This window comes from Bidens hawaiensis, unplaced genomic scaffold (genome assembly GCF_021521415.1).
Source record: "Bidens hawaiensis isolate Kalapana, Puna unplaced genomic scaffold, B.hawaiensis_p1.1 tig00001511_1, whole genome shotgun sequence".
NCBI classification, from domain to species: domain Eukaryota; kingdom Viridiplantae; phylum Streptophyta; class Magnoliopsida; order Asterales; family Asteraceae; genus Bidens; species Bidens hawaiensis.
In genome coordinates, this window is record NW_027491085.1 from 415,759 (window position 1) to 487,847 (window position 72,089).

The 72,089-nt window shown below is 37.9% G+C and overlaps 2 protein-coding genes, 1 non-coding gene and 3 pseudogenes across 6 annotated transcripts in view; 3 read left to right on the forward strand and 3 right to left on the reverse strand.

Moving 5' to 3' along the window:
• Positions 1–4,806: 4,806 nt before the first annotated feature.
• Positions 4,807–19,779, forward strand: LOC143582342 (aspartyl protease family protein At5g10770-like; annotated as a pseudogene). Its single transcript, XR_013143954.1, has 2 exons — positions 4,807–4,984; positions 18,239–19,779. The product of XR_013143954.1 is annotated as an aspartyl protease family protein At5g10770-like (transcript).
• Positions 19,780–19,936: 157 nt separating this feature from the next.
• On the forward strand, positions 19,937–24,185 carry LOC143582334 (aspartyl protease family protein At5g10770-like). The gene is made up of 2 exons (XM_077064932.1): positions 19,937–20,219; positions 22,763–24,185. The coding sequence occupies exons 1-2, from the start codon at positions 20,051–20,053 to the stop codon at positions 24,010–24,012; spliced, it is 1,419 nt and encodes a 472-aa protein (XP_076921047.1). The 5' UTR covers positions 19,937–20,050; the 3' UTR covers positions 24,013–24,185.
• Positions 24,186–24,497: 312 nt separating this feature from the next.
• On the reverse strand, positions 24,498–28,265 carry LOC143582354 (receptor-like cytoplasmic kinase 176; annotated as a pseudogene). The gene is made up of 6 exons (XR_013143955.1): positions 28,214–28,265; positions 27,722–27,993; positions 26,466–26,601; positions 26,244–26,386; positions 26,038–26,161; positions 24,498–25,006 (listed from the first exon to the last, which is right to left on the reverse strand). The product of XR_013143955.1 is annotated as a receptor-like cytoplasmic kinase 176 (transcript).
• Positions 28,266–30,155: 1,890 nt separating this feature from the next.
• On the forward strand, positions 30,156–41,422 carry LOC143581454 (glucan endo-1,3-beta-glucosidase pseudogene; annotated as a pseudogene). The gene is made up of 3 exons (XR_013143824.1): positions 30,156–31,068; positions 32,234–32,593; positions 41,185–41,422. The product of XR_013143824.1 is annotated as a glucan endo-1,3-beta-glucosidase pseudogene (transcript).
• Positions 41,423–70,233: 28,811 nt separating this feature from the next.
• Positions 70,234–70,306, reverse strand: TRNAK-CUU (transfer RNA lysine (anticodon CUU)). The gene has a single exon. It is a non-coding gene; the product is annotated as a tRNA-Lys (tRNA).
• A 1,105-nt stretch (positions 70,307–71,411) lies between these two features.
• LOC143582363 (actin-7-like) overlaps positions 71,412–72,089 on the reverse strand; it is a 2,440-nt gene continuing 1,762 nt past the window's right edge. The window contains exons 4-5 of the mRNA XM_077064950.1: positions 71,749–72,089; positions 71,412–71,659 (exon numbers count right to left, since the gene is read on the reverse strand). The exon at positions 71,749–72,089 is cut by the window's right edge and continues 273 nt beyond it. Of these exons, the coding sequence (XP_076921065.1) occupies positions 71,594–71,659; positions 71,749–72,089 (407 nt within the window). The 3' untranslated portion in view covers positions 71,412–71,593. The remainder of the gene's footprint in view (positions 71,660–71,748) is intronic.

A 72,089-nucleotide genomic window follows, 5' to 3' on the forward strand; every position in this document is an offset into this window, starting at 1 on the left:
AACATCTTTCTTTCTATCCAAATTTTGTCGATCAAAAATTTATCAATTCTCCTTTACAGTACATTCTTCAACTAATCGAACGTTTTCTTCTATTGATGGTTGGTTCGTATCGATTGTATCGTTTATATTCTCATAATACTATTTTACTTTAGTTGCTACCATATTTTTAGTGTATTATTTAATTTTGTATCGAGAGAAGTATTTAAAGATTTATGATTTATATTTAAGTTTGTGAATAATAGTTATAATTTAACTTTGTACTTACTTAATGTATTATTCAACTTTATTTATCAAAAGTTATCACTTTCAAAATTGAAGTTGTCCAACCCGTGTAAAACACGGGTACATAATCTAGTAAAACATAAACAAATGTTGCATGGGCAGAAGACCTGGCTATATATGACCAGGTCAGGGCGGACGGCGGATCGTGGGGTAGGAGTAAACGAATGAGCCGGCTCACCAACTTGTTCTTCAGTGGCGAATCTTTTGTCACGGGCACACTGGTAGTCCATTTTAGCAATTCACTATCTGGTTGCGGGTTTTTAGAGTTGCCGAGCTGACCTGATTTTTCATTTTTAACGTCTAACGATTTAGAGAATTCTAGGGAAACTTCATCGCTATCATTCTCTCCTTTGATCAGCCTTAATTAATGAGCACACCCAACTGACAATATTGCCCTTGTATGGTTACGGTTGTACCAAAGCAACGATGAATTTGCTGCGGACCGAGTCGTCACATTTCTTAATAAGATATAAACAAGGGTCCACTTGACTAATTTACACAGGCTAACACGATGACTAAGAGATAAAAAGATAGAAGCCGGCTAATTATATAATAGGGTTGGTAAGGTTGATAAAATATTCAATTTTGGCGGCTAAAATTAGACGGCTAAATAAAAAAAGAAGACAGCTAAGTGAAGCCTTAGCCTACAAGCCGAGTTGGAGCCAGCTAAGAATGAATATTTGGAGCCGGCTAAATGAATAGACACATATCCCGAAGCCGGCTAAGAGTCAAGGATGCCGGCTAAATAACCATATATATAAACTAAGTTTAGCCGCCTTTAACACGTGTTGAATTTTTATAGGTTAAAGGTGGGCCCGTTTACTTTACATAAAATTCTATGTCCATAAAGTGCCATTTAGGGGTGGCAAAAAAGCCCGTGCCCCATGGGTATACCCGAAATAAATGGGACGGGTATACCCGAAACCCGATGGGTATAGGTCGGGTATGGGACTAGGATTTAAAATTTTTTGCGGGTACGGGCCGGGTATGAGATTAGATGATACCCGGCCCGATTACCCGAAAACACATACCCGTTTACCCGAACCATATACCCGAATTATATAGTCGCAAAATTCTTTGTATTTCATAGGTTGTGAAGCATATATATAAAAAATTATATACAAATTATAATGATATTATTTATTTATTGCCATGCTTGTATATATGGAGTGCATTATATTTAAATTTGTAATAATTGTTGTATGAATAAGATGTATAAAATAATTATAATGAATAAACAATGTACTTGAAAGTCCCAACGGGTATACCCGATACTCGCCGGTATGCCCAACCGAAGGGTAATTACTCGACAAATACCCGACGGGTAATGGGCCGGGTATGGGACACGGTTTTACAAACGGGTATGGGCATGGGATTACCGATACTCGGCCCGTTGCCATCCCTAGTGCCATTTGTTTATTCGTCAAAAACTCAATGATTGGAGAGATGGATGCTATACTAGGCATGTCTATTTTAGAAAAAATTGGTCAAAGTAGCTTATTGTAATTTTCCCTTATTCAAATGGACTATTGGCTAAATTCACTATATCGGGATAGACTCGTCTTTCGATCCGAGAAAAACTCTTATTTAAGGCTAACGCCCGTAAACACTCGTCCGAAAGCACACAGTGCGATGCAATAAAACTTGTTCAGTTTAAAGATCAACCTAATAAAACCCATCTACTAGTTGAGTCTCCCATCATAACTTAATTATTTATTTTCGTGTTTTGCGACTTTAGAGGGTTTCTCAAAATTATCATCTATTATAATTTAAAAATAAAGTTTAAATATGTAATTTATAATATTATATAACAAACCATCATTAATGCATGGGCAAAGACTTCCGAATTAGTATTACCCCCAATTCCCACGTCGAAGACCGCTAACAATGGTAGACTAATTTATTGCCGTGACTGTACTATAAGCGAGATGGACGCAAGATTACCAGAAATCACATGATATATTAAGGAAATGTGAAATGTCTAACAAATAACATAAAAGTCTAGTCTTAGAGCATTCTCATTCCTTTCATCAAAACACTCCTTAACTTTAAAATTTAAAAAAATCTTATAAAAATAGACTCCATCAAATCCCCTATTTCTATACCCTAACTCTATATATTAAAGACCTGGTACAGTAACTTTTTATATTTGAAAAGCCACTGTAGCGCATCTATCTTAACAACATCACCATTCACCCGCCCAATTCACCATCTCCCGCCCATCTCATCTCACCTCATCTCTTCTCCCGCTCATCTTCCTGCCTCTTTTATATAACTCTCAAGTAGGGTTTATCGGCCTTCTCCATTACCTCTAAAGCAAATCAAAGGCAAAATCAAAATCAAAATCAAAATCAAAGACAAAAGTTGCAACAGGTACTTCTCGTATATATCTCTCAGTTTCAGTATGTTTATTGTATGATTTGGAGGTGTTCTTACAAATACGTTGGCAGGATAAATAGAAGTTAATTAGGGTTTGTAGATGTTCTATTGCCATGTTTTTGGAACCTAATTTAGGGCTTAGGGTTTAGTAGTTTTACAAATTATATTGCAGAATTAAGATAAAAGGGAGATGCAAAACCTTTAACTTAGAGGGTTAAAACACTCAAATAATATTGGGTAACTAAACATGAAAAACTAATATATTTTAACTTAACTTGTGTGTTGTAGTTGCGTCTTGTTTAACACTTTACATGGCATGTTTATTTGAAAGGCTTTGATGCTGGGTTTAAAAATTCTTTGATAGGGTATTGAAATTTATTGTTAATTTGAGTCATGTTGGTATCATATATGTTGATGGTATTATTTTGGTTTTAATTAAGTATTGTTAAAATGTTGCTTTAGTCGAAGCCGTCTCTAGCCCTGCAAGATATATGTGTTGAGTCATGTTTCGGCAACGTATATGTGTTGCTTTAAATTATGTAATCTGCTTAAACCTGCAAGGCTTCATAATTCGAATATTTCGATACCGGTACCAAGAATTCGCGATTTTCGGAATCGATATTTTTGGTACCGGTACAGTACCAAGCTCATCCCTAAATGGAACTCAGTTGAAGCGTTGTTCAATGAAGTGCTATTTTGGATGAAGTTAATTGGGACCTACGAAGAAATTTAAACGCATATCGATTATAATGTTTGGTTTAATATACTATATGAGTTCGAGCCGACTTTAGGCTTGCATAACGTTTAACGCAATTTTTATGAAGGTTATTAGAATTTTAGACGAAAAGTATAATAAGACAAAATAGTCTTTAGTTAAAATTGTAAATGAATAGAAAGAGAAAAAATAATAAAAAAAGAATGTAGAGATAAATATAGAGGTTAGGATGTGTGGTGTTTTTTAAAATGAGAGGCATATTTTAAAAATTAGTGAATTTTTGTTAAATTATGAGGTTAAAGATGGTGGATGGGATAAGAATGCTCTTACGTCTACTATTTCATTTGTCACAAGGGGGAAGCTTCCTTGTGGCCGGGGAAAATGTTAATAACTGAAGATAACACAAGTCTTTGACTGTCAACTTTTAAACATAATGCTGTTTAAAGGATTAAAATGGTGAAATTAGGAGAAGTAATAAGATGTTTCAACAATGACGAGAAAATCATATACCAAAAAATGAATACATAGTCGATGAAAATGGCCATTTGAGCAGTGGCGGGCCAAAGAATTCTTTTCGATGGGCTCAAATATCAGTGGGTGCCCGTGCACCCGAGGGTTCCTATCTAGGCCCGTCGCTACATGTGAGGATGTTGAGAGAATATCAAGTGAAGTGATGAATGAGCATCAATCAAACTAGTTATCAACAATTAGCAATCAAATTAGTGATTGAAATGCAACCAACATGGGAGGGAGTCATCCCATTTTTCCCACACACCACGTCAGCTTTTTCCATATTTTTCCGCTTTTTCCCATACTTCCCCAAACATAATAGTGTCTTCCGACTTTTTCCTATTTCTTCCCAAAGGCCAAAAATCATCAAAATGGAATTTGGTGGTTATTTCAGACTTGAAATCACAAGTCGGTCATAGTTTTTTATGTTTCTTATTTCAATATGTTTTTTGAACTGCATTGTAATTAAAATAGCCATATAGGTAATGTCTTGATTGACAAAAGATTCGTATGAAATAGAGGTTTGAGTTATATTTAACATATAATATATTAAAAACCATCCGATGTTAATATTGTGTGTGTTTATGTTTTGATGAGTTATATCAATTCGTTCTTGGTATTCCCGGCCAGGGCGATGTTTCCCGGGAGCTGCAGTCTCCCACTTTGTGTGCTCTAATACCGTGGATGCCATGACTAGACCTACTAGACTAATGCGCCTTAATCAAATCTGATTCTCTCTTCTTGTTTTTACCATCTATTTTCTATTATATTTATTAATTTTATATTATATTTTATAATAATTTATTTATGAAAATGATTTGACCTGAAAACATATTTTTTTCCTAACTTATTTGAAAATTCAAGGCCTTTAGTTACCTCTATAAATAATGGAATGTGTAGTTGCAAAGAGAAGCATCATTGAGAAAGTAGAAATGTCGTCTCCAAACTCTCTTATCTTGCTTCTTTGTTCTCTTTCTCTTTACTTAGTTTTGGTTGCAGCTAGAAAAGAGTTTGTGGTCGACACAAGTGAAGACAACTATGATACCCTCCGGCTAAGCTCTTTGTTTCCATCTTCAACTTGTAACCCACCCATTAAAGGTTTGCAATCTCTCTATAGTTCTTACCCATTTTGTGTGTGTTTTTTTTGTGTTTGTGCAATTGTGCATGTGTATATAATCCAGATAGGCATGTGAAAACATCAAATTACATGGTGAATGAAGAAACGTGGATCGACTCACTGGTAGACGATCTACTTTCCTCGGGTGTGATTATGCTATTTCACCGATGGTTCTCTGGGATCTTGATTCTTCCACCTACAAAATGAACAGCACCGTAAACTTACCCCTCAGAAAGGGACAGAGGGGTCCTCTTTGGGGTAACCCTCCGGTGTGAGAATAAGTGTTTGTAGGAGAAAATAATAATATGAGAGTAAGGAAATCTGGAGAGTATTGCTTAATATAGCTGAATACTGTGTGATTGTGTTACTGGATGTAATTGGATATCCCTCCTTGTGGAGCTGATGTGGTATTTATAGTGCTAGGGTTTCCACTGATTGGGCTCAGCCTTGTTGGCCTCCTCCAATTGATTTGCGCCACGTGTCCTTGGGGACACCTGGTGCTTTTTCATTGGTTATAATCACGTGGTAGCACATGGGTTATGCTGAGTTGTCCACCTTTCATTTGGCAGCTGTCAACATCAGCATATTCTTATTCCTTAAAAAGATACCTTCTGGAAGGTTGTCTGACGTGCACAATCAAGGTTGCCCTAATCCTGATTTGGATAAGGACGAGGTTGATTATGTGCATGTGTGATATGCGCCTATCCTGAGGATGCGCGAGGTCTTCTCTTTATTCTCACGCGCAGATGTTTCATGCGCAGATGTGATATGCACAAGCATGTGATATGCGCCACGCGCGGATGCGCCACGCGCAGGTGTGATATGCGTGAGCATGTGATACGCGTGAGCATGTGATACGCGTGAGCATATGTGATGCGTGAGCATATGTGATGCCTGAGCATGTGATGCATGAGCATATGTGATGCATGAGCATATGTGATGCCTGAGCATGTGATGCCTGAGCATGTGATGCATGAGCATATGTGATATGCGTGAGCATATGTTATATGCGCCATGCGCATAGGTTCTGGCTTTGTGCCTTCATAATATCTTGATTTCAAGACTCTTGTCTATATCTTGTGGGTTGAACCGCCTCGCTCGGTGTTGAGGCGGGTACATACCTCTTCAAGCCCCCCCAGTCTAATGTGTGTCTTGTCTCGCGCGAGCGAGGTAAGATAGATATTAGACTTAATAGTTTGCTCTTTTAATAGGGTTTTGTCTTTTTCTTCTTATTACTCGTCGTTGCGCGAAATTCTATCCTTTTGGTTGAAAACGAATCGTCCCTGTACGTGGTTGGTTGTTGCTGACATGCGTCAGTGATGGAGACGTGTCAGACCTTTCGTGTTCTCGAGGTGCTACAGTTGCCTTTCATGTCCCCTCATATAGTGTCTGGAACACGTGTCGCGCTCGCGTTAGTCCGTACCTGCGAGTGGTGGCGCGTGAACTCTGGCAGCAGCTGTATCGTTTCTTTTCGTGTCCCCTCACACAGTTTCAGGGACACGTGTCGCGCTCGCATTGGCTTACACCTGCGAGTGGGGGCGCGTGAAGTCCGATCAGCACCACTTTTTCTCTCTCCTGGGCCTATAAAAGCCAGCCCCTTTGAGTTTTTTATCCTTCATCTTCTTGTTTATTCAGAGCTTTTTCTTTCTTTCATTCTATTCCGATTACCGTCTTCTGCTTCCAGATCTCTGTTCTTTTAGAGGCATCCTCCGTTCGTTTTTACAGTTGTATGTCTGATAGTTCAGACAACACAATCTCCCCTATCCATCGCCGTGTTAAATCCTTAGTAATGTCTACGTTGAAGAAGACCGGCAAGGGGAAGAAGGCTGCTGAGGCCTCATCGGAGGATGTAGGGAAGACCAAGACGGTGAAGAAGTGGGATGAGATCCCCTGCAAACTGAGGCAGGCCGATTTTGACAGCCTTATCGCCTCTCAGGGTTTTCTCCCTGAGTATGGTTGCTTGCTGCCGGCGGCCGGGCAAACGGCGGCGGACCCGCCCACCGGCTATATATCCCTTTATAGCCATTTTTTCACCCACTGCAACCTTCGTCTCCCGATGACAAGGTTTGTGGGTGCGCTGCTTAAGTTTTATGGGATTCATATATCCCAAGTCCATCCGTTTGGACTTGTGCGCATGACTCACTTTGAGTTCATGTGCAAATCCCAGCGCGAGGAGCCCACCCCTCGTCGCTTTCAATTTTTTTATAAGCCCAAGATCCAAGATTCTTGGTTCTCATTTATTCCTCGCAGTCAGAAGGTGAAGTGCTGCACTGTTTCATTCAAGAGCCTTCATGACTGGTCTGAGAGATTTTTCTATATAAGGGCTGGTGTGATCCCCATCCGTATGACCATGCGCGCGATCTCTTCTGCGCCTACGGATGTGGGTGTCCTCAAGAACCCAACTGGCGCCTGGGTAAACAAGTTGACTGCCGAACCATCCCCCGCCAAGAACATTTGCGAGGAGGCGCTGGTGGGGGTTGGTATGAGCCGGAGGTGGGCCGACAGCGCGACTGAGCCCGTTATCCAAGTTGACGGCTTGTGTAAGTTAATCTCATTCCATTGCTTCTGCACGAATATAATTCGTTTTGCTGATATCATTTGACTTGTTTTGTGCAGTCAGCAAGGAGTATGTCCACGCCGCCTATGACGAACATATGGAGGGTGGCTCCGTCGCGCTGGGCGCTGGGGAGGTTGGCTTCCCCGATCGCTTCGATGACATGTTCATCCCTGTTGATCTGGGATTTCTGTTTGACAGCGATGCGCCTGGTAAGCCTTTGTACTTATGCTTATTCCGTTTATAATACCAAATTTGGCTAACATTTCCATTGTACGTATTGTAGATGCGCTCGAAAACTACGAGCTGGAGCTCGCGGAAGAGGAGGAGGAAGAGGAGGCGCCCCAACTAAAGCGTAAAGCTAAGGGGAAAACTGGCGCAGGGGCCAGTAAAAAACAGAAGAAAGATGATGCCCCTGTTGTTCAGGATCCTCCTACTCAGGCGAATGGACCTGAGAAAACCCAGGTGTTTACCACCAAGTTTTCCTTGTCTTCCCTGCCTCAAAAAGTGGGCAGACCTCCTGTCCACCTGAGGTATGGTGCCACTACCTCCTCCCTTCGCGCGGCGGAAAAGGGAAGCGGTGGTGCGCCTTCGACAGGTATACTTTGCGTATCCTTTGGTTATCTTTTATGGTTCTATGAGCGCGATTCTGATAGAATTACTAATGAATCTTTGCTCACTCAAATGTTTGTAGAGCCGGCGACCCTGGTGGACCAACCTCAGGCGCAACAAGGTGCCGAGCCTGCGCCGGAGGTCGCTTCGAAGTCCCCTGTTTTACCCTCCAAAAAGGGGAGAATGGACTTCATGGCGATGTTTGCCTCGCGAACGGAGTTGCGCCAAGGTATGTATTGCCCTTTTATTTTCTGACTTTTTTCTTTTAGATCAAGTCATGAACCATTTCTTTTTGTTGATTTTTCATAGGGGTCATTGCTGGCGTACAAGCTGCTGGCAGCACTCCTGGCGCCGGTGCCAGCGCCGCTGGTTCTGCTCCTGCAAGCGCTGAATCTCCCCTCATCGGGATTACTAAGGAGCAGGAGGCCGTTTTACGCGCCGATCTGGCGGCGCCGAGACCTCCCTCACCTCCTCCTGCGCACAGCCCTCCTCGCGAGACTGACTTTGGTTCTAGGTCGCAGGAGAAAAGGCCTGTTTCAGAGGAGGATGAGGAGGTTCAAGTTGAAGGCTCCGACAGTGGCCGCGCCAGCCCTGCAGCGCCACGAGGTTTCGTGGCGGAGTCTTCTCGTGGGCCTGGCGCTGACTTTTCTGCTTCATCCCCGCAGGTATAGGTTCGTTTTTGCTCCGCTGCGCGGACTTCCATCTTAGTGTTTTGATGACTTAGATAATTACTTTGTGTTTGCAGGAAGCCGATCACATTTACCGCCCGAGATGGAATATTACTGAGGACAGCTCATTTCAATCCATGGGTGTGTGTGCGGAATTCTGGGCTCATTCTGTGCCTCCAGCTGAAAGGAGGTTTCAGGAGGGCCGCGCTCGCGATGACTTGCTCAACGATCATCTGTTTGCTGGGTCGGCCTTCTTTGCTGCCTCCCAAGAGCTTCGCTATGATTACGTCAAGGTACGTGATGCTCTTGCGGAAGCCAAGCAAGAGGCTAAAGTGTCTGCTTGGCATCTTTCTGATGCTCGAGAGAGAGCTGAGAAGCTCCAAGCAGAGCTCAGTGAGAACAGAGCAAGTGCCAACACCGCCTTCGTGAAGCGCGGTCATGAGCTACAGGCTGCGAGGGAGAAGCTACAGGCGGCCGAGGCGGACGCTGCCAAGTACGCGCGTAGAGTGCGCGACTTGGAGCTGGACGCGGAGGCGCGTGACCAAGCTCTTGTCCAGTCTATAACTGACAAATCATCACTGGAGAGTGAGGTTGCCCGCCTGAAGAAGGAGCTGGCGGCCGCGCAGGCCGAAAAAGATGAAGCCTTGGCGACGGCAGCGTCTAGCCAGGAAGCACTTGACCTTGCGCGAGCGGAAAAAGAAGAAGCCTTGGCGGCAGCAGCGTCTGACAAAGAGGAGCTGAAACAAACTAAGGAAACTGTTGAGTTGTTAAACTCTCAGATTCCTTCTCTTGAGACGTCTGTTGCTTCCCTCGCGCAGGATCGCCAATGGCTAGTCTCACAGGGTATGACTCGTTGCGCTTACGCGATGAAATACTCAGACGAGTTTCAGGCCCTTGTGATGGATTGCAACGCTGCCGCGCGCCTGGTGGGTCGAGCTGAAGGGTTCAAGGATGGCTATGAATATGGGATGCTGAAGAAGAACCCATCCGACTACCCTTATCAGAGCGACGTTGCCTGCGCGGACATGGCCGCGATGGGGGAGAAGTATTTGAATACTCCTATTCCCATCCTTGGGCAGGTATTTTATCCTTAATGATATTACCCTGACTTATTTTCCAAGTCTTTTTTGTACTTATATTTTTCCATATGATTTGCAGATATCCGCGCTTGCTGACCAGCCCGATCTCGGCGCGCTAAAGAAATTACTTGACGAGTGCGAAGGGGCTGGTGGCGGCGATGATGGCGCGGGGAATGCTGCTCCTGCTAGCGGCTCTGGCGTGGCCAAAGGATCCGCTCCTGACAATATTGTGATAGAAGACTCCATTCAGGATGAACAACTTGACTATGGTCAGTTTGGAGATGACGAGGAGCGAGCTGCGCCTACAAAATGAACAGCACCGTAAACTTACCCCTCAGAAAGGGACAGAGGGGTCCTCTTTGGGGTAACCCTCCGGTGTGAGAATAAGTGTTTGTAGGAGAAGATAATAATATGAGAGTAAGGAAATCTGGAGAGTATTGCTTAATATAGCTGAATACTGTGTGATTGTGTTACTGGATGTAATTGGATATCCCTCCTTGTGGAGCTGATGTGGTATTTATAGTGCTAGGGTTTCCACTGATTGGGCTCAGCCTTGTTGGCCTCCTCCAATTGATTTGCGCCACGTGTCCTTGGGGACACCTGGTGCTTTTTCATTGGTTATAATCACGTGGTAGCACATGGGTTATGCTGAGTTGTCCACCTTTCATTTGGCAGCTGTCAACATCAGCATATTCTTATTCCTTAAAAAGATACCTTCTGGAAGGTTGTCTGACGTGCACAATCAAGGTTGCCCTAATCCTGATTTGGATAAGGACGAGGTTGATTATGTGCATGTGTGATATGCGCCTATCCTGAGGATGCGCGAGGTCTTCTCTTTATTCTCACGCGCAGATGTTTCATGCGCAGATGTGATATGCACAAGCATGTGATATGCGCCACGCGCGGATGCGCCACGCGCAGGTGTGATACGCGTGAGCATGTGATACGCGTGAGCATGTGTGATGCATGAGCATATGTGATGCCTGAGCATGTGATGCCTGAGCATATGTGATATGCGTGTGCATATGTTATATGCGCCATGCGCATAGGTTCTGGCTTTGTGCCTTCATAATGTCTTGATTTCAAGACTCTTGTCTATATCTTGTGGGTTGAATCGCCTCGCTCGGTGTTGAGGCGGGTACATACCTCTTCAGTGAATATACATAACGTCATAGTTAGTTAGTTACGGTTTAATAAATAAATCCTTTATTTGGAAAGTGATTTTTTTCTAGTAACTAACCTCTTTTTCTTATTTAAATTATGACTTGCAAGTTGCAACGTAGACAAATAGTTATTATATAAGACGTTTAAAAAGGACTTTGGTCAAGCGGTAATAAGATTTAAGATAAGATTTTTTTTTTCAAGCGGTGATAATTTAAGTCTCAAGATTATAAAAATAATGTGATTTAGGAGTATTAGTTAAGAGTTTGTAAAGGGTTAGGCTAAACGTACCCCACTTTGTACTTGCCATACCCCATCCCCTCATTTCCTTCAACAATTTTATTTGATATATTACTATCCTTTAATATTTTTAGTCATTTCAAGTTTCTCTTTAAAATATCAAATCAAATACTATAAAGTTTATTTTTTTATTTTTTTATTATCTCTCTTTGTGAATATTGTTCTTTATAATAATAATAATAATATTTATTATCATTATAAAATGTATTTAAAGAATAATCCGTACCAGAACCGGAACCAAAGAAAATACTAACTCGAACTGGAACCGAAGTAATTCGGGTTGGTTCTTCGGTCCAAATTCTAAGTTTCGGGTCAACCCGAATAAATTATTAGTTTTAAATTCATATATTCACCATTAATGTTGATGAATAAATCAGTTAGTATTTACATTTTCTAAAAATAAACTTTTATTTATATATTGAAATGACATAAAAGATAAGAACCATATAATTAAATTGGTTGGAAAAAAAAACAAGAATGGCTATGAGATTGACAAGCGACAAACATGGTAGTCTTTTATTAAAATAGATAGATGTGAATATAAAAAGATAATCCATAGATACTAGTGTACATGTGAATATGGAAAGCTTTTGGAAAAGTTAGTCTCCTTCAAAATCCCTTTCATGCCGGTAATGAAATTGGACACAGAGCAACCACCACTAAGAGAGTAGGACATTACAAAGTAATAGTTGTAAGTTGTAACACATAACAATTATTATAAACACTAGTAGATGAGAATTTATAATTTATTACATGATTATCAATGCTTTCATATGAGCATTGTGGTTAAATAACACTTCAAGTTTAAAAATATACATTTTTTAATTTTTATTTTCTAATTATGTTAACATATATAGAATAACTATTTTGTGTTTTGTCTTCAAATCAAAAGATACTTTCTTATTGTTGATTTAGTATATTAAAATTATAATTTCTTAAACAAATATATAAAACTAGTTATAACTTATATAAAAGGAAGAGTTATATTATTTGTATACAATAAGCCGAACTAGAGTTTGAAAAACTAAATACTCAGTTCATTCCTGACTTTCTTAGCTTAGTGTCACGGAGTTGTTCCTTGGACTCACGTGCGGCTCTTAGACTCCTTCTAAGATCAGCCTTGAACACCAAAACACAGCAACGATTCTAAGACTTGAAAAGGGAATGCAAGATTGTTTGAGAATGCTTAAGGGAACTTAGACGATTGAAGAGTGCTTTGAAAACAAGTGCTTTGTATTGCTTGATTTCTAGATGATTTACAAATGGCTGGATACATCTATTTATACTACTCCCCTCATGTTCTAGGAGTTTCTTTCTAGGTCCTTCTAATAATAAAATATTACATAAATATCCTAGATATTTACAAGGACTATTCTAGTAACTTTCTACCAGATTTTTCCATGGAGATTTCTAGGGTTTTCCTAAGTCTTCAAGCTCTTGAATCTGCTGGAACTCTCCGGAAAAACGAACCAACCTGATCAGAAATTAGGCGGGTCGTGACATTTTCCCCCACCTAAACTCGCGACATCCTCGTCGTGCCAGCTTCATGGTACTCCTTTATTTTGTCTCAGAACTGCCATAATGTATCCTCGGCTTCCCAACTTGCTTCGGTGTCCGGCAAGTTCTTCCACTTGACCAAGTATTCCTTGTGCTTTGGCACCCCTCTTCGACTAACAATTCGATCGGACAGAATCTCATAAACCTCCCGATCGAATGATGTTACCACAGCGGTTGGCGCCCGCTTAGACACACCACGATTTGGGTCTTCCAAGTCTTTATGATAAGGCTTGAGGAAACTTACGTGGAAGACAGGATGAATATTCAACTTTGATGGTAGTTGAAGTTTATAGGAAACTTTACCAACTCGGGCAACCATCGGAAATGGGCCTTCGTACCTTCGAACAAGTCCTTTGTGGACCTTTCTTAGGGACTTGAACTGATTTGGTACGAGTTTCACCATAACTTGGTCTCCAACTTGAAACTCCACGTGCCTTCGTTTATCGTCGGCCCATTTCTTCATTTTCTTAGCTGCTTTGTTGAGAGAAGCACGGGCTAAATCAGCTTGCTCGTGCCATTCCTTCAGACTTTTGTAAGCAGCTGGACTGGTTCCTTCATATGATGCCGCTAAGGCATTTGGGGTAAGTGGCTGGCGTCCCGTGACCAGCTCAAAAGGACTTTTCCCCGTAGCTTTACTCCTCTGCATATTATAAGAAAATTGTGCAACATCAAGGAGCTTTGCCCAATCCTTTTGATTTGCACTTACATAGTGTCGGAGATATAACTCCAACAAGGCATTAACCCTTTCGGTTTGCCCATCCGTTTGGGGGTGGAAGCTAGTTGAGAAGTTTAAGTCAGTCCCCATAATCTTGAATAGCTTACGCCAGAACTTCCCAGTGAATCGCGGGTCTCGATCACTAACGATGACGTGCGGAATCCCCCAATACTTGACTACATGCTTGAAAAACAGCCTTGCCGTTTCAGCAGCAGTTACATCGGCAGGTGCAGGGATGAAGGTTCCATATTTTGAGAACCTATCGATCACCACAATGATACTTCCGGAGCCTTCAGACTTGGGCAGGCAAGTAATGAAGTCCATGGAAATGCTTTCCCATGGCCCCTTTGGAATGGGTAAAGGCTCCAACAAACCTCCCGGTTGACGTTGTTCGATCTTGTCTTGTTGGCACACTAGGCAAGTTCGAACATACCCCTCAACGTCATCCTTTAAATGTGGCCAATAGAATGTATCTTCGATAAGCGCCATCGTCCTTTTTACCCCCGGATGACCAGCCCATAATGAATCATGACACTCCTTCATGATTTTGCGCCTAAGTTCGTCCCATCTTGGCACGAATTGGCAGTTTCCCTTAGTGAATAACAACTAGCCTTTCACCCAAAAACGAGTTGTTTTGCCCTCCTTGGCCAAAGTGAAGAGATTCTTTGCGAACGAATCTTCCTTTAGCCCTTCCTTGATTTGGTCTTGGAGATCAAATGTGGGTCTAGTGATGGCAGCAAGTTCAGCTTTTCGACTTAGTGCATCGGCTACCACATTTGCTTTTCCCAGCTTATACTCAAAGACATAGTCAAACTCCGCATGGAAGTCTTTCCATCTAGCTTGTTTAGGACTTAACTTCTTTTGCGTTGGAAGTAGCTAGTGGCAACGTTATCAGTTTTGATAACGAACCTGGACCCGAGAAGATAATGCCTCCAAGTACGCAAGCAGTGTACTACGACCGTCATCTCCTTTTCTTGAACCGTGTACTTCCTCTCAGTGTCATTTAGCTTCCGGCTTTCGTGCACAATCGTATGTCCTTCTTGCATAAGGACCCCTCCAATAGCATAATCCGATGCGTCGGTATCTACCTCGAAAGGCTTCGTTATGTCGGGAAGAGCCAAGACAGGTTCCGACATGACCGCCTCCTTTAACTCCTTGAAAGCTGTTTGACATCGCTCGTCCCATATCCACGGATTATTTTTCTTGAGCAGATCCGTCAACGGAGCAGTCTTCGCGGAATACCCCATGATGAAGCGACGATAATAGTTAACCAACCCAAGGAATGAGCGTAACTGTGGAACCTTGGTTGGTGCCTCTCATTCTTGAATAGCTTTAATCTTCGCTTCATCCATTATGAGTTTACCTTCTTTGATCCGGTGGCCCAAGAACTCCACCTCTTCTTGGACGAACGAGCATTTCTCCAACTTAACATATAACTCATTCTCTCGTAGTACTTGGAACACTTGCCGCAAGTGTGCCACATGGTCCTCCATAGTGCGGCTATATACTACGATGTCGTCCAAGTATACCACCACAAACTTATCCAAGAATGGATGGAAGAGCTTGTTCATCAAGGTACAAAACGTTGCTGGAGCATTCGTAAGGCCAAACAGCATCACGAGAAATTCGTACGAACCATACCTTGTGATACAAGTTGTCTTGGCCTCGTCCCCCTCGGCGATTCTTACTTGATAGTAGCCCGACCGCAAATCCATCTTCGAAAAGTACTTAGCATTGCCAAGTTGATCAAACAAGTCAGCAATTAACGGTATCGGGTACTTGTTTATCACCGTTATTTTGTTAAGCGCCCGGTAATCAATACACATGCACAACGTTCCACCCTTCTTCCTTTGAAATAGAACCGGGGCGCCATATGGTGCTTTGGAGGGACGTATGTACCCGGCATCCAGCAGCTCCTTTAGTTGTCTACGTAACTCCTCCAACTCGGGTGGTGGCATTCGGTAGGGTGCCTTGGACGGGGGCTTTGCACCTTGTTCCAATTCGATCTCATGATCGACCTCTCGACGTGGAGGAAGTTTCTTGGGCAGCTCCGCGAGCATAACATCCTTAAACTCCTCCAAGACTTCTTGGATCTCAGTTGGCATGGCAACCGGTTTGTCCACTTGAGCCTCCACCTTCGCTACCGCCAAGTAGCATAACTCCTTTTTGTTGCATCCTTTCCTGAATTGTATGGCTGAAATGGTCTTCGGCCCTTCCTTCGACCCACGTTCCGTATTCACCATACAAGTCTTCCCTTCGCAAGGAATGCAAATAGAGTTGGCGGACGGCAATAGAATGGCCCTTACTTGATCAAAGAACTCCATGCCCAGCACCACCTTGAAATCGTCTATTTCAACAATGGTGAAGTTAATTTGCCCAGCCCAATCTCCAATATGAACGTGAACGTTCTTGGCTTCCCCACGTATCGGCTTTGCGTTGGTGTTAACAGTCTTGATGGCACCATTCCCTTGAACTATGTTAACACCCAACCTCTTAGCCTCTTCAACGGCCATGAAGTTATGAGTGGCACCTGTGTCAACCATGGCACGGACATCATTTCCCCTTATCTTCGCACGAACAAATTGTAGCCCTTTGTTCGGCGTGGATCGGCATTTGACCTGTGCCTTGATCGCATTAAGCACTTTCATCGACCCCATGCAAGCATCATTGTCTTCGTTACAACATTCCTCTCGGGAGATCATGGCATGTAAGCTGGCCTTCTTTGGACATTCCCTAGCTCGATGTCCAAGCCCGTCACAAATAAAGCAACGATCGTCCGTCTTCATGGGCTTCTTATCGCGAGCTTTCCATTACGGCGTAGCCTTATGGTCGTTGGGCTGATGTGGCTTTGCTCCCCCACCTTTCTCGTGGCTCAGCTTACGATCCTTGGGCTTCTTATTTTCCATATCTTTTCGAGGGTAGTCGTTGAGTCCTTCAGCTATAGCGATGGCTGAAGAAAGATCTTGGACACCCCTTCGTTTCAACTCCACTCTAGCCCAAGCTTGTAGGCCAGCGAGAAAGTTGAAGAGTCGGTCTTTCCCCGTAAGGTCCGGTATCTCAAGGATTATCGAAGTATACTCATTGATGTAGTCCTTGAGAGAACCGGAGTGCCTTATGTTCCGGAGACGAAGCCTCGCTTCATCTTCAGCATTCTCCGGATAAAATTGCTTCTTGACCTCTCGAACAAAATCAGCCGAAGTATTCATAAGACACGTACCTTCCTAAATTTCCACCATTTTACGTCTCCACCACAAAGCTGCGGTGTCCTTCAAGTAGGCCGAAGCCGTGTTGATCTTTACTTGATCATCTACGATACCGATCCCCTTAAAGTATTGCCCCATCTCCCACAAGAAGTTCTCTACAGCCTTTGCTTCTCGTTTGCCCATGAATGGAGATGGTTTAGGAATGTCTACCTTTGGCCCCAAGGCTAAGACATTTCCACCAGCAGCATTCACCATGGCATTAGTGCAATTGTTGATCTTGGTTTCCAACCCAAGAATAGTTCAATGAACGTCCACCGATTGTCTATCCATGTCTTGACGCATTTGAATGATAGCATCCTTTATCATCAGCTGCATCTCTTCCCTCATGGCATCGAAAGTAGCCTTCATGTCCACACAAAGGTCACTTAGATCGGTCTCCAACGCTTCCACTCATTGGACAGCGTCATCGAACTTAGCCTCCATCCCGGATGCTGAATTCTCCAATTCAGTCACCCGTTTGTCTAAGGACTTATCCTTAGACGAACCACGACTCTTCTTGCCTCCATGTTGCGAAGTCTCGTCTCGCCCACGATCTTCTTCACAGGTAGCAATTCCCAATCCTACAACCTTTCCCGAATCAGCCATCTCCCAATCGAATCGACGTGCTTTGATACCACTTGTCACGGAGTTGTTCCTTGGACTCACGTGCGGCTCTTAGATTCCTTCTAAGATCAGCCTTGAACACCAAAACGCAACAACGATTCTAAGACTTGAAAAAGGAACACAAGATTGTTTGAGAATGCTTAAGGGAACTTAGACGATTGAAGAGTGCTTTGAAAACAAGTGCTTTGTATTGCTTGATTTCTAGATGATTTACAAATGGCTGGATACATCTATTTATACTACTCCCATCATGTTCTAGGAGTTTCTTTCTAGGTCCTTCTAATAATAAAATATTACATAAATATCCTAGATATTTACAAGGACTATTCTAGTAACTTTCTACCAGATTTTTCCATGGAGATTTCTAGGATTTTCCTTAGAAAATATCTTGGATATTTTCTAAGTCTTCAAGCTCTTGAATTTGCTGGAACTCTCTGGAAAAACGAATCAACCTGATCAGAAATTAGGCGGGTCGTGATATTAGACTCTTATCTAACTTAAATGACCCAATCAACCACTAGCTTAATCAAGGTCGGGCTCGACACTTAAATGACCCAATTGACAATGGGCTTAATCTAGCTCGGGGTTGACTCAACTATCCATCATAGGAGACAATTTCTCTAAAGTAGCATATAGTGTTATGATTTAACTCATTAACTATGCAATATGTAATTTTAGTTCTTTCCAAACATTTTCTAAACAAAAACTAATTCTATTAACTAGGTGGCAAGAAAAGGGGATCACTGGAAGTAGTTCACAAACATGGACCATGTTCTAAGTTCAATAAAGACATTGTGAAACCATTGACCATAGAAGAAATCATAAGCCAAGATCAATCAAGGGTTAACTCACTCAGGGCTAGGTTAACAACCAACACAAGCAAACAAGACATACTAGACTCCAAGACCACTCTCCCTGCAAAATCCGGTAGCACAATCGAATCCGGCAACTACATCGCGACGGTTGGATTCGGCACCCCGAAAAAAGACCTTACCCTCACTTTCGACACTGGGAGCGACCTAACGTGGATCCAGTGCCAGCCATGTGCTGGACACTGCTATAGCCAACAAGAACCAATATTTGAACCCTCCATGTCAACCACCTATACCAACATTTCATGCACCTCAACTGGGTGCTCGGGTCTCGCTTCCGCAACAAGGAACAGACCTGGTTGCATCTCATCAACATGCGCTTACGCTATCATGTACGGCGACAAATCATACACGATTGGGTTCTTTGGAAAAGAGAAACTTACAATATCTTCAAAAGATATAATTGATGGTTTCTATTTTGGGTGTGGTCAAGAAAACCGAGGACTCTTTCATGGTGCTGCTGGGCTGCTAGGACTTGGTCAAGACAAGCTATCCATTGTGTCACAAACCACTAACAAGTACGGGAAAGTTTTCTAATATTGTCTTCCTTCGCAGTCTAGCTCAACCGGGTACTTAACATTTGGAACTAGTGGAACCTCTAGTAATGTTAAATACACACCATTCACCACAACAGTTGGCTCTTTATATGGTATTGAGCTTGTAGCCTTGTATGTTGGAGGAACCAAGCTAACAATAAGTCCAACTGTGTTTAAGACATCGGGTATGATTATAGACTCCGGAACCGTGATCACCAGGCTCCCTCATACGGCCTACTCAGCTCTAAGGGACGCGTTCAGGGCGCAAATGACAGATTACCCTTTGACTACACCAACAAAATTACTTGACACATGTTATGATCTAAGCAATTTTCAGTCAATTAAGCCCCCAAATATTGGTGTTCTTTGGGGTGAAGACACATATGTGGATGTTCCACTTTCAGGGATATTTATTATACATGGGATTGATCAAGTGTGTTTAGCTTTCGCAGGAAATGATAATGATAATGATATTGGTATATGGGGGAACACTCAACAAAAGACAATGGATGTTGTGTATGATTTGGGTGCCAAAAAGATAGGGTTTGCATCAGGAAGATGTGCTTGAACACAAATGAATTACAATGTCACAAGGTGTATGATTATAGGCTTTGCTGATTAATGATTATTACTATATATTGTATCATAGTATGTTTGTATTCCAAGGCCCTTATGTATCGTTTAATCAAATTGTCTAATATATTCAGTTTGTTTGTGTTTTGTTTCGTCATTTATTTGTTTTTATGATCCGTAGATTAAATTTTTGATGCTATAAATGTTTGTTTTTAGGTTTTATAGTTTTGAAATACCCCGAACATGTATCTATGCGAACCGTGTAATGAAATCACCAGGGCCGATCACCGAGATTTTAAATATCGCGGTCGAGTTGAAATGAAAAGACCCGTATAGGCCTTATTCTTAATTAAAATGAGTATTTTTGAAAAGTATTTACTAAAATGGGTATTTAAAAAAATTCCCGGTCGAGTTGAAATGAAAAGACCCTTATTCCTATGAAAACGATTTCACCTTAAAAAAACAAATATATATTTTCTAAACTCTTTGAAAAATTTGCGGTTTTTCTACTATAAATAATAGGACGTGAAGGTGCAAAAGAGTAACATGTAGAAATGTCGTCACCCAACTCTCTTATCTTGCTTATTTGTTCTCTTTCTCTTTACATATTTTTGGTTGCAGCTAGAAATGAATTTGTGGTCGACACAAGTGAAGACAATAATTATCATACCCTCCGGCTACCCTCTTTGTTTCCATCTTCAATTTGTAACACATCCAATAAAGGTTGGTTTTTTTCATTTTCAATCTCTCTATATATATTTCTTGCCCATCTTGTGTGTGTGTGCATGTTAATCCATCAAGATAAACATGTGAAAACATCAAATTACATGGTGAATATACATAACGTGATTAACTTTATTGTTAATAGTTAGTTAGTTAGTTAGTTACAGTAAATTAAATAATTCTTTTATTTATAAAGCGATTTATTGTAGTGACTAACCTCTTGTTTTATTTAAACTGTGATCAGAAAGTTGCAACATACACTAAATATATAGTTATTATATGTGATGATGTATAAAAAGAACTTTGGTCTAGCGATAACAAAGTTTTGGATAAATATTTGTCTGTTCAAACGTAAGTATCGTGAAAGTGTGTAAATTTGGCGTTCTGTATTTGATGTGGTAAACTTTATATTAACTTATATGTATATGAATATTTTTATTTCAAAATTATTCTTTCATAGTTCACCAATATTTCGCACTGATTTTCATTGAATAACTTTTTGGTTGATAAAATAGTGGATTATATATAAATTTGTAAGGCGTTATACAGGTAAATTTTTATCAGCTGTAACAAACTTATATACGATCGCTACATACATATTTATAAATTTCATTGGTAATGTATGCATTGTCAAAAGAATTATGTTGTATATAACTTATAATCAATAATAGTTTAGCATATTAGTTTTTCTTTTCTATTAAGGCAGTTTAGCATTAAATATATGCCTAATAATTTTTCTAATCTGTAAATATATAGCACTAATGCCTGACTAAATAATACTCTCATATCTAAAAGCTAGAATTTTAAATTTAAATGTCTTTAACATCCATCGATTTGAATACCACGTAACAAAAGTGTCGAGTCACTATTAATGCAAGTGATGCATAATTTTTTTTAGCATTGATGCACCGCTTTTGTAGCACTTATATAACATAAAGAGGTGATGGACTAATGAATGACTTTTATCATCTATTATTGAAAGATTGGTACAGTTTCTCTTTTTAAATTGTTTCTAAGTTGTTTTATGGTGAATGATGAATCCATAATATGTAATATGGATATATGGTATACGTACGAATATTATCAGCCACAATAACATTATCTCATGAGTATATTTACAATGGTAGTATTGTTCAACAACATATATAACTCAATGTGCATATAAAAGGATATTCAAGAGTTACTAAAGTACATGTGATGATGTGAATATAGAGAGTTTTTGTAAGCGTTGGTCTCCTTCAAAATCCTTTTCATGGCAGGAATGAAATTGGACCCTCAGCAACCACCACTAGGAGAGTAGGACGAGGATTATCTTCATGAATGTGAGGATGTAAACACCAATGTGTACAAATTACTCAGTCCACACACGTCAATTAGCTAATAAGTTCAAAAATAAAAACTGTAATACATAACAATTATTATGATTGATAATGACTACTAGTGACGGATTTAATTAGAAGAAAAGTTGACTGGTAGTGTAGGTTTTTTTAGAGGAAACCTATACATAAAATGAAAATGAAAAAAAATCATTAAAAATATACTTTGTCAAGAAAAGTTGAGCGGTAGCACGGGCTATTCCCCAATCTATGCTAGATTCATCCTAATAACTGGTGACTATATGGCTATGTGTATTAGAGAGGCTACAAAATGAGACGACTTACGGCATGTGACGCCCAGTCAGCAAATGAAGTTTTTGTTTTAAATGTGTAATGGTGTTGTAGCCCCATATATATACATACATACATACATATAATATATATATATATATATCACACATATTATAATAATAATAATAATAAACACAAAACACAAACCAGACGACAAATATTCATCCCCCCTTATTGCCTGGGGGAGGGGGAGGGGGGGGGGGTCCTCAAAAAAGTTGCTCCTACAATTCGACCCACTACGCATTGCCTAAGACCATACGATGTGCTAACCAAACACATATGAACGTCTTCTGACATGTGGCGTCCCAGTCAGCAATGACTAGTTTTCCAAAAAGTGACGTAATCCCTTTGCAATAATTACTTTTTTCTCATTCTCTCTCACAAATGCTCGTTGTGTACACAACTTGACACGCCAAAACGAGGCTCACAACTTGAGGGTGGGGGTTTTTTTGGAGGGGGGGGGGGGGGTGGGTAGGACTCGTTAAGTTAGTAATTTCAAACAAGGGGTGTTTCAAACAAAATGGGGCAACCGCCTAGTTGGAAGTATGTTGGAGACGGAGATTTTGCATCTTTGTTTTTCTTAACTTGTTAAGTTAGTAATTTCAAACAAGGCGTGTTTTAAGTCGGATATCCGGAGTTTTGGATATTGAACATTTCAGATAATAAATTTCTCCATCTGAACGGACATCCGAATATTGAAGAAAAAATTAGTTATAAAAAAAATTAAAGTACTACATCTAAAGATATTTCAGATATTCGAAATACCCGAAAAATTATCCAAATAAATAGTTAACTCATTAACTATGCAATATGTAATTTTAGTTTTTTCCAAACATTTTCTAATTTCTTTAAATAAAAACAACATCTATTAACCAGGTGACAAGAAAAGAGGATCACTGGAAGTAGTTCACAAACATGGACCATGTTCTAAGTTCAGTAAAGACATGGAGAAACCCTTGACCATAGAAGAAATCATAAGCCAAGATCAATCAAGGGTTAACTCACTCAGGGCTAGGCTAACAACCAACACAAGCAAACAAGACACACGAGACTCCAAGACCACTCTTCCTGCAAAATCCGGTAGCACAATCGGATCAGGAAACTACATTGTGACTGTTGGATTCGGCACCCCGAAAAAAGACCTTACCCTCACTTTCGACACCGGGAGCGACCTAACGTGGATCCAGTGCCAGCCATGTGCTGGACAATGCTATAGACAAAAAGAACCAATATTTGAACCCTCCATGTCAACCACCTATACCAACATTTCATGCACCTCAACTGAGTGCTCGGGTCTCGCTTCTGCAACAGGGTTTGAGCCCCGCTGCTTCACATCCACATGCGTATACACTATCAGATACGGCGATGGATCATTCACGGCTGGGTACTTTGGAAAAGAGAAACTTACAATATCTTCTAAAGACATAGTTAATAATTTTTACTTTGGGTGTGGTCAAGACAACGAAGGACTTTTTAGAGGCTTCGCTGGGCTGCTGGGACTCGGTCAAGACAAGTTGTCCATCGTGTCTCAAGCTGCTAACAAATACGGGAAAGTTTTCTCGTATTGTCTTCCTTCGTCTAGCTCAACCGGTTACTTAACATTTGGAAATAGTGGAACTTCTAGTAAGGTTAAGTACACACCATTCACAACAATAGGCGGCTCGTTATATGGTCTTGAGCTTGTGTCCATATATGTTGGAGGAACCAAGTTAGCAATAAGTCCAGCAGTGTTTAAGACATCGGGTATGATTATAGACTCAGGAACCGTGATCACCAGGCTCCCTTATACGGCCTACTCAGCTCTAAGGAACGCGTTTAGGGCACAAATGGCGGAATATCCGTTAACTAGACCACTTGCTATATTTGATACATGTTATGATTTTAGCAATTATCAGACAGTGAGGGTCCCAAAAATTGGTGTTCTTTGGGGTAAAAACACATATGTGGATGTTCCACTTTCAGGGATATTTTTTATAAATGGGATTGATCAAGTGTGCTTAGCTTTCGCAGGTAATGATAACGATAATGATATCGGTATATGGGGGAATACTCAACAAAAGACAATGGCTATTGTGTATAATTTGGGTGCTAGAAAGATAGGGTTTGCATCAGGAGGATGTGCTTGAACACAAATGAATTACAATGGCACATGGTATAGAACTATAGCTGGCTTTGTTGATTATTATCACTATATTGTATCATAATAAGTTTGTATTCCAAAGCCCTTATGTATCATTTAATCAAAATGTCTAATGTATTCAGTTTATTGATGTTATGTTTTGTTATTTATTTGTTTTCATGATCTAAATATTGTTCTATCCCTTGTTGGTAGTTCTTCAGTTATTGCTTGCAGTTTCTACGAGCAATAATTTAGTTATTGCTACATATTTGTTATTGATTATACTTCTAATTAATAACATATGATTGATGATCGTGTTCTCTTTCAACTTTCCATCAACCATGCAGAGCCAATCATATGTTTAATTAAATACAAATATATAATATAACTTGTTTATTTATTTAAAAAAATTCTATTAAAAGTTAATTAGTTGTCACGTTAATCACAATTACACACTTAGAGAACACAAATGGCCCAATTTCTAATCAAATGGCCCAATTTCTAATGCATATTATAACGAGTCAAAACTGTACACTAAAATCATCCCCACATTTTAGACCAAGTTACACAAACCATAACCAAACAATACTTAAGCACCACCACTAGTCAAACCGGCCGGTCTAGGATAACTAGAACCGGCTTTACTCTCATCATCTTTCCGAACCGGTTCTGTTCTAGCACTCTCAGAAGCTTTCTGGAGCTCTTGAATCTGCTCCAATGATTTAACCAACTCCTTGGCATCGGGCCTGTGTTTGGGCTCTTTCATGAGACACTTCATGGCAAGTAAGGCAGCCCGTGTTGCAACGGCAGAAGAATACTGGCCTTGGATACGCGGGTCCATAATATGTAGAATCTTTCGTTTGCTGGTTAGAAACGGTTTAGCAAACACCACTAGTATTTGCTCACCGGATGGACGGTTTTTGTCAATGCATCGTCGGCCAGTTAGAAGTTCGAGGAGAACGCTCCAAAACTGTATATGTCACTTCTTGCGGTCAAATGGCCTTCATAAATAATATCAGAAAATTATTTGAGATTCAAATTGATAATGTCTATCAGAGTGAGTCGCAGTGTAAACGAGTTAAGCGCCAGCATTTAGCATATGACAACTCAAGATCAGCCACTTAAAAACTCAATCGAACCGAGATTAAACGAGCTCGAGCTCCGGCCTTTTAATAAACAAGCCCGAGCCCAAGCATCATTTATCAAGCTCAAGCTGACTCGCGAGCCTGAACAACCCTATTATTTATATAATCTTTATCTGATGTAAGAAATATATACTAATATAATATTTATTATATATAAAACTATGATAAAGATAACTGAATAATGTATTATATTACAAATAGAAATAATAATTAAATGACACGTAAAAACAATTACAAAATAATAAACGAGCCAAGTCCGAGCTTGGAAAAACAGCTCACGAGGCGAGCTCGAGCCTAGTCAAGCTTGGGTTCAAATACATCCCTAGAGTTGAGCTTAAACGACGAGCACCAGGTTATTTTGGAGTTTTTTTAATAAACAAGCTTGACAAAGCTCTCGAGCTTAACCGGGCCTATTATTTATATAAGTTTTATTTAATATATTGGCATTGTATATAAGTTATGATAAAAATAATTAATAATATGCATCATCATAAGTATACAAACTAAAATTAAAATGTGTGTAATAATAAATAGAAATAAATAAAATAATGATATTCTTAATAAATAATAAACAAGTAGAGCATCCAAGCTCAAGCTTTAGAATAGAGCTCTAAACGAGCTGAGCTCATCAACTAGTTTTCACCCTAAATCTTGCAAGTAAAAAACGCGTTAAATACAATGATATTACTACAATAATAATCTAATTCTTTCTTCATAAAATGATTTTGACATGTTTCCACTTAACCTAAAAACATAACATTACCCACCCGTTAAAGAAAAAGTAAAACCCAAATCAATCCATTTATCCATAAAAGTTTCATTTAAACTCAAATTATCTACCTTACTAACAATAATTATAAGAAAAATTATCAAAAAAACCAAATTACCTGTGGCCATGTATTCAGGTGCTGCATATCCATGGGTACCCATAACCCGTGTCGAGACATGACTTTGACCATCCGCGGGCCCATCTTTCGCCAACCCAAAATCAGAAAGTTTTGCATTGTAATTCTGAAACACGTAAAGTGTAAATATGTCAAAACACCTTAAAAGAAAAGGCTTAACTAAGTAAGAACATTAATTTGAGACATACCGAATCAATTAATATATTGGAAGACTTGAAGTCACGATATATAACTTTGGCTTCGGGACTATGTAAGTATGCAAGTCCTTTTGCAGCTCCGAGAGCGACTTTTATACGAAGGTTCCAAGAAAGAGGCTGAAAGTAAGAACTTCCTGTAAACACAATATTTAATTATTATAATAGGATAAATGTAGATATAGTAATATGTGAGGTATAATATCAAGAACTCACGTCTGAAAAGATGGTTTTCCAAGCTGCCTCGAGGCATGAACTCGTACACGAGGAGTCTGTGATCATCTTCTAGGCAATAACCGATTAATTTAACAAGATTTGGATGATTTAACTGCCCTAAATAATTAATTTCTGCCTGCAAGAATATTATTTTAATACCAGATATAGAAAGTACTAATTGCATGTCTTAAACTGCACCGGGTACCAAAGAGCATGGATAACTTTAAAGGGTGTTTGGATGCGCGTTTTGAGATTGTTCATGTAAAACCGGATAGCGTCGTCACATGCTTTTTGTGTTTGAAGTTGTTATATCGGTTAATCACATGTTACAAATGTTTGACAAAATTTTATTATGTATAAATGACATAAAAGTATTAGATTAAAAAGATAAAACGACCAAAAATGACATTTTTATGGGTAAAAGTATACATTTTCTGTCAAATATGATAAAATTCTCACAAATTAGGTTGACAGTTCTAGATAACCAAGATATGAACCCGATAACCATTCTAACCAGTTGCGAAAAATTGATTTTACAAGGGGAAACTAAATAAAATAACAAAAAAAAACATTTTTATAGAAAAAAAGGATTTGCGAAATGAGATAAAACCACGAGATTAAAGAATACACGACCAAAAATGGCGTTTGTATGGAAAAAAGTAGACACTCTTCAAAAAATATTAAAACAAATCTCTCAATTTAGGTTGATCAACTTTAAACAATCAATATTTGAACCGAATAATCAGTTTCAAAAGGCAGATCCATGTTTTAAGAGTTGACAAATTTTGATTTTACAAGAGAATACTAGATAAATTACAAAAATAAAAACAACATTTCTATATAAAAAAAGAGTTTGTGGAATAAGAATAGAGGTATTAGATTAAAAGATAAAAAGACCAAAAATGACATAATTATGGAAAAAATAGACATCCTTTCTATATATGAATTAAAATCTCTCAAATTATATTGATCAATTTTAGCTAATCAAGAGAAAACTATTGGATTAATGACAACAAAAAAACAACATTTTTTTATAGAAAAAAAGGTTTGAGAAATAAGACTAAAGCATAAGTTTAAAAGATAAAAAGACCAAAAATGACACTTTTATGGGAAAAAGTAAACATTTTTTTCTAAAATATGGACAATATTCTCACAAATTAGCTTGATCAATTTCAAATAATAAAGATTTAGACCCATATCCAAACACACCCTAATCCAAAATCCAATTTAACAACCAAACAACACACAACACTTACCAACCATTCTTGATGCCCTTGAACACCTTCATGGTTCAACCTCTTAACCGCAATAACAGTCCCCGTACCCGGTTTAGCAGCCGCAAGCGATTGTTCATCAATCCAACCGTTGAAAACCGACCCGAACCCACCTTCTCCCAACACACTATCGGGTCGAAAGTTTCTAGTGGCGGCTTTTAACACATTAAAACTGAAAATTTTCAAATTTGCCGACCCCAAAATCTCCGCTTGGCTTTTCGGACTAGGCGGTACTGATGCAGATGTAAACTTACCTATTAAAACACACTATTAATATCACTTGGCCCAATATCTTGATCATATATAGTATCATATATTCATCATCATACATAAAGGTTCAATCTTTATCATAATAAATAACTTTCTAGCCAAAATTACACAAACCCATCTCACAAAATCAATCATAGATCATACTAACACATACAAAAAAAAAAAAAAAACACATCATACAAGTTCAAGATGATAGATACTAACCATCAAGACGAGAGCTTTCAATTTTCAAACGAACACTGAAACAAGAACCCATATGGGGCTCTTTTGGTGAATTTGGCCTGCAATTGTTTCTTAATGAAATGGTCAATTTAGTATGTAAGTTATTTAATATTTTATTTGGTATATTTGTTTTTGAGATAATATAAGATAGATTATACATCTTTAAGTCAACTATTAGAAAAATATTAAACTCCCTTAATTATCTTTTCTTAGCACACTTATCAAGTTGTGTAGAAGTAGAGTGGAACTGATTGAAAAGTATAAATCTTTGGCTCATCCAAAAAAAAATGTGTGATTTTTCATTAGCAGTCTCTAATGAGTTATTTTTGTAAATATAATTTATTTTATTTTTATATTTAATATAGCACATTTGTCAAGGTTTTAAGTAATAAAAAATATGATTTTATTTTCGTTTTATCTTTTTAACAAATGCGTATATATTCCAACATGTTTTCTTAACAAATAATGTTAGGCCGGGATACATTGGGTATATTCGATGTTGGCTTGAAAAATACACGAGAACGGTCTTTTATTACTTTTATAGACCAAATAGTACGATAAAATATTATGGTAATGGTAAATTATAGAATAAAAAATCATTAAATAAATAAGTGTCCACTATATATTCCCACTTCCATTTTCTATTACTTATCTCTATACTTTTATGCAATCAATTACTTTAATTCCTAATATTTTTATATGACACATTTAAAAACATAACTTTGTTTGAAAAAGTAGCCTTTGTTCATCTTTGTAATCCACAAACTCAATGATTCGTCACCGCACCAAAGATACCTGGTAGATTATTGTGACGTGTTATGAACTCACTCGTGCACATATATTATAATTACATTAATATCCTTTTATACTTAGCATATTCATATATCAATCAAAAGCAGCACTAGAACTCTAGAAGGGGATAGTAGACTAGAGGATGGACTATAGAGGCCCGAGATAGAGTAATCATTTGGGCTTGCAATAACACTTAAAGAGGCCCATAAACCTCCTAACAGCCCAGCCCAACCCAAGACCAGTTCATACATAAAAGTTTGGAGAAAAAATTGAAGAGACGGAAAGGATTTCATGATGATTAAATTTTAAGATGCTTAAGAAAACTGTGATGTATAAACAAGTTGGCATTTACCATTTTGTCCCTCTCGGGCATTTTGTGTTAGAACAAATCACATAAAAAGGGTTATCTTGGTTCGAGTCAAAACTAGTCCGGGTCAAAATAGTTCCGGCCCGATCCAAACCGCCTTGTTTGAGTCGGGAGTTAAGCTCAACATCCACCCTTAATTCCCAATCTGAGTTAGAAAGGTCTTCAACTCCGAGCAACTCCCTTATCTCCATAAACTTTACCCTCGAAAGCGCTTTAGTTAATATGGCGTCTTTTTGCTCCTCTATGCTAATTTGCTCTATCCTCACTGTTTTTCAACACGTCATGTTCCAGAATCCTTAAAAGTTAAATGCATCATGTTCGGGTTGCAACAATATAAAAAAATAATGAGTTTTACTATTTTTACAGATATGCAGATTACAGAATTTGTTGATCACTTCTAGGAGATTAGCACTAAAATAATTTTGGAATACGACGACTTTAACCTGTATTGTTCATTTTCTAACATTGGTTAAGTCATCGAGATTATGTGAGTTCTATCCCTTGATTTGGATAATGTGGAAAAGAATATTCATAAGCATCAACCTGATATCTACAATGATAATGTGTTAACATTAATTTTTTCTCATTGTAAGACGTTGTAACAACTACTAAAAGATGTTTTCTTACAATATATGTTTTGTGAAGATAAATTTAATCTAAACACAATCAAAGTGGAATGGTCCTTTGAACCCTTTGTTTGTGATAGAGAAAGGATGTAGATTCGACCGTTACAACATACAAATAAATTAGTAACTGACATCACATGTACAATTTTTGTTTTTTTTATCTTTCACATCACATGTTAGAAATTATGTTTTTTTAATCTTTATTTCAAAACAGTATTTTGTAGTTTCAAATTAAATAGATTCTTTACTTTCACAAAACCCATACTCTTGTCACACATTCCTCCCTTTTTATTAAACCTTTCTCCCTATAGTCACAAAGTATATTTCCTACCCAATAAATCACTCCAAAACCCCTAAATTCCACCTAAAACAACAATGCCAATTCCAAACCTTCACCACCTCCTCTTCCTCCTCCTCCTCGTCCCTGCGGCCACCGCCATCGGCGTCAACTATGGCACCGTCGGCGACAACCTCCCACCCCCATCCGTCGTCGCACAATTCCTCAAATCCAACACCACGATCGACCGCGTACGAATATTCGACGCCAACCCTGAAATACTAAAAGCCTTTGCTAACACTGGCATCCTCGTCTCTGTTACCGTCCCCAACGGAGACATCCCATCACTAACGGACCCGTGGACCGCCCGCAGGTGGGTCCACACCAACATTAAACCATTCCATCCAATCACCAAGATACATTATAATTATGTTGGTACGGAAGTACTACACTGGGGTCCACAGAATATTGTGGACCACCTTGTACCTGCTATGAGAGTACTACATGCTACGTTAATTAAAAGTGGGATTAAAGATGTTAAGGTTTCTACCCCGCATTCGTTGAGTATTCTTTTGAGGTCTAATCCGCCTAGCAAGGCGTCGTTTTGACCCGGGTGGGATGTCGGGAACCTTGCACCGATTCTTCGGTTTCATCGAGAGACGAAATCGGCGTTTATGGTTAACCCGTACACGTATTATGCGTACACGCCAGGAAATGAGAGCTATTGTTTGTTCAAGCCTAATGCGGGGTTGTTTGATAAAGCCACGGGCAAAAGGTATGCTTTAATTTGTTCTTTTAATAAATTTATTTATTTAAAGTTTAATTGGTTTATTTTGTATTTATCTTTTCTAAACTTTTCCATAAAACGAGGGATGAGTTTTTTTTTCAAGTACCGGTATCGATATTTGACTATTTGACCGGTTTCGTTTTTCGGTTTTGGTATTTTTGATAATATTGATATCGAACTGACAAGGTTGATACGGTATTGGGTTTATATTTTCACTCGTTTTTCCTCTGGTATTTTTCGGTAATAAACCGATGCTTTACCATATAAAACGGCTTTTAGAGTAAACAGAATTTAGTTGTGAAATCTTAACTAATTTTTTCCTATTCTCTTTCCTTGGTATTTCTCTTTCCGCCTTTTGGCTTCGTTGGTTGTTGGTCTTGGGGTTTTTGCTAGTTTTCTGATAGTCCTTTTTATGAAATTTGCCGTTAAAAGAATAATAATATTTGACCTTCCAAAAAAAAGATATACACATTTTGATTTAATTTTTTCCTTTTGACCTTTTAGAATTTTCAATGAGAAATAAAAATATTGTGAATAAATAAAAGTATCTTAAAAACTTTCAATTTTTCTTTTCAATTTTTAATGACCAATGAATAAAGTACAGATACTTGGGATAATCCAAAATGGTGATCACATACTCTCACAATCGCATGTAATGATGAGTAGCCATACTCACCATCTCTTGTTTCGGGTAAAACCCATCGCCGAATGCCAACTAAAAGCATTCTCGATTCATTCTTCATTCTTCATCTTTATAATTACATTAAAAATATCATCTTTTCTCTCTCATTTTCAATTAAATAATATTTTTTTATACTTTTATCATTACATTTTCTTTATCTTTCACTTATAGCTACTTTCAAAAATATTAAAAAATTATAGAGGTGAACAATGTGTTTATCAAATTTAATCATGAACAGTAACATTTTATTTTCTCACAACCATTTTTAACTATCTCTAAAAAATAAAGAACCCTCTCACGTAATTTGAAGAATAAGTTTGGAATGCTCTAAGTAAAGGGACCAACAAACCAAAATAAATTCAAAAACCTTTGCAAACACTTGTATATTATGTAAAATTGGAAATATAAAATTTGTTATTTAATACTCCGTATATAACTTTTGTAATCAATATTTTGGTTATCAATTCAAAGGTACACCAACCAGTTCGATCAACTGATGGACGCCGTATACGTATCCATGAAGAAATTAGGTTACCCAGACGTTGAAATAATTGTAGCGGAGACAGGGTGGCCGTCGGGCGGCGACCCACAAAACACACATGCCAATGTTGCCAATGCAACAGCTTATAACGGTGGGCTAATAAAAAAAGTGACATCCGGTGTCGGAACACCATTAATGCCCGGTCGAAAGTTTGAAACTTATATATTTTCATTGTCTAATGAGAATCTTAAAGGGCCGTCGTTGGATGAGAAGAATTTTGGATTGTTTCGACCCGATTTAAGTCAAGTTTATGATGTTGGATTAATGCACAGACCTCAGGTAGGTGTTGTGTTTTTTATGATATTATGAAACACATGGTTTTAAAAGAGACATCGCTACCATTACAATATATATATTTAAAAAACACGTGACATGTGAAATCGAATCAGAATAAAAAAAGAGGAATATATAAGATATAATATATTGATAAAAGTACCAATATTAATATTCCCTCTCTTTTGAAAAGTAGACTATAACCTTCTCGAGTTGCATCAGCACACAACCGAGACCTTGTATCGATGCGTCACAATGTACCTCAAAATTCTCTGTTCCCTCGGGGAGGGCTAGAATAGGGGCGCTACAGAGTTTGGTTTTCAACAGTTGGAAAGCGGATTCTTGCGCGTCACCCCAATTGTACTTAGTACCCTTGTGAGTCAGAGCGGTGAGGGGTTGAGCAATCTTTGAAAATCCCTCGATGAAACGCCGGTAGTAGCCGGCCAGTCCTAGGAATTGCCGCACCTCAGTCGGAGTCTTATGTGCTTCCCAGTTTTTGATGGCCTCTACCTTACCGGGATCGACATGGATACCGTTCTCGTTGATCACATGTCCTAAAAAGTGAACCTCGCGAAGCTAAAATTCGCATTTCGAGAGTTTAGCGTACAGTTGTTCCTTCTTTAGTAATTCCAGAATTACCCTTAAGTGTTCCTCGTGGTCAGCCTTGTCCTTGGAGTAGACGAGAATATCATCAATAAACACAATCACAAACTTGTCGAGGTACGCCTTGCATACTCGATTCATGAGATCCATAAATACGGCCGGTGCGTTGGTTAAGCCAAAAGGCATAACCGAAAACTCGAAGTGTCCATACCGTGTTCTAAAAGCCGTCTTTGAAATATCTTCTTCGCGTACTCTTAGTTGATGGTAACCAGACCGTATATCGATCTTCGAGTAGTAACTCGATCCTTGGAGCTGGTCAAACAGATCATCAATTCGGGGTAAAGGATAACGGTTCTTAATCGTCACCTTGTTCAACTCCCGGTAGTCGATACACATGCGGAAAGTCCCGTCCTTCTTTCGGACAAATAAGACGGGGGCTCCCCATGGCGATGAGCTAGGTCGGATAAAACCTTTATCCAATAAATCTTGCAACTGAGTGGACAGTTCCTGAAGCTCCGCCGGTGCGAGCCGATACGGGGCTCGTGCTATGGGTGCTGCACCGGGGGTCAATTCGATTTGAAACTCGACTTGTCGAATAGGAAGGAGTCCAGGCAAATCCTCCGGGAAAACTTCCGGAAAATCTCGCACAATCGGTATATCTTCGATTCGCTTCTCCTCCGCGGGTTTCTCAACAATATGCGCCAAAATTGCCGGATGACCCTTTCGTAGATACTTCTGCGCCTTCATGAGGGTGATAACGCTGGTGGTCATGCCGCTTCTCTCGCCCCGGATCGAAATGATCTCGCCGGAAGGGATAGTAATGTGGACTATCTTGTCGTGACATATAATCTCCGCTCGGTTCTCGGATAACCAGTCCATGCCGACAACGACGTCGAAACTACCAAGCATAAAAGGTATGAGGTCGATATCAAAAATATGACCTGACAGTTTTAACTTACATCCCGCAAGTACATGAGTCGTTTCTACAGACTTTCCGTCGGCTAATTCTACTGGAAACTTAGCATCTAACGGGGTTGGAGTTAAGTCTAAGAGTTGACTAAAGGCTTTCGACACAAAACTCCTATCAGCTCCAGTGTCAAACAATACAGAAGCAAAACAATCATTCACAGGGAACTTACCAGTCACCACGTACGGATCATTGCTGGCTTGACCCGACCCAATAACAAAAGCTCTTCCTTTACCATTGTTTCCACCACCACTGCCACTTCCATTACCTCCATTGTTGTCGTTCTGTTTCAGCTTGGGACAATCTTTCCTGAAATGACCTTCCTGCCCACATTCGAAACATCCCTTCGTCGTCATAGGTGGTTTAGGAGCACCCTTTTGCCGCAAGGTCTCCTCTACATTCCTTTGCCTGGCGACCCATCTTTCAGCATCTCAGACACTTGACACGGTCACACGGGCCAGTATGATGATAGTTGCACCTGTTGCCCTTCGGATACTTCCCAGCATATCCGCTCGAACCCTGCCCGCCACCGTTGTTATTGTTGTTGTGACCCTGATTGTTGAAGCCCCGAGTGAGTTCGGGCTTTCGGTAGTGTTGTTGCTGTGGAGGGTTCGAGGATGAGGATCTGGTGTTGTCAAACTTTCTCTTTCCATTGCTCGGGTTATTGTTGATGTTGTCAATGCTCGGGTTGTCACGGGCTTTAGTGGTTGAACCCCTAGGTGGTAGCGCACCTTCGGTCACTGCTTGATCCATCAGTTTGTGAGCTAACCGGATCGCTTGTTGAATCGTGGCTGGTCTGGAAGACGTCACCATGCCCTGAATTTGCGGTGCTAACCCATCAATATACATTTCAATCCTCTTACTCGGTGGGTCTACCATCCGTGGACACATCACAGCTAACTCGTGAGAACGGGTGGTGTAGGCTTCGATTTCTGAACCCACCATCTTCAATGACCAAAACTCGGATTCCAACTTTGCAATCTCCTCCCTAGGACAGTACTCTTCTCGCATCATGTTCTTGAACTCCTCCCAGTTCATAGCGTTAGCCAGTTCCAATCCAAGGATCTGCACGTTTGAATTCCACCAAGTGAAGGCAGAATCTTCAAGTGTTCCAGCAGCAAATTTGACCCTACTGGCAGGGGGGCAATTACACATTTCAAACGCCGATTCGGCCTTCTCAGCCCAACGCAGGAAGCCTATAGCTCCCTCAGTGCCCTTAAACGTACTGGGCTTGCAGTCAAGGTAATTCTTGAAGGTACACGTTCCAATTGGACCTCCAGCTTGGTTCTGAACATGTGCGGCTAGAGCGGCCGCCGCGTGGTCGTTCAGCAGAGTTTGGAGTTCTGCTGCAGTCAAGTTGATGTTACCACGTCCGTGTCCAGCGTTTCTTCCTACCATTTCCTAGAATTACAGCATAAATGTTAAACATGAATTTTTCTTTCATATGCAACACGCCATACATGTAATAAAAAGAAAGGTAAGAAAGAAATAAGAAACAACATCACATCACAACCATATATTAATCCAAATAATAATTCATGATTAAAACCATTGTATTCACTACAAAGTATTTAAAATCAATCCTTAAAATCATAGAAAATAATAGTTTGGATGGAGACAACCCCTCCATCTAAGTGTTATCATCCTTAGATGTCATCGTCTGAGGACACCTCTGAGTGCGCCTCCTCCTCAGCCGGTTCTTCCTCCGGTTCCTCTTCGGGTTCCTCCTCGGGATCCTCCTCAGGCTCCTCATCGGGATCTTCTTCGGGTCCCTCTTCAGGCTCTGCATCAGGTTCGGCTGCGTTTTGAGCAATTTGCATTTGTAAGACATCGCAACGCTCTAAAGCTATCTCGGTTCGAGTCCTTGCTACTTGGAGTTGCTCTTGCAAGTCTATCATTTCGGCTTGCATCTTTCTCATAATCTTCATCTGTTGATCACTAGCCTCTTGCATTTCCTTCATTGCCGCTGTCATGCAGGGAAATTTCCTCTTTAGTTTTGGTTCCATCTTTTAACAGTCTGGATACGTTCGCTCTTGTATAGCGCATGTAACCAACATACGCTCCAAACAAGAAACAACAGCTGCGAGCACACGCTCTACAGGTTCGGTTATAGGTGGTAGGGTGTTGGGGTAAGCAGGATGGCTCGGGTGAGGTAGCGGGGGAACTTGTTCGCGATAAACCATACGCCTAATCATATTAGGGTACCAATCCCAGCTAACTTCGTTTTCGTACCTGCCTCCGGATAAGCGATACCTCTTCGGTGCAGGAGCTTCGAGTTCCGGGACTACACGAGGTGGCAATGAGGTGGGTAACTGCGGTTCCTTCCCATGAGCATGAGTCATCGGATCGGATGATGATGATGGTGGCGTCGACATCCCTACAGGTAAGCCGTGTATGCGCGCGTATGAGGGAAAGAGGTAAAGAGATAAGATAACAAAGACTACACAAACATATGCAGTGCGTATCATTATAACTAATGGGTCGTCGCGGTTATAGTCTAGTATGCATGCAATTTCTAGTTCGCAATAACCAATGGCTCTGATACCAATCTGTCACACCCTCAAAATCCACTAACGGAGTTTTACCGTCAGAGGGTGTGAACTAACAGGATCGGAATCATTAGTTATAATTAAACCATAAAAACGTTTAAATGAAATTAGGTGCGGAAGCGTAAAAACCAAAAGACAAAAGTTGCGTCACGCAGGACGACTTAAAAACCCAAGTAATAATAGTTAAAAACATGTTTGCATATCAGAATGTTCAAAAACCATGCATGATCCTATACCGCGCGCCCGTCTCGGCTACCTGAGAATAACATACTAAAAGTGTCAACACGAGGTTGGTGAGTTCACAAGTTTATATAAAATAAAGCGTTTAGCGTTTTGCGTTCAGCGTTTTGCGTTTAGCGTTTTGCGTTACCAGATAGTGTTAAATCAATTATATATCGATAGGTAGCTAGCCTATACAACAAGTATTACTAAGTGTTCGACACCGAAGCTGACTATTTATCAAGTGCCTTGCCACCAGGTCATCCAGACCATGGTAATGTGTTAGCCAAAATTACACCCACTCGACCTCCAGTCGAGTTTAGCGTTGGGTGGGGTTTGTCAAACCCAGTAGTACTACTCAACAGTGACTCGCTATTATCCAAATATTAACCGGTTCGATGTGTAGGACTTCAATTGTTTCGTTTGCCACTTAGCCTTTACAAGTGATATATAATTTACTAACAAAATCTTAAAAGCGTTTTCGGAGTATGTTATCTCCCCCAAGTGAAAAGCGTTTAAAACAGTTTAAAGGGGTAAGTGAAACTCACTGTTTGCGAAGAATTCCCAAAATAAATCACCAAGTGATGCGCGTCACAGAAAACTCTCTCTAGCGTTCTAAAACAACAAGGAGATTTTCTAAGTATCGGAACTAATATCGAGTCTCTAGACCCGGCACATAATTCCTAAGCACAAGATACGTTTCGTGTTTGTTTGTGAATCGTGTGTGACTTAACAAGTACATTTGTGATACGATACATGTGTGAACAATTATTTACGTGTCATGTATTAATAATGTACATTACTAGCAACTATTCCCCGCAGGGGCAATTTGGTCAAATTATAACAATTAACTAGCAATTATTCCCCGCAAGGGCAATTTGGTCAAAACACGACAATCAATTAGCAATTACCATGTTTCATGCAACTTTTACAAGATTCAGCAACTAGTTTTCTTATCGACAGAATTCTACTTGAAAAACTAGTCTATTCCACCGATCATAGCATCTCAATTAATTTACCAAAAATCATAACAAAAGGATGTATGTTTTAGGTTTCCAGAAAATATTTTGTTGTATTTTTATTCCATATATATTTTTTACAATGATCAATTTACCACAGCAAACTCATAACAGTCAAATTTATGCGCAACAGAATGTTATTTGAAATTCCCGTTAAACGAAAAATCCAACAAATGCAAGACCACTTGGGTTAGGTTCCTAACTCAACAAGTCAACTTCCAGAAGTGGAACCAACCCAATTGGTTTCGTAGTTCATGAGATATAATGTTTACAAGATAACCTAACAGCAGGTCTCACAATTCAGATTTGCACAACGATTTTGTAAAATCATAAAAGTTAACTTTTACACGTCCAAAAATTGCAAATTTACATTCTTTAGAAACTAGACTCAACCTAGTTTACGGTAGTATCAATTATCTCGACCAATTTTCACATTTACACCCCGTTACAGTCAATTGAACATCAACAACACAATCTGTCCAGAAACTGTTTGCAACAAAACTCAACATATTAACCATCTATAGACCACAATTCATTCATATAACATTCTAGACACCATAACCACTATCCATGCATATCAATTACACCATACATACATGGTTAGGGTTTTATTTGATCTCAAAATCAAAGACACAACAATTAACATGTAATAATATCAATTCTAGTTATCAAATCATCATCAATACATCATCAAATCAAACGAATCATATGAGCACATTATATGAAGATTTTCGGAACCTAGGGTTCACAATTATACCTTCAAAAACACCAACACAAGCAATAGGAAGGTAGAAGATGGCTAGAAACGGATGTAGGATGCTTCAATTGTGAAAGACAAGATCAAAATCAAGTATTATGTGTGTGTGTGAAGGCCGATCGCAAGGAGAGGGGGGGGGGTAGCTGCCGTCGGGTTTGGGGAGGGAGAGAAGGAGGTTAGGGTTTAGGTTAATATTAATAATAATAATATATTACACTTAAGTCCCTCAACTTTCAAATGCTACTTTTCTAGCTTAATTAACTTAGTTTGCACATTGAGTTAACGTTATATAACATGTTATCACATAACACATAAGTCTAACACATAATTATCACATAATTATTGTTTTGACGTTTTTCGTTTATTCACCAATTGTTTGCGTCAACTCGTTTGCGTTTCGGTGCAATTCCCGAAAGACTGCACATGTAGTAAGTGTCAAGCATCATTTAAACCCTAGTTTAAATATAATGAGGTGTGCGTTATAGATTCAGTAATCTTTAAGTTTGAATTGACGGAGTTGAGTTAACGGAGTTAACCTGAAATTGACGATTGTCACACTTACAACCAAATAAAATAAAAACTACTATCACCAGCAAGAAAACTTGAAGATCGATTTTTTATTTAATTCATAGAAATTGTTCGTATTGGGTTAGAGACCAAAAAAATCATGCGAACTAAGCAAAATCCCTAATCAGAGAATGACACAACAAACAAACACACAAACTGAATAGAAGGCAAACATGATGCATACGGTAAACAAAAGCCCTAAGCTAATACATATAATAAACTGAAACACTAATGAATTACGCAAAAAAAATGATAATAAACAAAAAATAACAGAGGTAGCAAGCGAAACACAAATCGGACTTTAATCAATTCAAATGTCAACCAGATGAACAACAAAGAATAAGATGAAACCCTCATTATGAATAACACAAATCGAACCCTAATTAAATGCAAATCAGAGAAACAATCCAAATCAAATGTGAACCCGTATCAACAGGGCAGAGGCGCATCATCCGATTGAACAGCCGCATCAGATTACCCCAAAAAAGTTAGGGCTTACCTTTCAAATGAGTGAATTCCAAAAGACGAAACTGAAAACTCTAAGTGGCAAAGAAAACTAAACTAAGGCCGTGCATGCTAATCGGATGATAGGGTTCCGGAATGAGAAGAAGAAGCGGCTTCAATGACAGAAGGAGTTTATTACAAATTTCTTGATATTACTTAGGTGATGAGCAACCGATTTTGGAGAGTTAGATTGGTTAGGGTTTCACAAATAATGGGTTAACTCATATTATTGTGTTATAACCCGGAGCAAGTATTTCTTTACCCGCGAAAAATAATATGGAGCTAAAACGGGTTAAATCAGTAAGATGCTATCATTTAAAAATCAAGCAAATTTGGTGACTCCAAAAAAGGGGGAATAACTACATCACGACACCTAGGATTTTTGGGTGTTCTTTTGTATATATTATAGATTTCGCAGGATCAAATTGACAGAATTAATGGATTTGAAAAATGCATCAAATAAAGGCAATGAAGGCATATGGATGAAGGATGAAATGGATGTTAAATGAGCAACACTCTTGGGTTAAAGGGTGATTCGGTTTAATCTCAAAGTGGTGGTTTGGAGGAGATCATAACTAATGGGACTTTAAAGAAAACTAATTCATATTTAGTGGCTAAGTTTTATTAATGGATAAGTCTTTTTAGTATCCATAACTGATAAGACTTTTTAGTATTAATAAGTCTTCCTAGTAGATAAGTTTCTTTATTTAAATAGGATAATGATAAGGATTGGTGTAAGTTTCAAAGTCTTACTAGATAAATATCTATTTTCTTGTTTTCAAATAATAAGAAAATGCTCGTGTGTTTGAGCAAATATTGTTCAATCGTGTATTGAATCTTTGATTTGTTTATTGTTTCACTTGTAATTAAAACGTAACAATGGACCAGTTAGTTTGATGTTTTAGTTGTTAATTTTATGTATAACATGAACAAAACATTGGAACTAGTTGACATTTATGTACTTATAATATTTATTTATATCCAATGGTTTTAGGTATGTATTTGGAAAAAAAATCTGCTCGTATGTTTAAGATGTGAAATCTGGTAATGCCAAAAATTTATTCATTTAAAAAAATTGCTTTAAAGTCGTCGCTAAAAGTCCGTCGGAGTTCAATGCCTCCTGTAAACCGGATTCCGGCGACTTAATAGCAGTGACATAGGGTAGTAGCGACGACAATCTTTAGCGGCGATGTCAGTAGCGGCGATAACCGACCACTATTGGCTAGGAATCAGTGGCGACATACCTTAGCAGCGACAATCCGTACCATTAGTTAGGGGTGTTCAAAAATATCCGAATCCGAATCTGTATCCGAAAATCCGCATCCGAATTTTCGGACTCGGATAGTGATTTTGAAAATATTCTGATATCCGATATCCGAAATTTTAATTTGTTAATTTTAATTATTTTTTTATATTTAAACAGATATAGTATTCTAAACCCTAAATCCATCCATCTGTATACTTCAATTGAGTTCACATATGCCGCCGCTAGCATGAAACGCATCTTGCCGCTTCCTCTCGCCGCTATCAGACGCATCTCGCCGGCTGTAAGCGAACGGTGTGGTGGTGGACGACTAGACGGTGGTTATCCACCTATGACTCAGACGCACCTCACCAGTAATCGACTTCCCGACGTCAGATTTCAGACGACTGTATGCTAGATTCCTTGTTTAGTTTTAGTTAAGGCTCGTTACTGTGAGATGCCATTGTATGTTGTTTGAGTTCATGAAGAATATTTTTTTTGAAATGTCTAGATCCAAATGTATACCCATAGCTAACTAGTAGTTTACCCGTCCGGTGGATGTGAATACCATCACAGTAATGTGATAACTACATTATTGGTAATAAATGCGACATATTCGTTACGTTCTAATACCTTTAAAGAGGTACGGATTCACGGGAATAACAAATAGAGTTGTATTACTTCATATAAAGATTAAAACAGAACAATATATATTCAAAAAAGTTTTTATCATTTACAAACTTTACATCATACATTGCCCCTTTCAATTTAACAAAAGCCCTAACATCGCGTTCCCAAATTATTAGCATATAAGAACATCCTCTAAAATCAGTAATTTATCCTATCCTACCACATTTCTATTTAAAAAAACATATCAAAGACCAAAATCCCAAAACAAACCGTATAAATAACACGGGTGTATATAATGCTAAAAACAACAATCGTTCATGAGTTTAACTGTCCAGAAGTAAAGCACAGACAACAAAATCTTGGTTCTTGGTCTTTTCTTGCTCAAACTACTTTCATCTCTGTTCCTGATCAGCTCCCCAGTACTATCATTGTTTTATGCTACAACCACTTTATGAACTATGTGCCTAAAAAACAACACACATAAGAAGTTCAAATCCAAAATGAAAAAAAAAATAGAAGTTTAAATTTTTGGAAATCTGGTATTTATACCTGGAGCTATGACTTGAAAGACTGTTTCTTGATTCTTGTCAGTTCCTCGCTAAAAACATGTTTGCTAAATGTTGATTAATTTATTGTCTTCAAGATCAGTAAACACATTGTTGATGAATCACGAGACAGATAACGATTGAGGACTCAATCCAATTTCCCAAAGTTTGATCCACTTCAGGTGTTACATATATTTCATTTTTACCTTCCATACGTCGTCGTCGCCACCGCCACCGCCGCCGCCGCCGCCGTTATCTTCATGTGATCTCCCCGTCTCTTCAACTTCCTCTATTTCACTAAATGGTTTCGGATCTTCCACTTCTTTCTTTATGCTACGATGCTCGTCGGGCTGAGTGATCTTGGCCCTTTTTTGTTCCAAAACCACACCATCAATCTTGATTTCTTTTATGGACATATACGTGAAGCACTTTACTCTGAAAATATGATTAAAAAAACAATATAATTACAATAAAATCTAGATCTTTGAATGAAAAGAGTTTGAAAAAAGAAGTTTAAAACTACAGTCCAAAAATTACGTTTTTACCCTTTGGGTGGCCTTAATGTATAAGGCTGCTAAACGGGTTAACCCGTTTAAACAATTATTTTTCTTTCATTTTTTTAAAATGTGGTTTATGTCATAGCAATGGTTGAATATTTTAAGCCAAAAATTTAAAAAAAAAACAAAAAAAAACACTAAGGAACTTTCATAAACTAAAACACTAAGGGACCAGACCCTAATAATATCTGTGATGGTAGGAACCAGACCCTAATAATATCTGTAATGGTAGGGACCAGACCCTAATAATATCTGTGACGGTAGGGACCAGACCCTAATAATATCTGTGATGTTGGGGACCAGACCCTTTATAATATCTGTGATGTTAGGGACCAGACCCTTATAATATCTGTGAGGTTATAGGACGGAAGGCTCTTTAATTAGGATGGATAGTTATATATGAAGAGTAAGTATGATTAATGTACACCCCTTCGGGCACGTGTGCAAGTATGAGAACAGATTGTATGTTGTATGATTAACTAGAACTCACTTAGTGTAGCTGACTTTTAGTATGCACGCAGGTGAGTAGATTGAGGCAGCTTGCATAAGAGGAAGCACATGGCATGAACTTGAAGAAGCTGGCATCTCAAGAAATATTATGTTATTTTAAAGACAATGTTTTATATTTAAATAATTTGAATGCCCGTTAAGACAAGAAATGATGGTTTTGTAATATGATGGTTTGAATGTTTTAATATTCCGCGAAAGTTTTTATTAACTATGATATTATGAACTGTGTTTATTAGTAAATCCAACGTTAAAGTGAGGCACCGGTAACGGGGCCTTACGGTGGAGAGTCTGGGCTACATACCACCCTCTTGACCACCTGTCAAAAATCTCTTATTTTATAACCCCTGCGTCAGACATAGTCTTAGTGTGATCCATATTTTCAATGGTAAGTGTGAAATAGGTCTTTCTTTCTTAGAGCATTCTCAGCCCATTCCTTACCGTATATTGATATATATCATATAATTACATTAAAAATCACTATATTTTTCATTACATGTTTAATTAAATAATACATTTTATACATTTATCATTATATGTTCTCTCTAATCTACTCACACCTACTTTCAAAATATATTAAAAAATTATATGGTATGTACAGTAAATTCTCAAATTTAACTTTCACATATAACATTTTCTCTCTACTCTACTCACAATCACTCATAACCATACCATATAATTTACAAAATCTCTTACAATATTTTAGGAAACGGGTTAAGAATGCTCTTAAGAATTTATTATTTATCCATTTTGTGGGGTTGGTTAGGAGGACTCCAACAGTCGTTTATTATCATCATATGGACATATTTGTAAGTTGTAACAACATATATGATTTTTAAAACACGTTGCCATGGATAGGTGTCGATTACTTTCGTTTCGGTAACGATATCAAAAAATAAATTAATAAATAGTCAGAATAGTATTGCACTCGTATGGTATATGGTACAAAAGTAATATTCAAAACGACGTGTATTCAGTTTGATTCAAACCATTAGGACGTTGATTTTTGTGTTTGGGATTGGGAATCGTGATCGTCGCATTCCACACCATGCTCCAAATTCCTCCCTAATTTATCTTTACCTAGTTTGATTTGAGCTTTCAAAAATCATATATTATCACTTTTGTGACTAAAAATATTACCAAATACATAGGGCTATATTTACCCATAAATATATGCACTGTTAAATTCATAAGTTCTAAACCCAAAAACTAAGGGTGATAAACAACCCCCCACCCCCACCCCCACCCCACCCCACCATTAAAATATTTTCCGGCGATGCACTGTTCTGTTGACCCACTATTCCCCTCGAACACTAAAATACCAGCGACGCACTGTTCCGTCGACCCAATGTACCACCTCTAAAATACTTTCAACCAACGCACTGTTCCGGCGACCCACTGTTCCCCTGCACTTCTAAAATAGTTATGGCCGGCGTACTATTTCGGCGACCCACTATTTCCACAGTCCCTTTTCAGGCTACCCACTCTTCAACGAGTTAATAAACTGCTATCCTCTTTCTAATGACAACAAAAATGCTTTCTACACCTCAATCATCCTCCTATTTTCCATTTCAACTCCACCAAACCAAACCAATAACTATTAATTGGTTTCCTTCCAAAACCTACACACACCACACTACCAAAAACTTCTTTGCAAGATTGGTCTCCTCTCACAATCATCCATCTTGCGGGAGCATATTAGAGAACATAACCATTAAGGTTTCCTCCGAAGAGTTCATTCAAAATTAATATTTAAAATATGTAACTCTCGTTTATATTAGTTTATATTAAGATCGTTTGAATATGTTTGATTAGTTTTTATTGTATATTTAATACTAGTTTAAAAACCCGTGTGCTACACGGGTTGAAAAATCAAAATGCTAAAATTCATATATTGTTTAGGGTTCTTAAAAACAAAGCTATCACTTTTTGACTTCTTCACACGTTATTTCAATTGTGTCACTTCTAATAGCTCAGTTCTCGTTTTTCTTTTATTTAAAATATTATCTGATAAATAATAGACTTTGGTTTCTCATTGATTATAAAGGTTGATAATAATAATAATATTTAACATACTTGTGTATGTTCCTACTCAAATATACAATAATAGCGTAAGATAAAAAAAAGTTATATTTGTACTTTGAGTGACATTTCATTTGTCTAAAATAAACCTAATGACAATTTACCAATTCATTATAACACATACTTGACTTTATAAATACATAACTTGTTCAATCAAACATAATGACTTCTATTGACCAGTGAACTATGAAATTCTCATTTTGGCCAATGACTCGTGAACTATGAAACATACGATGTGAAAAAAAAAATCAAGATGGTTAGAGATGGTCATCTTAGTTGCATAAGCCATAGTTGAATTAATCAAAAGCAATACTTAGATGAGGCAGTGCTCCAATACAACAGATGCAGTAGAATTTAGCTTTTCCCCAACAAATATAGATCAAACCAATCATAACAAATTACAACTTATGTCTTTGCATATACATAGATAAAATATTATGTGTGGAAAATAAAATTACTCATTTACCCCGCAAAAGAAAGTAGGATACCTTGATAAACTGACTTGAAAGCCCAACCTACAATCACACTTATGCAAAAAATAACTCCATATAAACAAGAACTTGATTCACACTTCAACAAATAACTTATAAGTTTGAGTCATTAATATCAAACTTCAAGACACTTTTCTACAATCATATACTTTACAAATATAATCATAACTTATTAATTCTAGAAGAAAAAAAAACATAAGGACAACCCACTACTATAGTCGATTATATGAACACGAGTCACTCAATAGAAATCAAAACCTTCTTTTGTCAAAAAAAAAAAATTATTGTAAAGAAACTTAGATCCAATGAAGCCATGAACTTTATTCTCTCAAATTTTCCCATGCTTCACAATTGGAAAATTTCTATCAACGTACTCTAAGTACAAATCAATTGGAAGTTGTGAAAAATTCACAAATAGAAGAACAATTGTTTTGAAAAATTGTTATACTGATTAGATAATTGTGCATATCTAGTCCGTAACACCTAAATTAAATTATAACTGAGTATAAGTAATCCAAGTTTTTCATTCATATTGAGAAATTGTCTAAAATAAATAATAATTAAAAATAAATGTTTACCAGATAACTTCTGTGTGGATGAAGAAAAAACTTAAAGAAACTTGGCTATATCGATCGATAAAAACGTGTAATTAAAGTAAAAACAAAATAATTTATGTTGCTTAATAAAAAAATGAACAAAGGCATGCGCCCTATTCCAATAAGGTTTTGAAAAGTCCATCACATTCAAATTGTACATACAATAAATAGATGCAAAGAGAAAAAAACTGGACAACATAATCGAAACATACAATCAATCGACATATGGAGACGTTAATCGAATAATTAATCAGTTGTTATCATATGCTTCAGTCGGAAAATACATATTTGGGGTATCATTAGTGTTTGCATACAATCGTAATAGGGATTTATGAAAAAATAAAGATTTTATAATCGGCTGAAATAGGATTTGGGGTATGAAATTTGCATACAATCGAAAATACATATTGGAATAGGCATTTGGGGTTGAAAACGATACAAACATACACAGGTTTGAAAACATACCGATTTGAAGATCCAGAGTTGGTGTGCAAACAATGTTGAACGACGATTTATATCTCATTAGAGCTTGTTAAGGAAGATTTTAATCTTGTTAATGAAGGTTTTAATTGATTTGTTATAATTAAAGAAATTATGAATTAAATGTTACAAGATAAGAATGCCACTTGGCACAAAAATAAGCCAATTAGGTGTCATGTGGCACAAACATCATTTTTGTTTATTATAATAGTAGATTCCATATTTGTAGCTTGTAACGATTTTCTTTACTTGTATTTATATCTTGCTATTATTAATAACAAAATTAAGTTGGCTTGATAAACTTATTTTTAAACACAAGAACAACTATGAGATCTCTTAAATAGGATAACATAAACTAAAAAGCAATGACTCTACATGAGTATCGGTAAACAAGAACGACTAAGCCAGACGAATTTAAATCAAACTAACCACGAAGACATGCATGAGCATCCAAGATTTCTCTGCAAGTTCTAGTTTTAAGAATATGTTTATTTATATTTAACTTTCATATTTGAAGTTTCAACCATTCTTGGCTGTTAGGATTTATCATTATTTGTTTCTTCTTATTGGGAGACTTTAAATACCTTAGAGATTTATTGTTTTGTTTTATTGATTATTATTAAATTTTGCTTTATTAAGAAACCTTCGAGGTGATTCTGAAGTTTTTAATTACAAAGAATTATTGAACCATTTGATTGTTTTCATTCATGCATCATTTGGTATCATAGGTTTTGGCTTTTCATGGGCTTTGCGTGGAAGAGAAGACCCTCGAGAACGTAGCTCCGCCAACATAGTTTTTCTTACCCACATGTTCTTGGAGAAGATCGACATCCTACTCGTAGAATCGCCTACTGATGCAGCGATGGAGTCTATCCAGATAAGGTCATACGGGTCTGAGATCTAGAAAACAACAAGAGATAAAACGTCTTCGTCAACGAACCCTATATTGAGTTGCAACGGGAGAGGCACGTTAATATTAACGAATAGAAAACCACTAAAGAACATAACAAATGAATACTAAAGAACCGGTACAGCCGTACATGCAAAACCCACTTAGACAATGAGTAGTCATAAAGCTCCACCCCAGGCATTATGCGACACGTGTCGTCCAGTCAGAGTTATGATTTTATACAAAAATATGGTGTACTCATAAAGCTCCACCCCCAGGCGTTATGCGCCACGTGGCGCTCAGCCACCATAATTGTTTTTGATTTTTAAATAATAATTCATTTAAATAATAGATGTAAAATTAAAAACCTACATTAAAATTAAAAAAAAAATACATTAAACGGATGTAGAAGTTGTAAAATTCATTCTTATATCAACTTTGGCATATGGCATCTTATTATCATAAATACATTTTGTTTCTAATTTTTTTCTATATATTATATAAATCTCTTAAACAAAGTACCAAGTTGCAAAGACTTCAATGTAAATAATATTAAAAACAAGGTTAACTACATAAATAAATAGTACCATATGGACTAAACAAAAACACTCAACCATTATAAAACAACAAACTCTAGCATGTTTCTCTTCTTATTGCCGCATCCTTCCCTCTACGGATGCTCTGAAATCCCCATATCCATCTCTATGGTTTTTTTGCAATTAAGGTTTTTTTCTTTATCTATTTTTAATGTATACTGAAGATCTAATGAAATTTTTAACGAATAGATTTTTGATTTTTGCGCCCATTTCTCGCGTTATACACAAAACGCTCCAAAAAAACCCCAAAACGCCCGGGGGGGCGGTGTTCTCCAAAACGCCCGAGTACGGATGGTCTTATTAATTAAAAACCAAGTTTCATTAACTAAATAAACCAAAATATAAAACAATAAAATGGTTGTTTGACAAGTGTTGAACCATTAATTGCTGAATTATTAAGAGGTTATACATGCACCCTTGAAACGTACTTAAACTTATTCATGTAGACCAACAACAAAGCACATAAACAATATCAAAATACCATCACATGACCCGTACCCGTGGGCCGTGACCTGGTAATTAAACGATTAATCCAACGCAGCCTTCTTCCTATGAGTCGAGAACTAGAGTTCCGGCCAATTGTTGCAATTAGGTTTCAAGATCTTGAACCTAAAAATTTGTTAAAAAACGTATATAATCAACACGTATATACAAATAATACGAATAGTTGGCATAAACGATAACCGGAGCTTGGTACTGTTACCAGTTTTCCGACAAAAATAATAGATGACTGATAAATATATTTTTTGTTGGAATTTTATAGGAAAGTTAGCAACAATTTTCCAACGATAAATCTTGTTGTCACTATTTTTTAAAATTACTGTAGCAAAACTAGAGCTAGTTTCTTTTAATGTTGGAAATCCGTCTGAAATATATTGGAATTACTTATCAAATGAAATTTGTAGAAACTTTTCGTAGAAATATAACCTGATTGTCGTCAGAAGACCAATCAATGAGAGCGTCCATAATAAGTATAACCAACCCCAAAACTAGAGATATTGCGGTTAACGCCTTGGAAGATGTATCTACCAATACCAAAATTAGAATTATAAACCCAAGCAACTCTTTAGCCAATTTCAATAATTTACTTGTATCCTTGAGAAGTGGGTTAGACGATTTCAAGCGCTCTTTGATGTCTTTCCGAAGCCTTTTAGCCATCTTCAAAAGCTTAGTTATATTCTATTTCACGGTGTTATTATTTATATTGTCTTTCTTGCTGTTATCCTTAAAACCCTCTTCGATCGCATGTTTCATGAATAAAAGTTGTGCTCGCGAGTTTTGCAACGTATCAAGGGAGTCGATTGTACCTACAAAGAACCGACATTAATAATATGAATTATCTTTTCAACAGATGGAATGACCATTTGGTTATGATAGATTGTATTTAAAGTTTTTAACACTCAACAATTATGATATCAATATTTGATCAAATTGGCATACCTGTCCTGTACGCAGCTTGAAATATCCTCTGAGACATGGTAGCTAGGTTTTGTAGAATGTTGAACTCACTGAAACCATAATATATATAATCATTTTATTTTATGGATTAATAAGTTTACTGAAAAATCACACACACACACGCAAAGAAATTAAGATATGACTGACCTCTAGAAATAGAATACTAGCTTTATGATAGAATAAAAAAGTTATTGATTTGAGTTTGTTTTATAGGGCACTGAGAGTATTTAGTAATTCAGGTTTTGTGTTAGAAATTTCGAAGAAGCATACTAGAAATTTAACCAGCATAATAATATCTTAGACAAAATTTCTCCATGCTGAGACGTGGAAGCCTATAGCTCATTAACTAATTAATAACTATCTAAATTTATTGTTTGCATCGGGTCCGGTAGACTTTGAAAATTGCCATCCGGCCCCACCGCCCCACCTTCATTGAAAAATAAGCAACCAATTTAGGCCGGAGTTTCTGTTTTTTGAACGGCAATTTAGGCCGGAGTGCTAACGAGAAACTAAAACTATTAATTTTCTAAAACTTGGGTAAATTCTTTCACCGTTCGAGACCGAAAACGCTAGGCTTTTACTTGCGTCCGAGTTTTACTGATCGACGCCACTCTGTTGGTCCGTCTTAACTTTTTTATGCATTTTTTTGTTTTGATTCCGGTACCGTAACGAACGTAACCGACACTACGTCAACTCACCACTTCAATGCTTGTGTTTACCAACACTAGGTTTTACCAATCGAATATATATCGTTTTAAATATTTTATTTTTTATATGTTAATTTACTTTTAAATTAACAACTCGGTTTTGTCAATCTTGTTTATATTGTAACTATACCAATTCTTTTAGACCCTTGACCCTAGTACCGTACTACCGTCCATGATGAAATATAATTGTTAATATATCTTTTCTCAAAAAAGAAAACTAAATGTGTGGTGAGCAATATTATTTATCTGCTATTTTAAATCATAATTAAGTTATTTAAAGGAAAGAAAAAACGTCGAAGTTAATTTGCAAGTTGGCTATACCAACAGAAACATATTGTCAAACTTAAGTTGGCTATATAAGTCACCATTTAAGTTTGACTAAAAGAAACAAATTGTCAAACTTAAAACTTAAAAGCATTCACATTCAATTTATCAAATTTAGTGATTGAGATTTTTATAATATATGAGATGGTTTAAGGTGTTTTAAACAAAGGATGGAGAATATTTAATGGCTTTTCAGTGTATTTGAAAAGTTATTGATCATCACTATATTTTTTTAATATCTTTTGAAAATGGTTAGTGAATGATAGATAAAATATAATAATTAATGTATAAAAAATATTATTAAATAAAAAGAAAATAGAAAATATAATGTGTTTTATTGTAATTTTATATTCAGAGATGGAAGAAGGGATGAGAATTTTCAAGAGCTATGGAATTAGATGGTCCTAATGTAAACCAATATCTTATTTTCAAAAACGGAAATTAGATTTTAATTGACCTATTATTCGGGATTAATCCCAATTCAGGAAAGTGTTTAAAAGCAGTCTTAACTTTGAACGTATCTTCCTACATCGACATCATACTAACTAAAAGTTAACTCAGTTAACTTTTGTTGACATGGACTACTTACGTGGAAAAAAAGTCAAAGGTTTGATGGCGTGGACTACTTATGTGGCAAATGAGTCATGTATTAACATTTAGTTAGTATGGGACCGCGAAAGTGGCGAAGCTTTGATGAAGTAGTCGGATTAAGTGGCGAAGCTTTTATGACATGTATTAGCATTTAGTTAGTATGGGACCGCGAAAGGAAAAAATGTTCAAAGTTAAGACTATTGGTACATATTTTGTGAATTGATATTAATGCCGGCCAATATGTCAAAAGATATATTCCTAGAATTCAATATTCCTTTGAAATAAAAATTTATTGTTCCATTTAATATTTTAGTCTTTGGAGTTCGATGCAGATGCGATATATATGAAACTAAATTTTTTATGTTTGTAATACTTTTTACTTTATAAATCAAAAGTCACTTGTGTTGATTTTATTAAAAAGTTTGGTTTAACTTGATATAAATGGTAAATAGATAAACACCTAGAGAAACCCTAATAATAGACATCACAAATTTCAGATGGTTTGTCGATTGCGCAAATACATGCATAATAAAAAGGCGAAAGGGAATTCATAAAGAACGTAATCGATACCGACCGAATTCTCGTCGACTCGCCCTCGTAACCTTCAGGTATTACCAACGCCCGGTTTCAACCACCGCGCAGTTTCAACGCTAGAGTCTTACCAATACCCGGATTCAACGCTCGGTCTTACCAACGTCCGGGTTTGACCGGCCGAATAAATAACGTATTTATCATAATTTTACTTTAGTTAATAATTATCATATAAGCATATATTTCAAATATGAAATAAAAACTATAAAGAAAAGGTGCACAAACCTTAATTAAGTTCAATTTGTGAAACTTGAGATCGAGCGTGTTTATAATTTAGCTAGAGTATAAGTGCTTGGGTGTGAGCTCAGCTTGATACATGTTTTCAGTGAATCAATCTTGAGTAGCTTTGTCAAGATATAATAATATTTATATGTAACATTTTCTATGGAATTTCATGTAGTCGTAAACTTGTCAGGATTTTTTTTGATATAATTTAAGAATTGATACTCATAAATTACAGACAACAACCCCATAAGATTATCCTCCATCAATAGTCTCACAATTTCAATCTCACATTATAAAATTAATTTCTCTCTCTTCAATCTACAAAATTTAACCCACTCTAATCTTTTACTCCCATTAACAACTCAATCTTATCCTTTTTTTATTCGATAAATTCAATTTATAATTAGTTTTGATTAACTATATAAATATAATTAAGTAATTATATTTTTTAGATTATAAATCTTATCCAAAAGATCTGACTAACCAATAGAAAACTAGTGGTTCAAATAAGATAATTCAATAATGGTTAAAATTAAAACTTCATATAAAAAATACGATTTTTTAAACAAACTCCATTTTTAACGAAATTTATACCGGAATGCTCAAAAAAAAAACTAAGTAAGACTGAGTTTTTAGATTTTTTTAAAAACTCAAATATAATAAGTTATAAAACAAAAACAAAAATATATATATAAATAATTGTTATGAGTTAAAAAGAAAAAATAAAATAAAAGCACATCCATTCATATGATGACATGTGGCCATTATTGAGAAAAATATGGGATTGCAAACCCAATTGGTGGACCGATCGGTTTGCCCCTTTCATGCCCTTTTTTCTTTTTTTTTTCTTAATTGTTGAGATTGCAATCCTAAATCACAAATGGGAGTAGTCTAACATTCGAGCCTACCATCAACACCGGGCTAGCGTTGGTGTGTGCATAAACCAGATGCTAGTGATGTATCACTTCAAGCCAATATAAATTACATTTGTAGGCTTGTAGCAATGGAGTCGTGTCAATTGTAGCCTCACCCAGCCCACCAGCCCGGTGGGCCTTGCGTCAAGCCTAACACAGTGCATCATTCCTCATGACAAGGCCGGCCATAAGGTGTGGCAGGGTGATCGACGGCCACAGACCCGACACCCCGCTAGGCCCGATTTTATTTTTTTCAAAACCGGATAGTTTCGGATACCGAACATTTCGAATAGTGAATTTCACTATCCAAATCCGTATCCGAAATTTACTTCGGATATCCGGAATTTCGGATATCCATTCGGATAGTGAAACGGATATCCGAATTTGTATTGCATTTTTTTTTATAAAAGTTTGCAGCATAAGATTGGGATCAAAATAATAATCCAACCATGTATTCACTAAAGTGTTTTCCAAAGAGAAATATACTTCGGATATCCAAAATTTCGGATATCCGTTCGGGTAGTGAAACGGATATCCGAATTTGTATTGCATTTTTTTTATAAAAGTTTGCAGCATAAGATTGGGATCTGATAATAATCCAACCATGTCTTCTTGTGGTACTCAACATATGCGGTTATACAATTAAGTTGATTCTTGAAACAACATCTTAGATGAACCATGGATACAAATAACCAAAACATCCAGATATCCGACTTTCAGCAGTGTAGATGCTAGACACCGAGATGATAGATCAGTGGCCGGAGATGCTAGACACGGCTACCGACCGGCGGAGATGACGGTGGGCGACTGGTTTGAGGGTTTAGTCTCTTGAAGAACCGGAGGCTGAGGAGCTTATGTAAAGTATAAAGGGAAATTAGGGTTTCTTTCTTTTATACTAATAAATAAAAAATATATAAAAACTAGTTGGTGTACCCGCACTTCGCGTCGCGGGCATGTAGTAGCGAGTTATTGGTTTTGTTTGTTAGCGCAAAGTGTATAGATCTCCAAGCAACAATTTGAGAATCTTTCTTTCATCATCTCGATCTCTATCAAAAACCTTTAAATCAAACATCATCATAGAAAACACCAAGCAACATGATATATTGACATTAACAATTGTTGACTTGTAGATTGGTGTTTGGATGTAGGATTTTGTAAGGCCGCGTTACTAGTGCCTCACATTGAACGTTGGATTTACTTATAAACGCAGTTCAAAATATCAGAGTTAATCAAAAATTTCGCGGAATAACATAAAACATCACTAGTCATTACAAACATTCATAACTTGTCTTTAAAAATCAAAACATAACTTTAAAACATAACAGGTCTTCAGATGTCAGACTCTTATTCTTCTGCCATGTCTCCCCACTCAAGCCAGCTGTCTCATTCTACTCACCTGCGTGCATACTAAAAGTCAGCTACGCTGAGTGAGTTCTAGTTGATAATGTCACATACTTTACATACTTACATTCTTTCATACATACTTTCATAACTCAAGTTCTACTTTACTCTATTCTATGCTGCCTCGGATATTATTAGGGCCGGTCCCTTTTTCTGCATTGGATATTATTAGGGTCCGGTCCCTTTTCTGCCTTGGATATTATTAGGGTCCAGTCCCTTTTCTGCCTCGAGATTATATAAGGGCTCGGTCCCTTTTCTGCCTTGGATATTATTAGGGTCCAGTCCCTTTTCTACCTTTCTATATCTTACATTCATTCATACATACATATCATTCATAATTCATACATAACCTTATAACTTGACAGTACGTGCAATATCCGAAGATCGTTCACGTACCGGCAAGTAATCATTCTTACCTTTCACATAATCACATAATACATACACTTATCACTTAGGATAAATGTATTAACAATCACATCGAGTATGCACACAGTCCCGAAAACATAACACAGAAATGGGGCTAGAAACTCACCTGGATCCTGTTGCGTTCGCCATTAATAGTAATCCCCTTCTTTAATTGAGCACGGCTAACTGTTAAATATATATATTTGTTAATTAACCGTCTACTAATTAATGTAGGCTTCCTAAGTTGGGCTCGTTAATTATTTTAAATAGTACATGGGCCAACTAGCTAGACTGGGTTCACTATTTATAACATCTGGGCCCAACTGATCAGGCCCAAAATCCCAACAGAGAACATGGCCAGCCGAGAACCTTTGGCAGAGAACTCGTGGCCGAGAACTATTATTCTTGACCGAGAACCCATAGTGGACCGAGATCACCATGGCCGAAAACCACATGTTGGCCGAAAACCACATGTTGACCGAAAACCATGTAGACCGAGAACACCATGGCCGAAAACCCCCAGCCCAGCTCGTCATTCCATTTTTATTATTTCTACTTTGCTCAGTTATTGATCTAAGGTTCAAATCATGAACTTTTAACCTCCTATCATCCTCATTCATAATCGTTGCACCCCCGTCACTATACTATCATCTAGATCTAACCCGTTTTAGGCAAAAAGCTTGGACCTTGATACATTTAAAACGTTCTAGGCTAGGTCTAGGGTTCCTTTATGAACCGTTTATACCCACGAGTCCATTTCATCCATTTAAATCATCAAGTTTGTATTTTTATGGAACATCTAGGTCCAATCTACTCTAGGGTCAAGTTTCATGGCAAAACGTTCATAACAACATAAACTTTAAGGTTAAAGCACGTACCTTTAAGCGTATTTAGGCTTTGGGTTAGCTTGTTTACGAACTAGGATCTTGTATTTATCTTGTATATGAGGATCTATCTATATTCAACTTGATTTCGGTCTCGGGTGCCTCCTTTTTCTCTTGCGGCCGGAAATGGAAGGTTGTGTGTGTGTTATGGAGGTGTAGGGAATATTATGGATAAGATGGATGGAAATGGAAAGATTTAGGGTTTAAGTGGGTATTTATATTCCCTTAAGCCCATGGACCTAAGGTCCATCTTTCTTTTTTTTATCCATGATTATTTATCTCTAATTAACCTCTCTATATTTCCCCTTTTACCGTTTTACTATTTATCTAACCACTCAAGTAACTTTTCCATTATATGAAATAATATTTAAAATATTATTATTTGAAATTTGGGTTGTTACAAGTCTTCCCTCCTTAAAGAGGTTTCGTCCCCGAAATCTAACTATTACACGAACAGATTAGGGTAAAACTTGCGCATCTCATCCTCAGCTTCCCAAGTAGCATCCGATCCCTTACGATGCTTCCATATCACTTTCACCAAGGGTATGACCTTGTGATGGAGTTGCTTTTCCTTACGATCAACAATCTCTATAGGTTGCTCAATGTAGTTCTGTTGTTCATCAACCTCAATGTCCATCAGTGGCACGTGAGACGTGTCATCTTCTAGACATTTCCTCAAGTGCGAAACATGGAAGGTTGAATGAATTCCTTCTAACTCATTAGGTAAATCCAGCTTGTACGCGACTTCACCTACACGATCTAAAATCTTAACCGGTCCAATGTACCTTGGACTCAAGTTTCCTCTCTTTCTGAATCGAATGATTCCCTTCCAAGGCGAGACCTTGAGCATCACATTGTCACAAACGTTAAACTCGATTGGTCGTCGCCGCTTGTCAGCATACGACTTCTGTCTGTCTTGAGCAGCTTTCATTCTTGCTTTAATCTGGTCGAACTTTGAAGATGTCTCCTGAACGACCTCAAGGCTTCCCATTTCTTTCTGACCAATCTCTCCCCAACAAACTGGGGTTCTACATCGTCTACCATAAAGCATCTCGAACGGTGGCATACCAATACTTGAATGGTAACTGTTGTTGTAGGAGAACTCTGCTAGATGCAGGTGATCATCCCAACTTCCACCAAAGTCCAAAACACAAGCACGTAGCATATCCTCAAGAGTTTGGATCGTCCTTTCAGACTGCCCATCGGTTTGAGGATGATACGCCGTACTAATGTTTAATCTCGTTCCAATAGCTTCATGGAACTTCTTCTAAAACCTCGAAGTAAATAGAGTATCTCTATCAGACACGATCGATAATGGTACTCCATGCTTAGATACAACCTCTTTTATGAACAAGCTTGCTAATGTTTCTGACGAGATAGCCTCTCGTATGGGCAGAAAGTGAGCACTCTTGGTCAAACGGTCCACAATCACCCAGATGGTATCATGATGCTTAGCTGTACGAGGTAGCTTAGTTATGAAATCCATGGTGATGTGTTTCCATTTCCACTCAGGTATCTCAAGCGGTTGCACTTTCCCATAAGGCTTCTGATGTTCGGCTTTGACTTGTAAACAAGTTAAGCACTTACTAACATAATCTACTACATCGTTCTTCATTCCAGGCCACCAGTAATCTCTTTTCAAATCTTGATACATCTTTGTAGCTCCAGGATGAATCGAGTATCTTGATTTATGAGCTTCATCTAAGATTCGACCTCTGAGATCTCCATGGCGTGGGATCCACATGCGGTCAAATCTAATCTTAATGCCATGAGTGTTTTCCGTCAATTCACCTTGCTGGCCGTAAACTCTCTCCACTAACCCTTCATCTGACAACACCTCTGACTGTACTTTGATGATTTCTTCAAACAGACTTGAGTTCATAATTAGCTTGTATGACTTCACTGTTGCAAGGACCTCCTCATTCTTACGACTTAACGCATCAGCGACCACATTAGCTCTTTCAGGGTAGTACTTTATTTCGCAGTCGTAGTCTTTTATCAGCTCTAACCACCTTCTCTGTCTCATATTCAATTCTTTCTGCTCAAAGAAATATTTTAAGCTCTTATGGTCAGTGTAGATGGTACACTTAGTACTATACAGATAATGCCTCCATATCTTAAGAGCATGTACAACTGCCGCTAGTTCTAAATCATGTGTCGGATAAGTACTTTCATGGACTTTTAACTGTCTAGACGCGTAAGCTATTACTTTTCCTCGTTGCATCAACACGCAACCTAACCCACGATGCGAAGCATCAGTACAAACAACCAAATCCTCGTCACCATCGGGTAAAGAAAGGATTGGAGCTTGTGTGAGTCTTTTCTTTAATTCCTGAAAAGCTTCTTCTTGGAACTTTCCCCAACTGAATACTATCGTCTTTCGGGTCATACCGGTCAACGGTGCGGCTATCTTGGAGAAACCTTCTATGAATCTCCTATAGTAGCCAGCTAACCCTAGGAAGCTTCGTATATCAGTCGGATTCTGCGGAGTCTTCCAGTTTATTATTGCTTCAATCTTAGCTGGGTCCACCATAATCCCTTCCGGATTAATCACGTGTCCTAGGAATTGCACTTCTCGCAACCAGAATGCGCACTTCGTAAATTTAGCATACAACTTCTCCTTCTTCAGAGTCTCCAATACCTCCCTCAAATGATTGGCATGATCAGTCTCATTCTTTGAATAAATCAATATGTCATCAATAAAGACGAATACTGATTTATCCAACATAGGTCGACATACCCTATTCATCATGTCCATAAATGCTGCGGGAGCATTCGTTAGACCGAATGACATCAAGAGGAATTCGTAGTGTCCATACCGCGTCTGAAACGCTGTTTTAGGGATGTCTGCCTCTTTCACTTTCAGCTGATGATAGCCTGATCTGAGATCTATCCGTGAGAACCAACTTGAACCTTGCAGTTGGTCAAACAGATCATCAATCCTTGGCAAAGGATATCTATTCTTTACCGTAAGCTTATTCAACTCGCGATAGTCTATGCACATTCTCATACTTCCATCCTGCTTCTTCACAAATAACACTGGTGCGCCCCACGGGGAAACACTTGGTCTAATGAAACCTTTGTCGAGGAGTTCTTGCAGTTGAGACATCAATTCTTTCATCTTGGACGACGCTAAACGGTAAGGTGCTTTCGCGACGGGTTGGGCTCCTGGTACTAAATCTATCTGGAATTCTATCTCTCGCTCCGGTGACAACCCCGGAAGATCCTCAGGGAATATTTCTGGGTAGTCGCGCACTATTGGAACATTTTTCATTTCTTTTGTCTCTGCCGTAGCGTTGACAACATACGCTAGGTAGGCACCATACCCTCTCCTTAACAAGCCCTCGGCTTTTATCATCGAAATGACATTAAGCCCAGAACTTTCCTTATCACCATAAACCGTCACCGCACTACCATCCAAAAACTTTAACCTTATTATCCTACTCTTACATACTATCTGAGCTTCATACTCAGATAACCAATCCATTCCCAAAATCACATCGAACCCTCCTAAGGTCATAACGTACAAGGTAACAGGAAACTCATGTCCCTCTAGTTCTATCTTACAGTCCTTAACCATTTTCGTTATTTTAACCGAAGTGTCACTAGCGGTTTCTACTATAAAAGTTTCAGACACTCGGCAACATTTCGTTTTAGCTAATTTACTAAATGGTGTAGCTACGAAACTTTTGATCGCACCCGAATCAAATAATACAGAAGTGGAAACCATTTACTAGAAACGTACCTGTGACGACATCTGGAATCTGCTTAGCCTGTTCCTGGGTTAACATGTAGGCTCTGGTCCTTGGCCTAGTCTGATCAGCATCATTCTTCCCACTCCCTCCAGCACCACCATCGGTGCACTCCTTAGCAAAATATCCTGGCTTACCGCACTTGTAACATGTGGATTTCGCAGTACAATCGGGAGCATAGTGCCCCACCTTCCCGCACTTGTAGCAAGCATTCGTACCGAACTTGCACTCACCAGCGTGACTCTTCCCACACTTGTAACAAACATCAGAACCCTTACTCCATCTACACTCACCAGCATGTGCCTTACCACAAGTTTTGCATGACCTTTTCTCCCATACTTTCTGCTTCTTGTCTTTAGGGTTCCATAACTGCGTACCGGGCCGTTTAACATTGACCCACTTCTTATCTCTCTTCTCTTCTTCCACCACAATGTCATCCGCAGCCAGGTCTGCATAAACCATCTCTGCAAGTTCGACAGCAGAGTCAAAGGTAGCAGGTTTACTCGTCCTGACTAGCATGCGGACTTTTTGCGGCAATCCTCTCACATAACACTTGATCCTTTTAGTCTCAGTGTTGACCATTCGGGTACCAACCTAGACATTCGGTTGAACTCGGTGGTATACTCACGATGTGTCATCGTCCCAGCTTTCAAGTTTAGGAACTTCATCTCCGCCCTCTCAACCTCGGCGTCAGCACATAATTTCTTCATAACCAGTTCTTTCAGATCATCCCACTTCATGGCCTTAATCTCCTCCCGAGTCTTCCTCTGCTCCACACTTTCCCACCAATACATCGCCTCATCTTCAAACGATTGAGTGGCATAACCGACAGCTTGGTCTGGGCGACACTCGCTGATTCGGATAATTTTATCCATAGCGGTTAGCCATTGGAGAGTAGCGATTGTGTCTCCCAAAACAGTCAGCTTTGGCGGGTCACATCCCTTGAAGGACTTATAGTTGCACCTGCCTCGGCCTCTCTTCCCATTACCAGCTTTCATAGACTTAACCCTACTCGAGGCCTCCCTCTCTTCTTCCTCATTTCTCTCACCATCACCCCCCTGCCCCTCCAGCAGTTCTTTTCTGACTTCCAGCAGACCCTCCAGGAGTAATATTCTTCACAGCAGTGGCTACAGCTTGAACAATAGCTGCTTGAATTGCGGGATCCAGTTGTACCCCTTCATTGTTGAGGAGGTCTCCTCCAGCTGCGCTTCCTTCATCTTCGGTGTTGGAAGCTGTCTCAACCGAAGCTTGTCGGACACGACGAGGCCTGCCACGTCGTCCAGTGCGACCTCCAGCTCCAGCATTTTCTCCAGTTCCAGCCATCGTATTCTAAAAGGGGAAACACAAACGTCATCACTCAAGGAACTGTTTAGTACAAGGATAGTAAGGCTAACAGGTAATAACAGTGGCCAGCTGTGATTAGCTGATCACGTTACTTTCCGTGTCCTATACACTCCCCTTTATGAGTCTATTTGTGCTGTTCTACTATAAACAGTTAGTCAATCAAAGTAATCAAGTAATCCTATCCCTATCATTCACATAACCTTCCTTATCATTTTACATACGTCTTTTAACCATACACTTTACCTTTACTGAGCTTGCTTGAGCGACACATGGCATTCTCGAACTGGCATCTTCTTTCTTTTCTTACTTAAATCCCATTCTCTGTTCGAGTCTAAGCATGTAGGATGCTTAAATCTCTCGAACTTTGTTCTGATACCAACTTGTAAGGCCCCGTTACCGGTGCCTCACATTGGACGTTGGATTTACTCATAAACGCGGTTCTAAATATCAGAGTTAATCAAAAATTTCGCGGAATAACATAAAACATCACTAGTCATTACAAACATTCATAAGTTGTCTTTAAAAATCAAAACATAACTTTAAAATATAACAGGTCTTAAGATGCCAGACTCTTATTCTTCTGCCATGTCTCCCCGCTCAAGCCAGCTGTCTCATTCTACTCACCTGTGTGCATACTAAAAGTCAGCTACGCTGAGTGAGTTCTAGTTGATAATGTCACATACTTTACATACTTACATTCTTTCATTCATACTTTCATAACTCAAGTTCTACTTTACTCTATTCTATGCTGCCTCGGATATTATTAGGGCCGGTCCCTTTTTCTGCCTTGGATATTATTAGGGTCCGGTCCCTTTTCTGCCTTGGATATTATTAGGGTCCAGTCCCTTTTCTGCCTCGAGATTATATAAGGGCTCGGTCCCTTTTCTGCCTTGGATATTATTAGGGTCCAGTACCTTTTCTACCTTTCTATATCTTACATTCATTCATACATACATATCATTCATAATTCATACATAACCTTATAACTTGACAGTACGTGCAATATCCAAAGATCGTTCACATACCGACAAGTAATCGTTCTTACCTTTCACATAATCACATAATACATACACTTATCACTTAGGATAAATGTATTAACAATCACATCGAGTATGCACACAGCCCCGAAAACATAACACAGAAATGGGGCTAGAAACTCACCTGGATCCTGTTGCGTTCGCCGTTAATAGTAATCCCCTTCTTTAATTGAGCACGGCTAACTGTTAAATATATATATTTGTTAATTAACCGTCTACTAATTAATGTAGGCTTCCTAAGTTGGGCTCGTTATTTATTTTAAATAGCACATGGGCCAACTAGCTAGACTGGGTTCACTATTTATAACATCTGGGCCTGATCAGAGAACATGGCCAGCCGAGAACCCTTGTGTGACATTCATGACAAAACGAGGTACACTATATTCATTACGTAACAAGTAAACGATAAATCGGTTAATTCGTAGTGCTTAAACGAGTAACCGACCGATACTAATTATGACCCGTATACATACTGAGGGGTCATATACGAGTTATATATATGTTATAGAGGCTAACATATTGATATTTAGGCCCCGGTACGTTTAAAACTCTTTAAACGAAAAAGGTTTCGTTTATCGATACGCTATAAGCTTAAACGCAATCGTTAATATCAAAACAAGCATTGTAGCATCCGTTAAGCCGAAAAAGATTTATAAAACACTTATATGACATGTTCTAAGCAATCCGTGAAAATATTTTGGAATTTTACAACGAGTCAGTACGTTTTTCTTATTTTACAAAAATAAGCTGAAAAACACTCGTTTTTACACTATTTCTTACACCCGAATTAATTTTCTTGCGAAAAACCGGACCCGAACTAAATTTGAAATGGGCTTTTCATGTTTGGGCTTGTATGGATAGTTTAATGGGCCAAAACAGCCCATTATGGGCCTTTAATAATTCCGATCGGAACTATTGTTCCCACCAAACATCACACCTTTTTATAAACTTACATCCTAAGCTTTTTCATTCATTCTAATTTACAACATATTTTGAAGTCCAAGCAGCTCTACCCCTGTTCTCTCAACTCCTTTTCAAAAACCCTAAGGTAAGATCAAAGTTTATAAAGATTTAACCAAGTTTGATGCATATAATTAACATATAAACATGTTTTAGTTAGTTTTAAACATGTTTAACCATCCAAAAACCCTAAAAATCAAGTAAAATCATGTTTTGATGTTAAACATGTTTACAAACCAGGAACATATACTTTTTTGGTTAAAAACGCGGATTAGAACATGAATACAACGTTTTTACGGTTAGAAAGTTCGGTTTGAACCCAAAACCGAAACCCTAATTATCAAGGCTGTTACATGGAGGATTTATGCTTGGTTTGATGTTATATGATATGTAGATATACTGAGTTTGCAACCCGAGACCCGGAAAGTCGTTTAAGCTAGCAAAATTCATCGAAAACCGACAAGGTAAACCCGTAATACTCGTTTAGGGGCTGTTTAGTATTAGGTTGTGACGTGGTTGTTGTTAGCTTGTGAAAACTTGCAGGGACATTAGGGATCATATAAATGAGTCCCTGTTCAAATTTGGTAATTTTTCAATAAACGGAGAATATTTGGTGAATTTATTTTCGTTTATGAGCGTTTATTTGGGAAAAATAGCTAAACATATTGAAAAATTATGAAACTTGGTTTTGGAGTTTAATATGTGATGGTAAGATCACTGGTAAAGTTTGGGAATCATTGGAAATGCCTAAGTATGGTTTGTACAATCATGGTTTAACCGAATTTTAACAGCCGAAAAACGCACAAAAAGGCATTTTGTTAAAAGAGTTAGGTTCTGGAAATTTTGCAGGGGCTATGTAATAACATTGAGGTCATTGGTAAAAATTATCAGATTTTTCGGAGGTCGTTTGATATAAACGGGCCATTTATTACACGATTAAAACTATTAAATGAATTTTTATAAATAAATAAATAATCATAAAATTTCTGAAAATATTTTTATAAAATTCTCCATGTCTTAATTTATTTATACAAAAATTTACATAATTTATATATAAGTACATATTTAGTTATAATTAATCAAAGATTTAAATTATAATTGTTTTAACGAAACCGGCAGTTTTGTGTTTAACGGACTGACTGGTATGTCAAAATGTCAAAAGTGGTCAAATATCATATTTTTGAATGATATTGATAAAAACGAACTTTTTACGAGAATTCCGGACAATTCGGGTGGATTGTGCGCGTTCTGTATAATCAAACCCGTGTGAAAACGGAAACGAACCCTGCGATCAAACCAGACACCGAAACCTTAAAATTCTTTCATAAATCAAATTATTTTATCAATCAATATATTTACTTAAGTTTTATGTGATCTTACCTAATCCCGAAACGTATAAACGATCAACTGAGCTAGGCTCGGGAAACGGTGAAACTGAGCCAAATCCGGTTTTAAACATTTCATAGTATACAACGTCACAATCTAAGACTATGGTCATGTTCTGGGCCTAACAGCTATACCCAGATTATCTATACAGCCCGACTTAGCTTGAACACTGTACTAGTAGTAACGATACGATACCGTTTATAGGAATCAGGCTATAAACGAGACATCTGACTTATTGATACGTGATTTCTGTGCGAACTACGATAAGGTGAGTTTCACGACCCCCACTTTCTAAACTGTTTTACGAACTTTTGGGGTGAAAAGCATGTTTACATATACTGATATACTTGAAAACGTGTGATGATGTGGATTATCTAAGTACTAACACTTGACAAGTCCCCACAAACACAAGTGATTAACTTCGTGCCGGTGGCGTGTGGATAGTACTATCGGTTTGACAAACCCAACTGTGACAGAGCCGGTGGGGTAAGCCGGAACATATGTAAAACCAGTTGCACATTGTCATTATATATTTACATACTGCTATGTGGTGTTAGACATAGTACATACATGGGGCAAAATGGTTGTTAAATGCCAACAGGAGTGCATGGGCAGGAGAGGCCATGCAGTTTAGCTCGTTTCGGTTTCACTTGTGGCTTAGTATAATACATCATACACATACATATATACATACACACTGTAAACTTTACGAACTCGTGTACTGATTTCATTGATACTCGTGAAACTTGAAACTCACCAACTAGACGTAGTTGACCCGTTTTAACATGCTTTTCAGGTAAAGCAAAAGTGGAATGATTTGCTTACATGCTTGGTGTTAGGAAGAAAGTTGAATAGCTGTGAATAGACGCTGATATAATACTGTATAAGAAGCTCGTAAACCGGTTATGTGTTTTTCTCATCTAGTTTGTAAACTTAGTACCAACCCATGTATTATGATGTAAATTAGTTTATGAATTTCTTTATAAACAATGTTGTTGATACCAGTGTTATCTGTTACATTCCCGTAATACGCTTCCGCAACTACCTAGTCGGGGTGTGACACCTTGGCAGAGAACTCGTGGCCGAGAACTATTGTTCTTGACCGAGAACCCATAGTGGACCGAGATCACCATGGCGAAAACCACATGTTGGCCGAAAAACATGTAGACCGAGAACACTATGGCCGAAAACCACATGTTGGCCGAAAACCCCTAGCCCAGCTCGTCATTCCATTTTTGTGATTTCTACTTTGCTCAGTTATTGATCTAAGGTTCAAATCATGAACTTTTAACCTCCTATCATCCTCATTCATAATCGTTGCACCCCCGTCACTATACTATCATCTAGATCTAACCCGTTTTAGGCAAAAAGCTTGGACCTTGATACATTTAAAACGTTCTAGACCTTGATACATTTAAACCGTTTATACCCACGAGTCCATTTCTTCCATTTAAATCATTAAGTTTGTATTTTTATGTAACATCTAGTTCCAATCTACTCTAGGGTCAAGTTTCATGGCAAAACGTTCATAACAACATAAACTTTAAGGTTAAAGCACGTACCTTTAAGCGTATTTAGGCTTCGGGTTAGCTTGTTTACGAACTAGGATCTTGTATTTATCTTGTATATGAGGATCTATCTATATTCAACTTGATTTCGGTCTCGGGTGCCTCCTTTTTCTCTTGCGGCCGGAAATGGAAGGTTGTGTAGGGATGGCAAAAAAACCCAAACCCGATGGGGAAAACCGAAACCCGCCCCGAACGGGGCGGGTTCGGGGACACTTAATCGGGGACGGGTCCGGGTTCGGGTTTTCCCCGTTTAAGTTAATCGGGTTCGGGGCGGGTATGGTATAGCCTGTACCCGCCCCGTATACCCGCCCCGTATACCCGTTTAAAACCCGTTTAATTAAATATAATTTTTATATTTATATATAATATATTATTTATTATTTATTTTCCCAATATACCCGCAATAAAAGAACATTTTATTTTTTATTTTTAACTTAGCTAGTATATAAACTTTTGACTTTTGTGATATGAATATAGCAACTTGTTCAGAAGAATCCGAGGCATATTGCCAAACTATTGAATATGATTGTGACGATGGTATTGAGGTAATACATATATATATGGTTTATCGTTTACATTTTAATATGGTTTAACATTGATTCTTATATAGTTTCCAATTAATATGTTAATGTTTGATTATCATAGCAATCCGGCGTGACAAGTGTTTGAATGGTTGAATGGGTGCGGTATGGACGTGTAAGAAGGATCAATCATGAAGTTAATTTCCGTTGTGATGGGAGAAATAAACATTTTTATGTATTAATAATGTCTTTTGTATGTGTAATGTGTTTGGATATTGAACTTTTTGTGTATTAATATTGTATTGTAATTTTGTATCATTTTCTTACAATCGGGTTTTAAACGGTGAACCCGACGGTTAAATGGGGATCCCCACGGGGAATTTAGCCCGTTTAAAAACCATTTATGCTAGACGGGTTCCCCGAATACCCGCGGTTTTCCCCGAATCCCCGATGGGGATTCCCCGTTTAGTCCCCGCGGGTTTTTAGACGGTTTTGGTAATGAGTTTTATAAACCGGGGCGGGTATGGGATTGGCATTCCCCGCCCCGAAACCGCCCCGTTGCCATCCCTAAGGTTGTGTGTGTTATGGAGGTGTAGGGAATATTATGGATAAGATGGATGGAAATGGAAAGATTTAGGGTTTAAGTGGGTATTTATATTCCCTTAAGCCCATGGACCTAAGGTCCATCTTTCCTTTTTTTGTCCATGATTATTTATCTCTAATTAACCTCCCTATATTTCCCCTTTTACCGTTTTACTATTTATCTAACCACTCAAGTAACTTTTTCATTATATGAAATAATATTTAAAATATTATTATTTGAAATTTGGGATGTTACATATTTGAAAGTGATTAGTTGATATTTGATCATTCATTTATCCGGTCTTCAATCTCAAAATGCACATTTGTCAAACATATAAAAAAGCCCAAATCAAACAAAAATTAACACTTGCTTGACTTATAACATAGCTGACATTTTATTAAACACCTAGAGGGCATCACATCAAACACAAAAAATAACAAATAAACTTCGATTTATATGTTTTGCTTATTCTTAATCCGAAAGTAGAATAACCAGATAGGTCAAAAGAAAACCTGCATTTGAAAATAAATACTCCTTATCCGTCGGTTAGAATAGAAATCCTGGAGGTGATCTGATCGACAGCTTGTCTCTGTCATACCTTGATCTTATGGTGAACATAATAAAAACATAAATTCACGATCTGAAGCATGTGGCTTCTGATTGATTTTGTTTCTTCATCATTGAATTGATTCAAGAATAGAAAGTCCTTTTCTTTCTTCTACATCCAAAAGAATGGCCACCATAAAAATCAAACCTAGTCATACAAAAACATAAAGCAAATATAATCATTTGAAAGAAATAATTCATAAAAAGCCATTGATTCAGAAACAACCACTAACAAAAGCATCATAATACAAAGGCCCTAATTCCCAAATCACAAACCCTTAACACGCAGAAGTGTGCGGGTTGTATCGATTTCTCAAATTAGCGTGTAACACCACAACAAAGAACGACCAAATGCATAAATTGCAACAAAAGAGAAACAACTTTGAACCTAATTAAGCAAACAAATGCAAAGAAGTTAACAATGAAAGCAATAATAGAAGCAACCAACAAACTATTACCAAATTAAGCCAATTACCCACAAAAAAAAAAAGAACAGACGATGAACATCTAAAATGAAGAAAAGAAAACACCCAAAAGTAGCAATGTGATTGTTGAAAACTTGAAATTATAAACAGAGATGAGTTGTAGTGGGTTGGTTACTCATTGTAAGGAAAAACAACATAAAGAGACGTAAGTGTCACGTGGCAACATTTAGACGCTACATAAACATGTACGTTGAGCTTTAAAACATGTAGCAGTAGAACAGTAGCACTTTATGAGATACCTGCCACTTTCAAATTAATATATATATAATTATTTAATTTAATATTCGGATAGTTCGGATATCCAAACTATCCAAAAAATCCTAAAATCACCATCCGAATCCGAATTTTCGGATATCCGGGATTCGGATACGAATTCGGATTCGGATTCGGATTCTTTTGAACACCCATAATATTTGGTGTTTAAACTCAATTATGTAACCACTACTATGGTCTAGTGGCAAAGATGTATTACTACCAACTAAAAAGTTATGGGTTCTAGTCTCATTCGAGACATGTTTAATCCTCTTTTTATACAAAAGTTTTTTACACAACCCAAATTATAATCAGGTAAGCTCATATAAAAATTAAATTGTTAAACCCAACAAAATATTCTAAGTAAAGCCCAAAAAAAATTCGCCTTCGGTTCATTTTTTTTTTCATTCTCGAAGCCGGCCCTGTCTCATGAACTCATATTATCACATATTATCAAGCCCATGGCCGTCATGACTGATTATGGCTTTGCTCATATTGGAATTGTGTTATTGTGGCATCCACCCACCCAGGGGCGGACCCACATAGTGTGGATCGGGGTCCCGGGACACCAATGTTTTTTAAAAATTTATTAGAAGCGGTATATTAAATTTTTTGAGGACCCCATAAGATTTAATACTTGGAACCCATACTATTAATGTTGATGTGGTCTGGTGGAAAGTCCCTTGTTTTATCTTTGAAAGGTCATGGGTTCAAGTCTTACAAGGCTTAGTTTTTGGTTTTTTGTGTTAATTTTTAGTGTTAATCAATCATTTGATTGCTAATGTTGCAATGATAACTTTGGAAACATTCAAACACCTCTAAAATACATATCATTGTTTTCAACTTTATGCATGGTTTTCTTTAGAAACATTCAAACACTTTAAAATATCAGTTTTATTTTTCACTAGTTTAAGTTAATGGTTTTCAACACATGCTTATGAAAGGGTGGATCTAGGTTCTATCTCAAAAATGTTTAAGAAAGGGAAAACAAAGTGTTTATGTGTCAACCCGACCCATTTTGACCCGTTCAGGTAGTGATGATTGAAAAGAAAGTTTTATTATGATATTGTTTTTTATTATGTTCTTCGCCTCGACCCGACCTGAACAACAACCGACCCGAAAAATTTGAACACCGAAAATATGGGACCCCATTGGCAAAAAATCCTGGGTCCGCCACTGCACCCACCGACCCAAGTAGGTCAAATCACAATTCTTCCTTAATTAGCACACATATCTAGGCTCATTTGTGGTTCTATAATTGGGCTGGGACGTGTTGTTGATTTGGGTTTTGCTTTATTTGGACGCATTTGAATTTTAATTATTTTGTTAACGTATTTTTATTTTCGTTTTCAAGTAATGGTACCTGTGAAGTATATTTAGTAAGCCTTTAGATGAAGTAGACTTGGAACCATGGGTTCTTTGTGATGGAGTGTCAACTTGTTGATATGCACAACTTTTAAATATTTTAGACACGACTATAAACAAATACATCAATCTGAATGGGTAACATACAACCGAAAATTGAATGGAAATCAAACATAAATCAGTTATATATTTATGATTATTATGCTATTAGGATTAATTAAGGAAAATGAATGTTTGGACAATTATCGACCAACTTGTCAGCATGAATTATTTTCGGCCAATTCGTCTTATTTTGGGTTACTAAAAATCCAGTTTTCCAATATTATAACAATCACTCTCTTAACTCATTCCATATAAAAAAGATCATTTGATTCTTAGTGAATCAATTTGATGATGAAAAGGTTATTGAAAGATGTATTTATCAAAAAACACATAAGTGGTTAGAATTCAATAATCAAATACAAAAGAGAACAAAAACTTTTTAGCCAGAATTAAAACGCCCACCGTTGGGCTCGAACCCACGACCACAAGGTTAAGAGCCTTGCGCTCTACCAACTGAGCTAGACGGGCAGATGTTGAGAAAGATATGTATCATTATAATGTTTTAAAAGTCCTACGAATTCGCTTAAACAAGTGCCTTTCATTGTTCAGCTCTTGATCAAACTAATAAGTTAGTAATACGGTTTGGATTACAATATTAACCATTAGAGGTAAGTTCCTCACGAACTGGTTGACTGGTTGCACATTGTAGTAGTGGCAATTTCAACCTGCTTATGGGTAAACTGGTCGCTTGAGGTTATGCACTTGTTCTCTACATGTGGACGATTAATAGATTAACAAGTTGAAAGTTACCGAGAGTGTATAAAAACGCACAAAGCCTCCTAAATAGGTGTATCTAAATCTTATTTAACATAATTATCCGTAAAACTCAACAAGGGACAAGGTCAAGTTCACCTCATAACCCATTTTGACCCGCACTTTGCCACCTCTAGTGCATTTTATATTCACTTTTAATGGAAAATGGAATCACTTTGAAGTCGAGTGTTTCTTGGAATTGTCCTTAAATAGGTCTTATACTTCGAAAAGGTTGTATTGCCATATGTGTCTAATATGCAAAGAAAACGAGGGATGCATCCGTACGACTTGGATTTGTGTAATGAAAACGTTTGAAGATGATACACAAGTGTAACCCGATACATCAAGTAAGCTTGTAGATCATATGGCTTTAAGTATTAATAAAGGGTTGTGCTAAACATGTTTCCCTAATATTTTTACTAAAGGTAACCTCTAGTAAATTAGTTAGATCGTCTTCTACTATACTTTCTAGGGGTTATGTTTAACATGCATGTAGTATGTTTAGCCAATCTCTTTATAAAAGTTAGGCGAGTACGAGATACAAAATAAAGTAGATATAGAGTGGATCCGGATATCTGATCATTAACAGTTGTAAAGAGCAAAAGTAAACTGTAAGTTGTCATACCTTTTATTCAAATTAATTTGTAACACCTGACAACTACACAACATATGCCATCATTTCCTTTAACCTTAAAGCAAAATACACCATCTCATCAACAAAAGTTGTAGTTCAGTTTTTCATCATGTGTCTTAAAGCAATACCACAATCATATGTTCAACCTCATTTCAAATGTATGTAGGCAAACAAGTTCATATAGTTTTTAAAATGCGCGATTAAAATAAAAGAATTGTGAAACATACAATAATCGTCTTCGTGACTTTCTCAATGTCATTACCAAACTCTTAAAAAATAGCATAATATATAAAAAAGAAACACGAAAAACAGAAGTTAAACGTAAACATTGCAAATCGATCGTCTTCAAACCATCCGAAACGCACAGATCAGAAACACTTTCTGTGGACGATTGACGGGCCCGACTCGTCATACTCAGCCTTTGCGATCCACATCTACATTCACAACAAATTTCAACAGTTAATATTTTCTTTATTAATATAATAATGTTTAAAGTTTTAAACGTTAGAAAACCGAACCGAACCTGTTGGAAGGTACTAAGAGAAGCCAAAATAGACCCTCCAATCCAAACACTGTACTTCCTCTCAGGTGGAGCAACAACCTTAATCTTCATACTGCTCGGGGCTAAAGCGGTAATTTCCTTACTCATCCGGTCAGCAATACCGGGAAACATGGTGGACCCACCACTGAGCACAATATTACCATACAAGTCCTTCCTAATATCCACGTCACACTTCATAATCGAGTTATAAGTAGTCTCGTGAATACCCGCAGCTTCCATTCCAATCATAGACGGCTGGAACAAAACCTCCGGGCACCTGAACCGTTCAGCACCAATAGTAATAACCTGACCGTCGGGCAGCT

Excerpts from the sequence above, each read along its gene's own strand:
- LOC143582334 (XM_077064932.1), top strand. The coding sequence starts at position 20,051 with ATGTCGTCACCCAACTCTCTTATCTTGCTTATTTGTTCTCTTTCTCTT. Across the intron at positions 20,220-22,762 it reads TTGTAACACATCCAATAAAG|GTGACAAGAAAAGAGGATCA; the intron begins GTTGGTTTTTTT and ends TCTATTAACCAG.